Raw genomic sequence first — 72,089 nt, 5'->3', positions numbered from 1 at the left:
ATCAAATTAATTTATAAAATATGAAGTTTCAAATTATGAGTATTAATACACTTGCTACTGTCTAATTTCTGGTCTATAAATTAGCACAGCTACCTAATTGAGGAGTGTCTTTTCAAAAGGACTTATTTCTATAAGTCAACAGGGGTTATTTTTATCGATGTCTTCCTAGAGAAATAACCTTTGTTGACTTATAGAAATAAGTCCTTTTGAAAAGACACTCCTCAATTATCTTGGTCTAACGGTTCACAATATACTTAATTTGATTATTTTTACTGTTACCAACTTCAACTATTGATTTTACGTTAAGATTATATCCTATGGTTACGAAAAGGCCATGTCTGGTCGCAGTAGACCGTTCCTTATTCTAAAAAAATGCAACTGGTCAACTCAACAACAAGTCGATGTCAAAAACTCCGTCAATAAAAATGGATTTAAAACTATCTAAAGTGAAGTTATACATTAGTGAAAGTGCATATTAAGACAATATATCATAAATATCTGTAGTGTGTAAAAAATCAAGTCATTTATTGCTAAATTACAGAACAATCTTAGTGAATATATGCATTCCATTGAACTCAAGTTGTACATGTTACCCGACATATCAAAATTTATCGTTCTCGGCTTAAACGCGTAAGTACGCGCTATATACGGCGGTTAAGCTTTTTTGTCCGCGAAGCTGATCGAAGCCGGCGCAGCGTTGGGAGCATTTAGTACCGGATAATTATTAACTTATTTCCGCGCTCTTTAGTAGGTGAGCATTTATTACAGTGAACGTAAATTGAATTAAGAAAATAATACTTTTGTAATTCCTTGCTGAATTGCCAACTTTGATATATTATGGCGGACCAAATTGTAGAATGGGCCTGTTGTCCATCGAATGACACAAAGGAAAAGTTCGTACAATGTTGTCAGTGTAATAAAGGCTTTCACTATGTATGCCTAGGTGTTGATTTGTCTGTGGAACTGATTGACTGGACATGCCAGTTATGCGCCTCGATGAAAGCGAAACCAAAGAATGACGATCTGACTCCAGTAAGATTCAACGCTAGCGCTAATACACGAGCCGGCAAGAGGCCCGCACTGCAGTCCCCTCCAGATGCGTCAGCGGAGCCGATTACCGAAAACCGCATACGGACTATTGTAGAAGAGGTAATGGAAAACCAATTAGAGATATTAATGGCAAGACTCACGGTGAGCATGAGGACGATGTTAAATACAGAATTAAAATCAATGCGAGATGAGATAAAGGAAATGAATGACTCTATGACGTTTATGAACCTTAAATACGAGGACATGAAAAAGGAAAGCAAGGAAGATAAACAAAAAATTAAGGACCTGCAAGATCAGAATAATAAGATGGCAATTGCAATACAGGATGTGACTGGTCGTCTCAATTATTTGGAACAACAAAATCGGGCCAGCAATGTGGAGATACAATGTGTACCCCAAAAAAGCAATGAAAGTTTAGTTAAAATTGTAACGGATTTAGGGAAAGTTATTAAACACGAAGTAAAAGATGTGGACGTCTCTTATTGCACGCGCGTCATGAAGTCAAATAGCAGCAACAACCGACCTAAATCCATTGTTGTCCAATTTAATTCACCCAGACTTCGAGACTCTTTTTTAGCTGCAGCAGTAAATTTCAATAAATCTAAACCAGTTCCCGAAAAATTGAACTCTTCACACTTAGGATTTGTTGGAGAGAAATTCCCCATATACATTATGGAACACTTGAGCCCCGCAAATAAAGCACTACACGCGGCAACACGCATAAAAGCAAAAGAGAAGGGGTACAAGTATGTTTGGGTGAGAGGAGGTCGTGTCTTTGCTAGAAAATCTGATGTTTCCGAATATATACTTATTAGAGATATGGACTCTTTAGATAAGATAGTTTAAGATACCTACTTGCATGCACTTTTGACTTAACCGTTCTAAAATTCTCAGATATTAATATATATTATCAAAATATAGGTGGTCTTAGAACCAAAACACATAGTGTTTATACCAATGTTTGTTGCTCTAATTATGATGTCATAGTGTGGACTGAAACTTGGCTTAACAAAAGTGTGTCGTCACAGGAGCTTTTTGATGACAGGTATATTGTATTCAGGAGAGATCGAGAGTCAACCGGCTTTGATACATATAAAGAGGGGGGTGGTGTTCTCATAGCAGTCTTGAAAAAGTTCGCACCAGTTAGAATGTTCAGTTGGGAAACAAAATGTGAAGACCTATGGATAACTCTCGATCTCCCTATGCATAACTCATGTATTAGGACTAAAATTGCTCTATGTGCCGTTTATTTGCCTCCTCCTGTTGTAAAAACTACTTTAGACTATTTTCTCTCGAATTGTAATGAGGTTATGGAGTCATTTGATAGCTCGACTATTCTCATAGGAGATTTTAATTTGGGACGCATAAACTGGGCACAACTCAATAATCAGCAATCATTTAACGTTACATGGTCGCTAACAGAAGAGATGCTAATAGATTTCGCAAATTTGAATAACCTTCGTCAACAAAATGGCATTCTAAATAGTTTCGGCAGAACACTCGACCTGGTATTTACAGATATATTATCGACATCTGTTTCTAGTGCATGCGATATTCTTTCTAATGCAGGTTCACATCATCCGCCCATAGTTATCACTGTCCCCTTAATCGAAACTAATAATTTAAAGAGTAACAACCATGTCTTGATCCCAAACTTTCGTAAAGCTGATTATGACCGTATAAATAAACACCTAGCTCGTCAAAACTGGGATGAATTATTTGGCCCATGCGAACATGTAAATGAAATGGTTTTAACGTTCTATGAAGTACTTAATGATGCTATTATGTTACTAGTACCTCTTTCTAAAAAAGGAAATTCCAATAAATATCCAATCTGGTTCAATCGAACTCTTATAAGGTTATTAAAAGAAAAAAATAATGCAAGGAAACGTTACAAGAAATTTAAAAATCCGCGAGACTTAATTGAATTAAAATTACTTAGAAAAAGATGTGACACATACGCAACTTCTTGTTATAATTCCTATATTACTCACATTGAAAATAATATACAACATAATCCTAAGTCTTTTTGGTCCTTCATAAAGGCAAAACAAGGAGGAGCGAGTGGCTTTCCTGCTACGATGACAGATGGGGTTACTGTGAGCTCGGACGGTTCAGAGATTTGTAACTTATTCGCTGTGTATTTTTCATCGGTTTACAGAAAAGACAACAACGATAGTTTCAATGTGGCTAGTGTCGTAAGATCATCAGAATGTCTTAATAATATATCCTTGAACATCGACACGATTAATAAAAAACTGAAATATCTTGATACAGCCAAAGGAGCAGGTCCAGACGGTATCCCCCCATTCTTCATATCTAATTGTGCACAAACATTATCCTATCCGCTATACATAATCTTTCGTGCATCGCTTCTTGCTGGCATTTTTCCTGATATATGGAAAAGGGCTAAAGTGATCCCAATATATAAGGCTGATAATGTTAGCGTAGTAAACAATTATAGACCGATATCCATACTTAGCACTTTTGCCAAAATTTTCGAATCCCTTATCTGTCCTTTTCTACAATGTCACTTTAAACAATATTTAACCCAACATCAACATGGTTTCGTCCCAGCACGGTCAACTACCACCAATCTGGCATCATTTACCGAGTTCATCACTAAAACTGTTGATATTAACAAGCAGATCGATGTTATTTACACCGACTTTAGTAAAGCTTTTGACCGAGTTTCTCATTCAGTCTTGATTAAAAAGCTTTCTTCTTACGGTATCGCCGATCCCCTCCTAAAATGGATTGACTCATATCTCGACAATCGTTCATTTTACGTAGTTATTAATGGTTTTTCCTCTCAGATTTATAATATCCCCTCAGGTGTCCCACAGGGCTCCCACCTTGGTCCAATATTGTTTAATATATTTATAAATGACTTGCCCGATCATCTTCATCACTCCACTCCTTTTATGTATGCAGACGACCTCAAATTCGCCAGAGTTGTTACGTGTCCCTCAGATGTAGCTCTTCTCCAGGACGACATTGACCGTCTAAATAAATGGTGCTCAGATAATGATATGTCTCTTAACGCCAAAAAGTGCTCTTCTATTAGTTTTACTCGTAAGATCAATACCGTTTCCTCATCTTACCAGATTGCTGGCGAATTTCTTCCCAAAGTGCACACCATGCGTGATCTTGGAATCGTTTTTGACACAAAATTGACATTTGTTCCTCACATTGATGCAATGATAAAAAAGCCTCAGGTATGTTAGGATTTATTATAAGAAACGGCAAGGTATTTCGAAGGACACAAACCAAAAAGCTACTATATTATAGTCTCGTACGCAGTCACATTGAGTATGGCAGTGTCATCTGGCGACCACATTATGCAACGCATTGTCTTCGGATTGAAAGATTGCAAAAAAGATTCATGTGGCACTTGGCTAAATCAATAGATCGGGCGAAAAGATCTTTCTCCTATAAGGATAGGTTAAAACATTTTAAAATGTTATCTCTTGAAAACCGCAGAGATTTTCTGGATTTGAAGTTTCTTTCTAAGCTAATAAAAAATAGTATTGACTGTCCACAACTCTTGAGCAGTTTCCGATTCTCAGTGCCTAGAAGAATCCCGCGTTTTGCTATTAAACCGATGTCTCGCCCCCAGCGTCGTACTGTCTTAGGTTCAAATTCTCCAGTATCCCGTTTGAGTAATTTACTAAATAAATACAGTAACATGTTTGATATTCACTTTGATTCCCCGACCAAAATTCGAAATTTGTTCAAAAAGTATGTGCCTACAAAACGCTCACAAATGTTTATTTATAGACTCTCTCAAGTTTGAAGAGTTTATATTTATTAACAACTAACTATCTTGTTCACAATATTAAATACAATCAAGTTCTCCCAAAACATATCACATCACTAATCTAACAGTTGAGTAATTCTAGGAATGTCATATATAAGTCGCAACTGGAGTGACGACATAATAAGTTAAGTTGTTACGGGACGTGTGTAAATTTACCTTAACGCGGATCCGCCGCCCCGCATCATTCTTAGCTAACGCTGCAATTTATATTATCGTGTAGTACATGCGAAATTTCACAATGCTTCTTGGTGTCATGGAAATTGATATATTGTGTCATTCTTATTAACCTTTTTTCTACTCGTCGTCTGTAATCTGTCAATTAGGACACCACAGACTAAACTATAAGTGCTAACTTTTCAGTGTTGGATACTCTATGGCAGTTCCGACTCAACTATAATATCTCATTATAGTTGACTTTAGTTAACTGTAATAATTTCAAAAATAGAACTTCATACAATGTCTACAGTAATTTGCGATACCTGGCCAATTTTTCTGCATCTGAAACACATTTTTTTTTATCTGTCGATTTATCGGCCAATCAGAGACGACTATTACAAACAATTGATTGCTAGGTAATTCGATGTTGATACAACGGTGAACGACGCTATTAACATTAATTTTAACTTGAATGATGATATTTCCGTCCATTGATGATGAAGATGATGACTCGTAGAAAAAGTATTGTATACAATAGTGATATAATTAAGATTTTCACTCTCGTACCGTACTATTATGCCACTCAGCAAGCTTCGTGGCCTAAACATGGTACTCGACTGAAAAGCTGTGTATTATATCACGATTGTATAAAATACTATTTCGCCGCCACATCAATGAGTTAAAAGTGTTATATGTAAATGCTATGTCATAAATAGCACGTCGACATACGAGTATGACATATCAAGCCGTAGCGTTGGGCTAGAGATGTACATTTTCAGTACATAATATGGTGCTTTTTCCCGCACTAGTTCGCAATGTAGCTCGCTTTGGTTGTGTTTTAAAGTATCGGCACTCGTATCGAACTTCGTCTTTTCCAAAATTGTATCGTATACAGTACACAAAGTGCTTTTTTCCACACTAGTTCGCAAAGTAGCACATTACTTGTCATGTCGAAACTTCAAACGGCCATATGTACTGTAAAACGTAGTAAGATACACGTGTGATTCGTGTTGATTTAAAACACTCCTTTCGGTCTTGTATTAATTTATCGCCACTTGTGTCGACGGAAAAAATATTATTATGATACCATAAATTAAATATAACAAGATCATACCATCCCATACATTAAAATGCGACCGCCTACGAACGCGCTTACACTCCACCACACATAGATGGCGCCACAAAAAAATGCCTTGTTGCCACCGATTATTTGTAGATTGGCATTAAGTGTCAATTCCGAGCCGTAAATCTATGTCAAAAGTGACACTTAACGCCATCTAAAAGTATAATCGAAAGCTACAAGACATTTTTTTGTGGCGCCATCTATGTGTGGTGGAGTGTAAGCGCGTTCGTAGGCGGTCACATTTTAATGTATGGGATGGTATGATCTTGTTATATTTAATTTATGATGATACAATTTCATTTAGCGATTCTTCGTTGGCTTCACCTTAACTTGCGTAAACAAATACTGTGAGCAAACAAGAACAAATGAATAGAGTTTAGGGAGTAACCGACGAGATACGGCGAGCAATTTGTGATCACTGACACGGGTTATGTTAACACCTGGTTGAATTGAACGGTTCCAGAATCGAGCTTTTACCCTACTAAATGGTATAATGGGTGTTTCCTGTCACTTGAAAAAATTATTAAAACATTGGAATATTGTACTTTAATTATACTTTTCAAACTAACTTAAAACGATATTACTTAATCTTGACTGACAACTTTAGGTAGGTACTTATGAAATTCTTAAGATTTTCTATTTTTACAAGCTATTCATTAACTTGTCGTGTAAGTATAGAAGTATAAATGTATAGTAAACGGCCATAAAGAATACACATCGGTCTTTGGAAAGAGACAATTAACGTCACATAAGCAAGAAAGAGACAACGCTCTACGAACACGAAAAACCTATGTGCATTTTTTTTAACCCCGACGCAAAAACGACGGGGTGTTATAATTTTGACGTGTCTGTCTGTGTGTGTGTCTGTGTGTCTGTCTGTCTGTCTGTTTGTCTGTCTGTCTGTCTGTGTGTGTGTCTGTATGTGGCATCGTAGCTCCCGAACGGATGAACCGATTTGGATTTCGTTTTTTTTGTCTGAAAGCTGAGTAAGTCGGGAGTGTTCTTAGCCATGTTTCATGAAAATCGGTCTACTATGTCGCGGTCGGGGGTTTTTTCAAAATTTTAAAATTTTTTTTTGTTCTTTTATCATTCATATTTGTACGGGTCAAATCTTGCAAGTAAAATTTGACTTAAGTATATACCTACTTCCCGTATTCAGATGAACTTGAAATTTTGCATACCTATGTAAATTAGATGACAATGTAATGTCTCGAAGATATGAAGCTATCTGCTGCTGCTGCGCTGAGCTGATCTAATGATGAGGACAGGAAGCCATAGGAACTCGTTGTCCATGTCGATGTAAATGTTGGTCAGTCTGAAAAAACAGCCTACAGTTTAATTTATTACCCTTATTACAGGTTATATAATACCATTCGTTTTTTGTTGTTTACCAAATTGCTTTGCTGGCTATTGACAGTCACGTAGATAATATTTATGTATATTGTTAAAATTAATTTTACACCTTTGATCTTTTAACCCACTACTGCATACGAAGCCATTTATGGCCGATATGATGTTCCTGTATGGAAGTGAGTGCTGGGCCACCAAGACGAATGATGAGAGAAGATTGCATGTGAATGAAATGAGAATGTTGCGTGTGGTGTGACAAGACTGGATAGGATTCGGAATGAGTAAGCCTGAGAGTAGCGCCAGTGACAGAGAAGGTGAGAGGAAGTAGATTAGCATGGTATGGGTATTTAATGAAAGCAATGTTATAAAAGGAGTGGTAAATATGAAGGTGAATGGATACATTGGTAGAGGAAGGCCTAAGAAAAGATGGATGGAATGTGTGAACAGTGATATGAGAGTGAAAGGTATAAGTATGGAAATGACGGCTGATAGAGAGGAATGGAGAAAGATGATCTGCTGCGCCGAACCCAAATAATGGGAAAAGGGCAAGGAACTGATGATGATGTTGAACTCTATCGAAAACAATTTAAATTAATATTTCAACAATTATTATTTTAATTCATGCGGTAAAGGGTTAAATTACGCAAGCAAAAAGCAGTCATGAAATAATTAATCATAATGAAATTTTACATTTTCTTATTTACTTACACATTTAATGTTTTATATCTTTTAAGCGTTGCAAATTGCCACACTTTTATATTAAAGGAAAAAATGCACTGTGTTTCAAGTATTGCGCCTCATGTATGACCTGGCTTTGTATAGGTAGTTATTATTTGACCGACCTTTAGCGACCACATTGCAACAAGGGTGAGCGTCACGTCACATCAGACCATAATACAATAATCGGAGCAGATTATGCAGAGCGGTAACGAAAATGTCTAAGTCGGGTTATTGCGGGAGCCTTTCATTTTATCAGGCCGATGCACGCGTACTGCGTGTCCTGTACCGGCCCGTTATAAAACCTATTCGAGTATAACTATAACTACCTAACATAACTACATGAAATGATTATTAATTATAAAGGGTAATCACCTGTTTATTTTAAATGGTAGTAACAGCTAAAAGCAAAAACATACAAATCGTGAGTTGAAAAAGAAGCTTTTTAAATCGTAATATCGAAACGCTCATCTGTAAACATCTTCAGCAAGTTGAGGTTACTAAACAGCAAACGCTGCAAAGAAATTCGCCGCTTTACCATTATCTCGTTAATCAGTTTGCTCCTGGACTCTTTTTGAGTAAAATCTTGAGAACTATGTTTCTTCACGCAAGTGCATTCCGGAACATCCTTTTCGAAATTTTTAATGAGTGGTATGTCGTCTTCACTAGAACACTGAGTTACCTCATCATGATATTTTATATCCTGATTTATGCCTTCTACGAAAGGTAGTTTCCTGTGTGCGATTTCTTTGGCACTCATTATTTTAGTTTTTTTGGCCTCTTTCAACGGAAAGGTAAACCTATTTCGAACGATTTTCCAATTTTCTTCGGTAAAATCAACAAAATCAGATATATCAAGAGTCAAGTGCTTAGACCAATCTCGGCAATGTTTAAATGGGCAATCTTGTATTCGTTTGATATCGTCTACCTGCATAAGTTCAATAGAAGATTCACTTTTAATTGATTGACTACCTTGATCTAAGTCACCAGAAACAGACGCAGGTTCGGAAATAGATATTGAAGGTGTTTCTTCTTTATTTCCATAACATGTACAGGCTTGATCTTCAAGACATTTGCATGATTCCAACAATGCTTTAACTTCATCAAATTTATTGCATTTAGCATAAACGAACTTCCTCTCTAATAAAAGTGTTATAGCGGGAAGTTCCACATGAGCAGGTAAAGTTTCGCGGCTACCGTAAGGTGTTGGGATAGAATCTGAGGTATCACCAACCACCACAAATGGCTCCTTATCACATTTAATATCAGCCTCATTAAATTGAAAAAAATTGTTCAAAGTACTTTCAGCTTCCACTAGTATCTGTGGTGCGGCTTGAGGATGTTTTTGAATTTCATTTAATTGCAAAACAAACATTTTCTCCAAGTCAAGCAAAAAAATAGATTGTTCTGGAAGCAACTTCAGACTAAAGCTTATGAACTTCAAAAATAACTGCACTATTTTTTTTATTTTTTCTTTCCAATCAAAGTTTATGTCAGCAATGAACCGTTCTCTTTGCTCATATGTGTCGATAATCTCTTGTTTTGCTTTAATTTTTTCCAGTCTTTGTTTGATTTCAGAATTTTGATAATTTTCTAGTAAAAATTGTCTTATTTTGCACTTTTTTCTTTCCATACTCATCACATACATACTGCTAGTCATAGTTTCTGCTTCGATTTGTTTGTAGAAAACATTCAACGCATCGTTTCGTTCATATAGCGCTTTTGATTTAAGCTTAGTATTTTTATTTAGTTCATAATCTGTCATCAATTTATAATATTTATTTATTTTATCTATTTCGGATTGGTATTGCTTTTCTAAAACTTTCTCGAGGGCGCACCTTTCTTCCTTCAATCTCTTATTTATTGCTATATTGAAATCACTAGTTATATTTGCATAAGCACTGGCCAGGACTTGTTGTATTTCCGAACGCAAATGTTCTTCTAGCTCGAAAAGGCATTTTTCATAAAACTTATCTATTTCTGAAGTCATTATCTTACTTTTTTCTTCAAATATTTTCATAAAGTAATTCTTCACTTTAAGTTTTACTTGCTGTTTCTCATGCATTAAAATATGATTCCATGAAGCATCATTATCCCGAAGCAATCGTCTCAGTTCAGTTTCAAATTTTTGACGTTCTTTTGCCAACATGCCATTACCAATGGATATAATGCCCTCATGGGTAATCCCTCTTGTTATCTTAGACGTGAATGGTGGTGTCAGTTCTATTATTCCAATAAGTAAATCACTTGGTGATACCCATTTTTCACGGATCTCATGACGACTGAGAATTGATTTTCTACTTTTCTTACTGTCTTCTCGTTTTTCGCTATTTTTTGATAGCTGTCTATCTTCGTTGTTTTTACATGGGAAGTGTTCATCATCAAAATAATTTTGAGCGTAGGTACTAGTCACTCGTTCGCCACTATCTAACGTGTTTATTATATCCATTGTATCTTGCAAAATATGTGATTGATTTTATTTTGTAAACAAAATTCAAAAACAATCGTTGACAAAATGTAATTGATGACAATATGTCAACGTCATGTACCTATGTTTCAAGGTTTGACACGTTTTTATGTTTTTAGAAAACCAATATTCAACCTTTATCATTAAGTTTTCGAGTGATTGGATCTGAAATTAACCTGTGACCGATAGTCTGATACAATAAAATGTTAATTTCACTAAAAATGCCGTGAAACTTATTAATGGTTGTTTATAAGTCAATGTCCGTGTCGACGGCCGTCTACCTGTGATTAGTGGAACTGATGTAGAAGGGCAGAAGCCCGCCGCTGAATTTAATTAAATACTTGCTCAGCCTTCCCACCCACTATTTCACTTCTGGTACGCGCCGCTTATCTCTCGTGAAGCCGAGGTGCATTGCTAATGTTCCCAAAGCTGGCAAATACTTAACTTAAATAGTACCTTAGGCCACTTATAAACGACGACGTGCTTCGTTATTTACTTTTCCACTACCTATACGAACTTTAACATCCATACAAACTATCTGTAAATATCGATACACTACGAATTTAGCAATCCAGCAGTCTATGAAATATCATGAATCGATACATTTACGCGGCTAAATCAATACAAAGTATACAAACACTATCAATTGGTAACACCGGTTGCGATGCAGTCGCGTTAGTATTTAATCTCAGCAAAGCGTCGCCGTGTATAAATTGGTCAGATATATCTAAACTGTGTTCGGTTTGTCATACTAATTTAATAGCAAAAAGTCGATTGCGGGACTCTCGTTGTAAGTACTGAACAGTAGTGTGTGATAATAAATTAAGGTCATATCTCGACTCCATTCTCATTACGGATGCGGCAATGTCCGGCGGAGTTTTGTCATAACTCAGTCTCGGTTGAAATTATTTCCGTTGGCTCTGATGAGAAAACTAGAGGTGGAAAACTCGAAATGTAAGTATTCGCGCAACAAACCTTGGAATAACGGCGGGACATATTTCATTCTTAACGAAGTTAAATTTCCGGGAAGGTCCTGTAAGAGCGTGCGTAACTCTGATAACGGACTAGTCCCACAAAACTGATTTCGTATTTGCGTCACTTTTCTAGTAACATGGGTGCAAATATCTTATTTTATTAAAACTAAGTTGACGTAGTAATAGGTAATTCGTTTGAAGAACTAATGTATAAGCCAAAAGCCAATCTCTATAATTTTGTGTATAACTTGTAAAGGTAATAATTGTGTACCGGAGGTGTTATTTTATGCCTTGAGTGTTGCTTGAGTGCCAATAAATTTGTTTTACTGCTGTACTAATAAATAAAACAAAAAGAGAATATACTTTTTTCTGTAAAACAGTTTTAATGATTGATTTTTAAAAGTAGTCAAAAATTTACCGAAATCCCAAAACTTGCACGTTATTTTGGGTTATGTAATATTTTACCAAAAGTAAAAAAACGATCTCGAAAAGTTTGGCATTGACGTGCCCCGATGTAACAACGGCCATAATTCAGAAAGTCGAAACAACTTGGATTGTTTTCTACACATCATATCGGCAAATAAATCTTTGGGCCGCTTATCTGGCGTCAAACTTAATTCCCATGCATAATTCATGGCGTCGATGTTCGAAGAAGAAAACTTTGCGACTGTAGTGGGGCTGAAGACTTATGTCAACCGCTTAGCGAGTGAGCTGGACAACCAACTAAGGGCCCGCACCATGTAGGAGTAGTTGTAATGGATTGTGAGATCATGTTAGGATGGTTAGCCCAAACACTGCGCTTACCTGCGCTCGCATGACAGAAACCGACCCGACAAACGTCCATTACCGACGTATTTAGAGAATGAAGCAGGTAAATCTGCTTAAAACAAAGTTTAATAATATTCTATGACAACAGTTTGCATCTAGTGATCATCATCATTCTCTTGCCCTTATCCCAGTCACTTGGGGTCGGCGCAGCATGTCTTTCTCTTCCATACATCTCATACAGTTTGCATCTAGTGATATGTGACAGTAATAGAAATGCTAAATAAAACAAATCTTTTTTATTTTTAAATATATTTGACGACTCTATAGCGGAGGGTACAAAGGGTTTTAAGATGCAGAATATCACAGTGGAGAGCTGTGAACTACTTCACCTAATATTTTATTGTTTCGAGGAGAACTAGATTTCATCTTAATCTTTGACTATAAAGTACAAGCTTTCAAGCCAGGGAAAGTTGAAAAAAATCACGTCATAATATTACATTTCGTTATAAGTGTGACGAACGACGTTTTTTAATACAGTTGCGAAAAAACACTACTACAACGAAATAAAACGATAAACAATCCAAACTCCCAATTTTCGCATTGACATTGACGTACCTATCTTTGAAGCTTTTAAACTTGCGTTCATATTTTCGATCCAACACAATTTATTTATTTCATTGTGTGCCATAAAAACATAAACATTTACGATTTGGGACGATTGCTTAATATATACTTACATTTTAATTCAATCGACCATTTATGCCTCGAAGTATTGCAAATAACATAAAATAATGATGACAAATCGCGTAACATATTAAGGTTTTTGAACGTGTTTGCGTTAAGTTGGTAACATTGGTAAGACGCCACTACTTTAAATGACAGACGACGCGTTTCGTTCCATTTCACGTTCTGTTTACACGACTCATTATGAGCCACCTTTTCAAAGTATAAACCATTTTATAATTATTATTATTTTTTTTATACTACGTCGGTGGCAAACAAGCATACGGCCCGCCTGATGTAAAACGGTTACCGTAACCTATGGACGCCTGCAACGCAAACAGTGTCACATGCGCGTTGCCACCCCATTAGAAACTTGTACATTCCCTTTTGCTGTGTTAAGTACACAGCAAAAAGGAGTGTACAAGTTCTAAGGAGGGTTCGGGTTGCCGACGACTCAAAGGACAATAGACGGAACAAGTTAGTTCCGTTAGTCCTCCCGTCATCAGCACACCGCACCCTCGTTGAGCTCTGGCAGCCTTACTCACCGGCAGGAACACAACACTATGAGTAGGGTCTAGTGCTATTTGGCTGCGGTCTTCTGTAAGGCGGAAATTATATTTAGTATGACTAAAAGTAAACAATTACATATGAAATATCAATATTTTAAACATTAATCACATAATAGTATGTTTAAAGTTTTATTCCGTCTTAGTAAAATAGACTAATATTAAAACAGCTCGGCATGTAGTCGTAAAATGGAACACATACTTTTTACGCACGAGTGCGTAAAATACAACTTCTCGCACGCTAAACAGCCAAAAAACGGGCACTTTTTTAGCAACTGTATTAAAAAATTAATAATGCCACTTTGCGGAACTACTGCTTACCAATTCAATATCACTCTAGAGTAAAATGTGATCGTATAATCAATAAGTAAGTCATCATCGTCCTCCTTGCGTTATCCCGGCATTTGCCCCGGCTCATGGGAGCCTGGGGTCCGCTTTGACAACTAATCCCAATATTTGGCGTAGGCACTAGTTTTACGAAAGCGACTGCCATCTGACCTTCCAACCCGAAGGGTAACTAGTCCTTATTGGAATTAGTCCGGTTTCCTCACGATAATCAATAAGTAAGTAAATAATGTAATTTACGTCACATTCACATACCTACCCACAGATGTCATATATACCATAGATCAAGCAAACGTATCTACTTAGCGTGTCAAATGAACTCAGTGAAATCCACTGAGTTGTCCGTCTTTACTCGCAGCTTGCAGCTTTCGGGCGTCAATTTTTGTAAGTTGAAGTCAACCAAAACATAAAAAATGCCTCGTTACGTGATATTCAATTGCAACAACACAAAAATTATGAACAATCAAGAGCCTGAGACATATTTAAAATTACAGGCAAGAACCAACTTCAGTACAAAATTTGACACGCTCGGCCCCTATACAAATATATGAATTTGTTTGTTCTATCTAAATTAAGTTCTGTGAAAATCACCTTTAGTCATAAAAAAAAGTTTCACGGATACTATTGGGGTTATAAAAATCTATCATTGTAAAGTGGCTAGGTTGACACTCGGCAGGTACTCGTAGCGTTGTCATCAATCGGAACGGGAGGCAGAGGCACGAATCAATTCCGCGTAGCACCTGCCGTCGAATTATTCTGCTGCTGCCAAAACGTAAAATTGCTATTTGTTTTATGCTTGTACCGCTATTTGCTTTCGTCGTTGTGAAATAGTTCAATATTTTTTTTTCATTTAAGGTATTTTTTTATTCGATTTCGTATAACAATTCACAATGCATTACGTGAAAGACACAAATGCATTACAACCGACTGTTTTCCCTTATCATTGAGTAGACATTTCCACAAGTACAGTCAGCAATGTCATTCGCTTAGCATGCTTGCATAAGATCTATGCTGGATGCTGATGCTGGTGGGTCACTTTTCTCTGCAGCTGACTTTACATATGGAATCATAACGAATAAGACCTCTAGTATGTGTCTGGGTTTTGATAGAGATTTTAGAAAAATAAAAAAAAACCCCGACATAGTGGTCCGATTTTCATGAAATACACACACACGCAGACAGACAGACAGACAAACAGACAGACAGACACGTCAATAATGTAACGTCACGTTATAAGTTTGACGTGTCTGTCAGTCTGTTTGTCTGTCTGTGTGTGTCTGTCTGTGGCATCGTAGCTCCCGAACGGATGAATCGATTTCGATTAACTTTTTTTTGTTTGAAAACTGAATTAGTCGGGATTGTTCTTAGCCATGTTTCATGAACATCGGTTTACTATGTCGGGGGTTTTTTAAACGTTTTATTTTCTGGTTAGGTTATTGAAATACGAGGCTACGAGCGCTAGACATAGTGAATTTAGTAATATTGACCACCCGTTTTCAAATCGATGTATCTAGTTTTGGAGATATTATGGAACAAAAAACCCAAGATCGAGCGGTCGAAGTCAAAATCACCCCCTCATCCGGATTTAGTGCAAAACTACGTCAGGCTTCAGTTTGACAGTTTATACATATCGTTGCTGTTTTTTCTGTTCGCAACATTTGAATTCAGTAAGCGAAGCTCAGGGAGGAGTTTTAGCATTTGTCCGGTAAAGCTGAACTCACATACGGAATTGTAAATTCATTCGTTGGATTCTTAACGCCGAGGTCGCCGAACGTCTCAAGTTGTTCGGGGAAATATTTTACAAGTGCACTGTTGGAAGGCAAATTTTAAATAAGAGTTTTTCTTAGTTAGGTGTAGCTGCAGTACGAGGTCACACTTATAGTTTGGTGTTAAACTTTAAGTAGGTATACTTATAACAGCAGCTTTATGAGAAAATGTTTTATAGATCATATATGTATAAATCATAAATACCTTGGTATGTAACGTACGTGTTTGTCCTGGGTTTTAAGTTCGAGGGTCGTTTTTCAGTCGGCCCAAAGTGTGTGTCTTCAACATCTAGGTAATGCTCATAATTACCTCTGGAATACTAAAGTAGACCCAAACCGAGCTGGGCGCCCTGGATCGGATCGGAAGGTCCAACACCTGCTTAATAACGATACGCTGGACTCTTATAAGATTGAAGATACGACGGAAATCTCCACTACTGTGAGGTATAATAGTTACAACCTCCGACATTGTTCGCTCAATGACGAGTGTGGGATGAATCGTGATGTGGTGGCAATAGACAGCAACCTAACGCCGGTATTTTTGTGTGTACTATGTTGTGACGATAAATTAATTCCATTTATCCTTGGCAAACGAACGACCACTGGCGTAAATCTGTATTACTAAGCACCGAAAACTACAAGGCGGTATGGACGGGTAAAGAGCTACACGGACGATTCTACGAGTATAAGGCACTTGCGAGACTCGATGTAGACTCTGCCCGTATCGTTGAACTGGCTACAATCAGTATCCATATTAAATCAACAGCCGATAAGTCTGATGGAGTGACGACGTTCTACTGTGGTAAACCAACCTGATTGTACAGAAAGGCATGTTATGGAGGTTAAATTAAACATGTAACACAAAACGCAAGCGATTAAGTTTATTATGAGCGAATGGTAAAGTCCCGCCGTCGACGTGACGGCTGCGGGCCGCAGTAACGGCCGCGCCGCACGGCAGGAGGTGTTGCTTATAATTTCGCCGAGTAAGATTGCGCTCTAATGTAGGGTAAGGGCTGCTTGAATTGCTGTATTTCCTTAATAGTCTGCATTTACCCTCGCTGACAATTTGTGACAAGAGCGTGAGCTAAATTGTCGCCAAGAGGAAATAAACTAATTTACTTAGGTATATATGTTATTCATAAAGTAAAGCGTTCGCTGAAATGCAAAGTGCCTACTGAAGACAAAGAGAATTTGCGCACAATTCTGTTCTGTTGAAATACCTTCATAATAAAGCTGCCGGGGAAAGGATTAGTTCATTTGAGACCAAGTATATGTTTGAGCGCATATTTAATTTGAAAGAAGGTTTATTACAAATATATATTTCAAAATGATGTTTATGCCGTCATTTGCATATGTATACAAAGCCTCGTATCACACTTCTATACGAACGTCTAACGTAGAACACCCATAACGTTTTATGAGCATTTCCAAAGTATAATTGCATCTTAAATTCTACTCCAGACAGTCTTAGTCTCGGAGGTATTTTAATAATGAATTCTTTTCCGCCGGCACGTAGTTAATATTGCCGTTGCCATTTTAATGAGGGGCGTTATAAACGTGTCATTGTAGCGAGAGTGCGGGGAGGAGTTTAATGCCTGGCATTAACACTATCGCCCGCGCGGGGGATTAGCGCCACACTTTGTAACTCGCACGGGCGGCGCGGCGCGGCGTGTCGCCGCAAGGATGCTGTCGACTCACCAGAGGACCTACCGCGAACCTCGATCGACATGCTGCCACTCTGTCGCACTTGTTGAATCTCACGTAAGTGTGACAGGGAGGCAACTCGTTGTACGTGGTTCGCGGTAGGTTCTGGCCGGCCGTCAACTTACGGCTGGACGCGGTAAACAGAATACACAACGCGGCGCACTTTGTGTTTGCGTGTGATTTCATGCCGAAATCTTTGCTTGGCTCATGATATCTCCATGCATAGCTGTCAACGGGTTATTTTTACCACACGTTTCTAAATTCAAGTTACTAGTTCCACAGAATGATAAAATGTTAATTTTAAATAAAGTGTTTTAAAGAAAACAAATTTCAGAACATAATTATTTTACGATTTAGCTAACATTTTCAGTACCGTAAACCGGGGTTACTTTGATTTGTGGGTCGACTTTGATAACAACTTCCTTCCAATACTAAAGTCCTCGTTTAACCGAATTGAAAAACGTCTAAGGAGTTCTTTTTTGTTTAATGTCGACTCTGATAGTTGCTCCACTACATACTGACCGGGTGCACATTTATACTTGTTATTTTAGCAAGAAAAAAAATATTTATGGTAAGTACGCTTTTCTTCTTAATTTGATTGCGTGAAAAACTTTGACTGTAATTGTATCTTTCACGGTGTCTCAGGTTAATCAGTGTTTATTTGTGAAGTTAAAAAAAAATAACCTCAGTTCAACAACCGTGCACGCTATCGGGGAATCCATGGGTTGGGGTGTCTTTGATCACTTCTACGTGGTTAGATTGATCGAATTATCAAAGGCATGGCAAACCAAAAAAAGGTTTAAGGGAGTAATAGGAGACATATCATAAATAGATGAGACTGACATAATTGCATTTTTACCACGACCAAAATCAATTAAGGCTGATGAAGATGTCGAAACCGTTGTTGAAGTTCATTTTGATGATATTTCATCGACATTTTAGAAATGTAGTTTGTTAGAGTTTATAATACCTTCCAAGGTTATGTTTTCGATTTTTAATGTTGTTCCTACCTAATTTATAGAATAAGTAGGTACCATAATTATAGGATATCACACGCAAAGAAGTTACATTGCTGTTGTTATTTGTTATTTGATTTTTAGAAAAAGCTGATTATGTTTGTGACCAAAATGTGTGTAAGCTATTGTAAAAGAAGCCTAATCTTAATCTAAGATTTAGGATATCTAAGAATCATAATTTTTTTTTAATCGGACGTATCCAGTACATACCAAAGAAGCGACAATATTTTTGGTTCAGTACCTATTTTTTCTTTCTATTTATAACATAATTGATTAATAACATGTTGATTTATAAAAAAGCCTGATTATGACATATCTGTTGTCAGATATTAGATATTAAAGATAATATATCTGTACCTATAAGTAATGTTTTTATGTTATTCCTGGCAAATAGTATAATAAATGGCTCAAAATTTATAATTTGTATCATTTGGTATGTTATCAAAGTCACCCCATACACTTAAAATATGTATAACTCAAAAAGTAGTTGACCGATTTTTATATTTTTATTTTTTATTAGCTTTTTAGCGGGTTTACTTTAGATTACCAGTAAAAAAAGTAGGGGTTTCAAAGTAACCCCATTCTCAATATAACTTTGATCGCGTTATTTTTATTTTTTTTTCGTAAAAACTGTAGGTCCTATTTTTTTTCTATTTGGCAGGCTTATAGAAAAGAAAAATCCGATTATTATATTTTAATTTCATATTTTAAGTATATTAGGGTCGTCAAAAAATAGTGTCTAAGTCTGAAATTGATCAAAGTAACCCCGGTTTACGGTAACTATAGTCTTTGTTTAAATTATAATTAATTGAAAATGATGCTCTAATCTTCCGGCACACTTATTAATAAGTTGCTTAAAACAACATTAACTTTTAGGCTTACGAAATTGTAAACAACTATATTTTTTATCAAATCGTTCATTGGTTATTTTCGAAAGGGCCGTCACAGTTCCACCGTCATTAAGTGTCAGATTAGTTAAGCAAACATTCATAATTTAATTAAAGGGAACTTTATCAGAATATTAATTTCGCGTCAATAGCATGCCATTAGACTGTAACGTTGAGATAAGCTTAGAGTACAAGCCCTAGATATAAACTGTATACCTACTTATTACCAGAGGGGTAGGACTCTCCCGTTCGGTCGATTCCGTCAACGTTCATAACATATGCTACGTAGCATAGGCACATCATGGTTGGTGCGACCTCATTCTTTTTGCGTCCGTTACGACATACCTAATATAGATTTTTTTTTGACAACAACCCTAAATAGCCGAAAGGGATAGTGTCATGCATTGAAACGGGAAAATGATTGGGGGCATGATTCGACCCTGAACTATCGTCAAACTTCGGTTTTGTATTAGGAATTGTTCTTTCTGTACTTAAGTACTGTAAGTACTATTTTTTATTCTGTAGTAAACTGTATACCTAACTGTGTATTATACAGAATTACGTGCAGGCTAAGCGTTAGACCCAGTCACTGGGGCCCAAACGCTTGGAATTCGATTCCATCCCATTGCCCGATGTTCGCAGTTGAGGAGCATTACATTAGACACTGCTTGCATTCCGGATGCCCTGGCTGCCAAGGCCCCTATAAGTATTAGGAGTAGTTGCGTAGGGTATAACATATAGCACTGGCTAACAACCGGCTTTACACTAATAACAATATATTTTAGAGAACTGTTTAAACGCGTATTTAAAGGAATTTAAGTTGTAGTTGTAGCTTTTACAGTTTCATCCTGTTTTCCTGTCGGACTTATTTCGAAGAGCGATTGACGGACACTAAACAATTCGTTATCGGGGCTAAAGAGTCATCAATTCATCATCTTGGCTAGGCCATCCACCGTTTTAAGTTAAAAAGTATTGATCAACACCTATGTATAAAGGGTTTCTAAAGAAAGTTGAAGAAACAAAAACTATTACTATTCTATTCTATTCTATTCTATTCTATTCTATTCTATACTTTGTATGATATTGATAGCGTAGCTTTATATGTAGCTATCATGCAACTAATGCATGATAGCTATAACTTAAATACTTAATTGTAATATTTGTAATTTTAAAAATATTTTGCGACCATAAATTACTTTTTATTTTTAATTTAGTTATTTTTGTTAGAATACAGGAATACTCCAATTAGCAGTCTTAACCCGACGTCTGTTTCTGTCAAAAAATTTACATAAAATAATTAACTTTGACATACATTTTTAAAGTCCAACGCCATATGTTAGAATCATTATCAAACACAGACGAAGGGTTAAAAGTTCCCCTTTTCAATTGTTGTTTAATAGACTCTGTAGAACCAAACTTCCTATACACAATGTTTTCTTAAAACCAAAACTACATAATAATGTATAATAATTATATCCTACCGAGTGCGCCATGTAATAAATAATATTTAAAATAAACAACAACCACGTCTAGTTTGGTCTAATAAAGATTTATTCAATTTTTCAATCATAGACAAGAAGGATAAGCTTGAATAAGAATTTAAGACAAATATCCTCATTATAAATAAATGAAATTCTAAGCAAGTGTAGTACGTGCAAATGTGAGTTGTATCAGTTGACGTTAACCTGTCGGCCCGCCGGGCGGGTGAATCCGGTTGAATCCGGTTGAAGACGGTCGCTCGCGGCAGACAATTGAATCATAAAGCGCCACGTGACCTGACCTTCTCGGTACTGTATTCATGCTAACAGATATTTGCTTATAAAATGAATGTGGTGAATTAAGAAGGAATTTATGCAGATCAACTATACTTTGGGTAAGAATTGGGCAAAGCTGTAGTTTAACCGCATTAATAATTAATACTCGAGAAAGCGAAAGATTCCAATATTGAACCACGTGTTGTATAGGTATTATAATAGATTTGCGTTTTGATCCGCTAGGTCATTTTTATGCTGACTATACGCTCAACCGATTTGAATCCTAAGCCACTAAAACCATGTCTTGTTGACACCGCGTTATTGTGTATTAGCCATTATGCCATTAAAATTATATCGTCGTTTACTGTGGAGAGGTTTTACAGTGGCCCTTTATTCAAATTGGTTTACTGTAGATAGCAATAGAATTTGGTACGCCACTTATCAATTACGGTCCTGTTTACATACTATATGACATACTTAAATATACCTGTTGTACTTTAATTTTCCGAAAACGAACATAAATTAGACTAAATTTTTATTTAAACATTACGTGGTACCAAAAACTCGGCAAAAATTGCTGTCCTGAACAACAAACGACAAACGGAAAACTGTTTAAATTTTAACATTTTAATCATGTGTTGGTTTAACGTAGCTTGCGTCTATCCGGTTCTGGATGGAGTAATCAAATCCTGTCGGGCAGTTTTGCCCTGTCGACCCGAAATGTCATATCTCAAGCCGTCGCCCTGAGTCAGTAAGCTGTATGTCGTTAAAAGCTTGAGGAGCGATAGGCCTTTTTGGGTGAACGCAGCGGTTGGGAAGTAAGGTCGCTTGCGCTGTTTCGTCGGGAGGCGTTGAGTAATCGGGGTGGCCCACGCTCGACCTCCGTCAAATCAGAGGAGCCCGCTGATGTCGTTCGACCTGATAACTGCAGGATGCTGTGCCTTCAACCCTCACCTCATCCTATTGGGATTAGGCACAGTTGAACGATTTGATACGAGTGCCGTCTTAACTTTAAACGCTAAAATTGTATACTAAGCCGCTAGCTTTGTAACGAACAGTGCAGATTACAATGCGTTGCTTTTCTTTGATCAATACAGTATTCAAAATACGTTAGTGTAAAAAATGAATTCACGCTACGATGTCCACACACTCATGTCACAAAGTTAACAACACCCTCAAACGTTTTCTTATTAGAACCTAAAATTTACATACGTTTTTCATAATGTTTATGCTATTGAGCAATGTGTCTATCTTAAAACTTCAAAAACTGATGATAGAAGCTTATGTATTATGTAAATAGGTACTACTTACTTAATTGCAAACTTTTCACCCATCGTGTTCCCAATTATTGTATCGGCAAATTGGCATAGTACATAATTTTATACTCACCTAATTGCTTACCTTCGATTCTCACATTAGGCTTTACATGGGTAAACTCCACAAAATAATAACTTAACCACAAAATTAAAATATTGAAAAAAAAAACCCCGACATAGTAGACCGATTTTCATGAAATATGGCTAAGAACACTCCCGACTAACATAGCTTTCAAACAAAAAAAATATCTAAATCGGTTCATCCATCCAGGAGCTACGATGCCACAGACAAACAGACAGACACGTCAAACTTATAACACCCCGTCGTTTTTGGGTCGGGGGTTAAAAAATAATAACTTTGATTTACCATCAAATAAAAAATTCAGATCTCGTCCAAAACAATTTCCAAGCTGCAAGCTTTTCATTAGCCGGAGCAATGTGGTGTAATTAAATAAAGTGATCGTTAGTATCATAAAGTTGCCGATGGAAACTTCCACAAGCCGCCACGTGAACGAACTTAACAATCCAAGCCGACTACCAACCATTATATGTACATAAGTACCTATATTGTTTACGTACTTATCAGTGGCGGCTGGTGAAAATTTCTGCTAGGCAACACTGAGCAAAAAGAAACCTACCTTAACATTAGGTATGTACTTTACTAGTAATCAATTTTAGGCAAGCCGGTGGGAATCGGCTGCTGCCGCTGCTGGTACTTATGTACAAGAAGACATTCATGTTAAATTTAGTGTGTTCTGTTTAGTATTATTCTTTTTATTGTATGTCTCGACCACAGTTTGTTGTTATTTTTTTGTAACGTTTTAACTATCGTAACTCTTTGACCTCGATCTTGTATGTGATTTGTATTTCTTCTGTCTGTTACCGCCCGTGAATCTTTCACACTTGATGGTCTCATCGGAAGATCAGCGCTGGAAGTCATCAGCAACAAGCTGAGATGAGGCCATTTCGTGGCACTTCGTTCCTTTCTGTCTTGTTGTTATTATGTATTTTGTCTTGTTTGTGTTCACGAATAAATGTTTATTCTATTCTATTCTAATGGAAACCATAGGTGATAGATTCATATTTATACATTTGTAGGACATGGTAGGACTCTCACTTTTATGCCATCTTTTAAGCGAAAAAAGTGGCTTCCATTTTTTTTTCACAAATATAATACAATTCATTAAAAGATCATGACTTAAAAAATTAAGCACATAACTTTAACAGGCGGTATCTCTAAAGAGCTATCTTTTCCAGACAACCCTTAGTAGTGGAGACAAGGCAATTAAGTAACTAATGATTAGAGTAGGTGATGCATTGAGCGATAGAAAAATATATAATAAAGAAAACATATCGTATTTATCTGTTACGTAAATAAATTGATAAAAAAATTGTAATGCCGTCTATATTCCTTAAATTTTAATTTTAGTGGCATTTATTGTAATTGTTTCTTATATTGTGTTTGTTGAAATAATCTATAATTTTGAAACGTAATAAATACAAAAGTCTTGGCAAAGAACACCTTTTTGTACCTTTTGGCGTAGAAACTCTAGGTCCAATGGGGTCCCAGCACGAACAAGTTGTTCACAAAAATCGCGAAGCGCCTGGTTGAGGTAACTGGTGACCGAAGAGCTGGCGACTTCCTCGTACAACGTATCAGCATTGCGATACAGCGAGGAAATGTCGCCAGTATCCTTGGTACAATGCCTCAAGGGCCTATTTTAGACATTAGCTAGCTTTTAAGTTTAGTCTTACTTTCTTATATAATTATGTAAATATGTTCATGTAAATAAAGATGTTTGTCTAGCCCAACTGTAAACATAACATTTCATAACCTATAATTTACTTATTATCCAAACTGGTCGAAATAAATATGATTTAATTTAATTTGTGAATAAATGAATTTATTTTAAAATAGGTGCTAATAATAATTATACCTAAGCGCTACCCGAAAACAGTATATCTTGATAGTAAAAAAAGTTAGTTTCAATCACATCAAAATTCCAATTATTGTACATGTCAAGCGAATACACGTTGTATAAGGCACTGGTCCCACCGCGAGCTAGTAAGCTATAAGCTATCGGCTATAAAAACGAACAAAAGATAATCACTCCCGTGTAAATAAAAGAGACACGGCGATGTTTATAGTTAGTCGCCCAGCGGTGAACTATCAATATCGCCGTGTCTCTTTTATTTACACGGGAGTGATTATCTTTTGTTCGTTTTTATAGCCGATAGCTCATAGCTAACTAGCTCGCGATGGGACCAGTGCCTAAAGCGAGTCGAGCGCAGCAAGCCCTAGTGTGGCCGTTCGCGAAAATATTGGAAAAGTTACGGTTTTTTTCAGTAAACATTTATTCAAATCGTTGCAGCAGGAACAAACTATTATGTCATCTGTCCATTCGCGGCTTAGCTAAATAATCGACAGATTCGTTTTGGCGTGGCTTATACAATTTTTACATCAATCACGTCAACTACTTAAATAGTAAAATAAATTCTGGAAAAAATATTCGAGGAAACTTCCCTTACTAAAAAACTAAGTCAATCTTATTTTTTTTTTAAATGTGCTGCGATGATTTGTGATGAACAGACAACTATAGAGCCCTTTACTTGCGGGCCGATACTGACGGATCGTATGCCCTAATGGGAATTACTGCAACGTCGGCAACGACATGCAGTTTCTGCAAATAGCAGTCGGGTTTCAGTCCATTTGTCTCAGCCTTAACATAGTTCTACATGTTTTCTGCGTTTTCTTTTTTATTTAGGACATACATAAATAAAATTACCAGAAGTATAGAACCCTCACTTGCCAGATTTATTTAGCGATTTACGAATTTCAATCCCCGTATTCCTGCAATATTATATTAGGTGGTCTTTACTCACATCGCCAGTCCACCGGCTCCGTAAAATCTCACTACATAAATCATAACTTTATTTCCTCTCGCTTCGGAATGCCGACTGCCGTTCTAAGAAGGTGCCTCTGAGATAGCTTGGAGTTCCAAGCGACACCAAACCGCAACGAAGGACCTGAAAATTCAATTAGGTAATCCTATTTGACTGTAATATGATTTCTTCATATATATTTAATTTAATGAGGTAATTGCTTAATAAGTTTGCCATGCGTTGTTTACTGATTAAATTTGAAGTCTTGTAAAATACCGCTATATTTAAAGTGGCAAAATGTGTTTAGCATTCGTGCCTTGAAATACTCGGCAATGCTCAAGATTTTACTTTTTGAAACACTCGCCATGCTCATAGAAATCAATATCGGAGTATTTATCACGAGCGATTAAGCAATAACTTTGCGCCCTTGGGAAACAAACAATTACTTATTTTTATTTATAAATGTAAATAAGGCAATAAAATACTATAATTTTTATTGATCTAGAAATTGAATTTGAAGAGTGGCCACGCAGGTCATCATTGGCCGTGTCAGGTAATAGTTATTTGTTATACAAGGGGGCAAAGTTGTATTTTAACGCCGAGTGTGGAATTGAAAAACGAGCAAGTGAAAGGATTCTATAGTTGAACCACGAGCGCAGCGAGTGGTTCGAGAATAGAATCCTGAACTTGCGAGTTTTTTAACACACGAGAAGTAAAATACATTTGCACCCGAGTGCAACACAAAACTTTTCCCCTCACTATAGCGAGGAAACTACAACGCAAAAAAATGCGTTTATCACTGCTTTCAGTAGTTCTACAGGTGGTAAATCATCTTAATTACTAGATTCACCTACTTTTATCAATTTTAAAGCAGTTAATTTGACTTTATTCAAGGTCAAATTACTTTACCCACTCGTGGATAAAATGCGTTTTTACCCGCTGGTATTAAAGGACAAAACACGTGTTTCCAAGCTAGTGAGGGGAAAACTATATTTCTATGACAATTATCGACGCATTAAAATCTTATTTAGCTCTCACAGGTAACACAAGGCTCATTAAATATCATTTTAGCAGCGTATCCTGCAATTAGCGTTATGAAAACAGCTCGCTAAACAAAAGGAGGGAGCCCCATGAATTTATTGTTAGGTTGGCTAAAGTTATTTAAGTGTTGGCGGAACGGGCGTTATTCACGTGCGAGACGCGGCGCAGAATGCAGCTTCCTACGACAATTTATCATGAATCTTTAATTAAACTTTAGCTGACTGCTCACGGAGACTCATTGTGTCTCACAATAACTACCGAGAATCGATTTTTGGTGTTGCTTTATTGCTGCAATTATTCTGGGTTGATGTTTGTTTGCCAAGGTTTTGTAATATGTAATCCACGGACCACTTAGTACAGATGTAGTGCGAAAAGATTTGCCTTCGTATTTTTACGGAAACGTACGAACATGTCATGCTATTTCAGTCAGTCTCAGTACAAGATGTACTGACATTGACTGAACTAGCATGACAAATACGAACGTTTCCGGAAAAATACGAAGGAAACCCTTTTCGCACTACATCTATATGTTCGTAGCATGTTTCTCAAGGGTCCGCAGTAGATTATCTTGCTGAATTTTAAGATGAAAATGGTTTGTGACTACAAAAAGTTTTAAGAAATCCTGCATTCGACATTATGCGATGGCAGGGTGCTTTAAAATATAAATATAAATATAAATAAATATTATAGGACATTCTTACACAGATTGACTGAGGCCCACGGTAAGCTCAAGAAGGCTTGTGTTGTGGGTACTCAGACAACGATATATTTAATATATAAATACTTATATACATAGAAAACATCCATGACTCAGGAACAAATATCTGCGCTCATCACACAAATAAATGCCCTTACCGGGATTCAAACCCGGGACCGCGGCGCAGCAGGCAGGGTCACTACCGATTGCGCCAGACCGGTCGGCTTTGTCTGACATCGTGGCGCTCACTTTAAAATAAGTACAGGATTTTTTTTATATAATTATAATCCTTGTTTGTCCCCCGCCCAAAATAAAGTGGCATCTATTGCAAAAGAATGAGTATGCTAGTGAATTTAGGGAGCAAGTAGTGACCAAAATGTTAGAGATGGGTGAAATGGAAGGAATGAGTGCGAATGAATGTTGGTTATTAATGGCGGGCTATATTAGAAGTGTGGCAAAGAATGTATTTGGGGAAACAAAAGGAAAGCGTATGATAGATAAAGAAGTATGGTGGTGGAATGAAAGTGTTCAAGAAGTGTTAAGAGAAAAGAAAAAGACGTTTAAAGAATGGCAGATGGTTGAAGATGAGAATGAAACATTAAAAGAAAGTAAGAAAGAGGTGTATAAAGAATGTAAGAAAAGAGCCAAGAGGACAGTTGCAATTTGTAGGGCGGAGGCGCAGGACAATCTGTACCGGTCTTTGGAAAGACCTGAAGGTCAGAAACGACTTTACCAAATTGCAAGGGCTCGAGAAAGGAATGGAAGAGATATTTCGCATGTTAAATGTATAAAAGATGATTCTGGGAAGATTCTGACTGATGATGAAAGCATAAAAGAACGATGGAAGAAATATTTTGAAAAGTTGATGAATGAAGAAAATGAATGGAATGGTGTGCTTCAAAATCCACCATTGAATCTGGGCCTTGTTAGGGAGATTAGTGTGGAAGAAGTGAAAATGGCTGTAAGAAATATGAAGAATGGAAAAGCCGTGGGCCCAGATGGAATACCAGTTGAAGTATGGAAGTTGTTGAGTGCGGATGGATGGAAATGGCTGAGTGTATTCTTCGGTAAGCTGTTGCATGAGGAACGCATACCTGACGAGTGGTGCAGTAGTACGCTGGTACCAATATTTAAAAACAAAGGAGACGTCCAGAATTGCAATAACTATCGAGGAATAAAGCTCATGTCACATACCATGAAGGTCTGGGAGAGGATAATAGAGAGAAGAATGAGAGAAGAGTGTGAAATAACGCAAAATCAATTCGGATTTATGCCCGGTCGAGGTACGACAGATGCCATTTTCGCCTTACGCCAACTGTGCGAAAAGTACAGGCGCGCGCATAAAAATCTGCACATGGTTTTTGTCGACCTGGAAAAAGCTTACGATCGGGTTCCCCGTGAGGTTTTGTGGTGGGCCTTGAAAGAGAAAGGTATGCCTGGGAAGTATGTAGAGCTAATCCGTGCTATGTACAGATCGTCTTGTACGCGTGTTCGATCCGCTGCTGGAACTACTGACAGCATCGGTGTGAATGTGGGTTTGCACCAGGGCTCAGCATTGAGCCCATACCTCTTCGTGCTTATAATGGACGCTCTGACGTCGAACATGCAGGAAGAGGCACCCTGGTGCATGCTCTTTGCCGACGACATCGTGCTTGTCGGAGAAGAGGGACTCGAGGTACAAGGCAGGTTAGCGAAGTGGCAACAGAGGCTGGAAAATGTTGGCTTGAAGATCAGTAGATCCAAAACAGAGTATCTTTACTGTGACTTCGGCGGTCTTTCCGCCCCTGTTGCCATGACACTAGATGGCGAAATATTGCCTACCTGCTCGGATTTCAAGTACCTGGGTTCCCTCATTCAGGGAGATGGCGAGATCGACAGAGCAGTTCAGCACAGGATTAACGCAGGATGGATGAAATGGCGACAGGTTACAGGCACAACCTGCGATCCCCGAATGCCTCTCAGGCTAAGGGGAAAATTTATAAAACAGTTATCCGACCTGTCGTCCTGTATGGAAGTGAGTGCTGGGCCACCAAGACGAATGATGAGAGAAGACTGCATGTGAATGAAATGAGAATGTTGCGATGGATGTGTGGTGTGACAAGACTGGATAGGATTCGGAATGAGTATATAAGAGGAAGCCTGAAAGTAGCGCCAGTGACAGAGAAATTGAGAGCAAGTAGATTAGCATGGTATGGGCATGTAATGCGGAGGGATGAAAGCAATGTTATAAAACGAGTGGTAAATATGAAAGTGGATGGATACAATGGTAGTGGAAGGCCTAAGAAAAGATGGATGGAATGTGTGAACAACGATATGAGAGTGAAAGGTATTAGTATGGAAATGACGGCTGATAGAGAGAAATGGAGGAGGATGATCTGCTGCGCCGACCCCAAATAATGGGAAAAGGGCAAGGGAATGATGATGATAATTATAATCCTTGTCTGCGTCTATAAGTGGCGCTCGTAAACGTACGACGAAGACCGAGCCCTATTTATTTTCATTTAATTTATAATATGATAAATATAAGAAACGTGACGTTGACGTGTCTGTTAACTGGGTACGTAGCCGAATGGCACCAACGCTCATGAAACGAAACGCTCGTAGATATCTATCTCTATCGCTCGTGCGTATTGGCGCGACAGAGCCAGACTACCTTTCGCGGCGTTTCGTTTTCGTTTCGCGTCGCAGTAATGCCATTCGGCTACGGGGCCTGTGGTTGACGCAACATGCTATTAAAGTATTAACTCACCGAAAAACCAACGAGTGATCGATAGGCATGTATCGCATGACTAGGTATGATAGTTATAGGTAAAGGACAAAACAATAAGGTACATGAATGCATAGTCATATATTGATAATTGTCTATAAAGTGTAGGTAGGTATTTACAACAATGTCAACAAATTGTACGATCATCAATACATTGTTTAACAGGAAAATATCTATTGATTGGGCTTTTATAATTCCCCGTTGACATCCACACTGGCGCAATTTTCGTTAAGGGGCCTACAGATTACCAGCCAATCTGCCCGAAGTGACAATCAATGACGCTGTTCAAAATGCAGTATGGCTTTGTCGCGCCACTGCAGAAGAGCGATATGGAGAACTAGCCACGATACGTTTACAAATCGTATGGATTGTGACGTTAGCTAGGTACCCTTTTCGCCGGACAATATCGGCCTGTCAGTTAGTCAGCAATGATACTTTTGCAATTACCTGACAAGCAAAAATCGTCCGGCGAACTCGTAATATGTGGACTCCTTCACGATTAAGTGTATGAGATAGGTGTCCACGGTAAACTAGAAAAGCGACCGTTTAACATAATTTACTATTAGAATCTAGGGGAGTCTATTAATAAATATTGCAGACGCACATTTTTTATTACAAACATGACAAACATCATTTCCTAACATTTACGCCCGTACATATATGTATACCATACACATACATTTACATACATTTTCAAAATTTAAAGCCACCACAAATTTAAATAAAATAGTTATCCTACTACCGTATGTACCTTTAACCTCGTAAGGCCCAATGTACATTACAATGTACATAGTATTGCAATCTAATTTGAACCTTCCATGAACTAAGTAAAGAAGATTTTCCGTTGTTACATTGATTTTTGAAACAAACGAAAATCTTACCAATTTATTTATAGCTAAGGTTCAAATTCAAAATGGGAAAACTAACTATGGTGGGCCTTACGAGGCTATATTCGTAAATTTCATTCACAAAGCCAATGCAAACGCATAATTTGTGAGACAAAGTGTCCCTCCAGTCCGATTCTCCATACAAACATAGTTTTTATTTTTCTCTCAGGATATTGATATTGAATCTATATAAAGCCTCACAGCAAACTAATTGAAAACATGTTTTTAGTATTTGTAAAGTAATACTGAATTGTATATGTATAAAATGAAAATACACGCTCAGAGAGGGAAATAAAACGATTGTATAGAGGATATTTTACTCTTTTCTTAAGTATTGCTTATGCAGAGTACAGATGTAGTACGAAAAGCTTTTCCTTCGTATTTTTCCGAAAACGGTCTTATTTGTCATGCTAGTTCAAACAGTGTCAGTACATCTTGTACTGAGACTGATTGAAATAGCATGACACGTTCGTTTCGTTCATACGTTTCCGTAAGAATAACATGGAAAATCTTTTCACATTCTATCTGTAGGATATCTTTTAATTTTTTTTTATTGGATGACAACATAAACTTAAAAAAAATCATAATTGAAAACTCAATTGCAATTTAGCATATATACCTACTAAGTGATAACAGATAAATTTTATACTTTATTTACTGAAAAAGTTTCGATTATTTCATGCCTTCAAGGATCTCATTTTAGTAATAAAACCTGTAAGTACTTTCATAATTTAAGTACAGTACCTACGTCAAAATGCGTTCAAGGCACTAATCGATATAAATATTTTAATACGTTAGTTTACGTCGTTGCAATCTTATAACAAAATAAAATCATTTACGCAGTACCTTTATATTTTTATACAATTTAGAAAATTACGTATACAATGACATTCTAGAACTACACGTATTAATTTTATTTAGCATGTATTAATTTTACATATCAAATAATTTTCAATTATTTAAAAACAGTTTTTGAATATTACCATTGCGTATCAACATAAATATAATATTTTTATAATGTTTTTTACATAAAATAAAATAATAAACAATACATTTGTTTCAACTCTCATAAAGACAGTTATTTTACTAAGCACAAAATATTCAATCGCCTTACCTAAATTGTTTACATTTTGCGATATTGGAAGCTGCCAAAGATTTCAAAAGTAAAGATAGGTTCGTTCCCGAAATTCGCAAATATTTTTTCCATGTGACGAAGAGTTCAAATCACGCGCCCCTGCGACCATTCGTATACTATTTAAATCGCTTTTGTCACTTAAACCAGATGCGTGAGAATTTGTCCATATCTTCGGGCTTAAACCTCCCTTATGAGATCTGCGGAGATATTATTTTTTCCAGTTTTCTTTAAAATGTACAGTCTCGCTCGCAAACGTTTCTACTTAATAAAAATATGTAAGATACTAATGTAACTATACCCACCCAGCAGCTTCCAAAATTGCGTGATACGTCAACATTATCATCGGCATATGAGGCTCTCTTCCCTCGCCGCGCAGGCGCCGTGCGGCGGCGCGAGGAACAGCTTGCCGTTCGCGCATGCGCACAGCTGGTAGATGTTCTGGTGGTGCGGGTCGTGCGAGTGCGCCGAGGAGGGCGGCAGCGGTAACGCTGACTTTAGCTTCGGCATGTATATACTTGGGGCGTCTAAACGGATCTGTAAGGAGATATAAGATTACAATTGCAAACTTACATACGATTAAGTTGCTGTTTACTATGAAAGATGGTGGCTTCTTCATATTTCAGAGATTATGGGCGGCTTAATGTCTATATCTTTCTTTTGATTTGTCAAAGAACTTTTGGCAAAGTGCTATTAAAGAAGTGTGTTGTAAAACTGCCTTCTAAGTATATACCGTCAAGAGGAACGTTTATGCAAGTCTGTTGAAACTCATCAATGAAAGTTATGGTTCGGAATTCTAGCATAAAACTTTTGTCTACATTGATGACATTTGAACAAAATATTTCTTTGCGAGTTCATATTCTTGAACAAGTTGGTGCTGTTCTGGTATAGACTGTCAAGAACGGGGAGATGCAATCCATTTTTTAGAACGAAAACAAGATAAAAAGGAGTGTACAGTTTCTAACGGGTCGGCAACGCGCATGTTGCAGTTGCAGGTTGCAGGCGTCCATAGGTTACGGTGACCACTTTTCATCAGGCGGACCGTATACCTGTTTGCCACCGACGTGGTATAAAAAAAATATCACTAATACAATAATATCAATAAAAAAATAATATCACGAAACTTAAGACCTTAGAACACGAAACTTCAGCGCAAGTTTAGTGGTCAAGTGGAGACTTTATAAATCGTAAGTGTAAATACATCAGATGTAAAAGATAGACACTTACAGCGCCCGCAACAGACTTGAGGTGAAATTTGGTAAGGCAGCTGGCGCTGATGTCACCAGCTCGCGACTCCAGCAGAATGCCCTGCGGTGCTTGCATTTCCAGTGACCGGGTCGGGGATTCTAACCTGTAAAAAAGGATTAATAAATTTTTTTTCAAACCACAAACACACTATGGATTTCAACATCTATAACGGTATTGATTTTTTTAATGGAAGTAGGGTCCATTAGACAAAATTTTAAATACTAAGTGTCGGGATGAAATTAAAGCATGTGGACGGAAACTAGTTCAAGTGTCTCCTACAAAAAATTTGGATTTTTTATTTAACTGCTCTCATATTCCAGAGCGATGTTATTGGTTTTTAGTTGGTTACCTTCAATCCATAGTTAAAATGTACTCACGTTAATCTCTTAGACGGTGGTGCTCGCACCAGCGGGGTCTGCGCGGAGGTGTGCAGCGTGGCGCCGGCGGGGCTGGTGATGGTGAGCGTGTCTGCGCCTACCGTCACTGCGTCCTGCCCGACGCCGAATAAAAGTGCGCCCCGGGAGTCACGCACTTCTAATCGGGGTGTGTTTACTTCTAAACGATCCGGACCTAAAATAAAATTGAACTATTTAGTGATGGTGATTTATTTTTTAGTAAGCATCAAATTCAGTGTTAGCTCTTGTGTCATCGGAATAGGAACCGCAACCCTACCAAATCAAGAACAATATCGACAACTCGGCATCCTACGTGTCTCAAAATCAGAAACATGCACTGTGCATGCACCCACACCAGTGTTTGTTTACTGCGGGTAGACAGTGGTCTGGTCAACTTTATTGGGATGACTAATAGCCTAACAGGTAAAGTAAGTAAAACACTTTATTGCACCACTAAAATAAAACAGATAAACATTTTAGATATAAAGGAAATAAGAAGAAGGAAGTATAAAGGTGAACTTATCAGTTAGTTAGTTATCCTAATAGTAAATCTAGTTGTTAATGGAAAGAAAACATGTACCAATCAGATACCTACGTACTTACTTAAAAATAATCGACTCTGCAGCATTCCCTCAGTGTCTCTCGTAGAAACAGTAAAGTTTCTAGACGATTCGATGGCAATAGGCTGCCCTCTCCTCGACTTGATGCTCGAAGCGAAAAGCGAGTCCAGCACCAGAGCTTGTCCTAATAGCTGTAGACCTCCGGGCACTATTCGCAGCTGGCCCATCCCTTCCTAAAATATAATAAACCATTACATCATCGGTTATAAATCTACTCTATTTCAACGTTTATAACTAAACAATATTTAAGTGTTCACTATCTCTATTATTAAATTAAGAATTTAGTTCATGTTCGATCATTGCAGTCATTTTTTCAATTACTTTATCAAATATCATATAAGGTCTAAGGGATAAATGCGTATTTTGAAAATATCTTCTAAACGGAACATTTTAGAACTATTGTAACCCTCTACGTCCGAAGTTTTGTCATCAAACTTTAAATTTATACGTCTATAGTGTTTAGTTGGATTATAAATGAATAGCTCACCGAATTAAAATCCAGAACTTTTAAAACCCAAAGCGTCAACGCGAGGTTAATAATCATCATAAGCATGAGCGCCATGACGAGAATATAAAGGCATTTCTTCCTCCAGCCGTAGATGCCAACTTTGAACTGGCTGTTGTAGCTGTTCCTGATCGAGTCCACCTTTGTGTCCCGCCCATTGTTGTTCAGGATTGGCTCCGGCGTGGTCTTGTCGGCATACGGAATTCTGGAAGGAAATTATTTTTTAAAACAAAGAAGTTAAAACGAAGCTCCGAATGATTTAGATAGGTTGCGATCTTTAGATTCATTGAACTCGAATGGAAAATGAGCTTTTGCATGTACAGTCAACATCGATATTATACTTTTGAAGCATACTGTAATAGATTATATTGACATGAGTATCAAATACATATCAGTTATTAAACAATATATTGCTGTAATATATGTGTAGCAGTGTTCTATTATACAAAACAAAAGTACATTGGAATGCGCGCCGTTATTCTTTCTCCATATTTATTTTCTTAAAGTTTCACTTGCCTTCTCACATTTTGTTATAAATAGTTAATTATTTACTACCAAATATTTTCAGGTAGAAAACCGCAGATTGTATACATAATGATTATAGCATTTCGGGCTCATCGAATAACCTTTGACATAGTTAAAACGAGAGCTTATACAGACCGGGCTATTTTGAACTCCATCATTTTACTATAAAAAAAACACGATATTATTTCATCCCAACACCAGCTTATGCGATTTAAGATGATTGAAGCTACTTTTAATGGCCCAAATCTGTTTGTAGGCTTTCAGTCTGTAGGACCTGAATGAATCACATTTTTGATGACGATTTTGTATCATCCGTAATTATCGGTATAAGTCCTACAATATTTCACTCGTGAATCAAGTAACTTGAACTCTTTTTCAATAAATATTCCACATTCAAAAAACTTGTCTCTTGGACGGACATCATTGATTTATATGAAACAAATATGGAATAAGCTTTAATTTGATATTGTAGGTAGTATACGATTAAGTAAATAACTTTTTTTAATCGTAGAGGGTGCAGGCCGAGGTTTAAGCAGACCGAAAAGGAAATGGCGGGATGACTTGGACGCATTCTATCCACGCTGGTAGGATTACGCACGTGATAGCGTTGAGCGGAAGAAGCATTTATTTCCTACCAATCGATTTAGAAATTTTCAATATTTCAATGCTATCAGACGTTTAGTCCAGTATAAAATGAGGTAGAAGTGGATCAACAATTAAAGTCCGTGACTGTACCTATTTTTTTCTTCATTGTAATGTTTGTGTGTTGCATCTATGTTGCCTTAAATAAAGTGATTTATTATTTTCTACTAGATTAGACGCGTGAGGTACGTAAAATATACGTTAGTAAAACATCCCATTACGTAAACCGTACGCCTAGAACACTATTATTACGCTACTAACCATTTAGTATGCATTTACAAAATAAAACCCGTTGATAATTACATCTGTTTTACATTTGCAATTGATTGGACAAACTAGCGACGCGCTCGTTGTGACCCGCCCGTATTTTCGACATTAAACCAGCCTGTTTTTACTCCTCTACAAATAAAATGGCATTTTATATTCATGAATTTTATACTACCTTTTCGATAAAACTCAGTTTATAGCCTTTAACGGTATTGTTAAGCTCTCATATTACTATGCTTGAGGTACGTATTGAATTTTGTGGGATTATAAGGGCATTAGACTCTGTGAATAATAAGTTTTAGGTACAGGGGATCGATTTTTGAATTTCGAGCGCTCAAATTCGCCGTTCGAAAGTCTGTGGAAAACGACGTAATGCTATTTTTGAAAAAGGACGGCTTGTAATTTTGAAACTAGTGGTAATGACCACTCGTTTTCGATTCTGTTAGTAGAATTTAAATCGCTAGTAGGGGAGATATTATTGAACGAATTTCACGAAACCGAATGGCCGAGAGTCAAAAATCGGCCCCCTGCTTATTGATGTTATTCGTGACATGATATTTCTTCAAACTTGCCGATGTCCAATTCGTAAAACAAAATGTTTGTTATGTTGAGCTTGTGATAGCAATGAAGAGGCTGTTACATCTATACTATCTTTCCCTTCCTTAGATTTGATGAATGACACTGTTGTTTGTTTCTTTATGAATATAAACCTTTTGTATGTATGTGTGTATGTTTATGTATGTTTATGGTTATACTTATTTATGTATGTCTATTTGAATGAGTGTTTTGTGTTGTTTGGTTGTATTTAAATTCTACTTCTCATATTTCTTAGAGCCACCTACCATATATTCTGATTATATTAACTCCAGTACCCAAAGGTTGTCTGGAAGAGATCGCTCTTAAGCGATAAGACCGCCTGTTGTTACCTCTGTTTAATTTGTTTTGTTTCTTGTGTATTACTTGTAAACTATGTGAGGTGTGCAATAAAGAGTATTGTATTGTATTGTATTGTATCTATACATATTTACTAGTTTTTTCCGGCGACTTCGCTCGTGTTACAAAGAGACAAAAAGGAGCCTAAGTCAGACTCCATCCCTTCAACTATCTCCACTTAAAAAATCACGTCAATTTGTCGCTCCGTTTTGGTGTGAAAGACGGACAAACAAACAGCCTGCCACACACACTTTCCTATTTATAATATTAGTATGGATATACAGCTAGTATTAAATACTAAGCATCTTTGTCATTGTCAGGCGTTACAGCGAAAACTCCATTGTAGCGAACTTGCATGGACGTCTCAATATTCTCGCCAGAATACATGTTTCAACGAGACGTGTACAAAAGCGTCCTATCTAGTATTCGTGAAACTGGCCAGCATCAACGACGGACGAGGGTCATAAATTTACAAGGATTCTGTACGACACGAGCATTGCTCTATGAAAAATACTAGGTTGCATTTAGACCGCGGAGTGTAAGCAGTATTCGTGCATTTTATGCGGCTCGCGGCAGACTGACCCGCCGGTGTAAATCCACCATTCGTTCGGCGGGTACATCAATTTGGAGTACGCTACCTGTGTCGTCTACGGACCGGATCGGAGTTTATAGGTGACATTTCACCACATCAGCTCGCGAAGCATCTCTTCTCTACATATATGTTTATTTATGTGTATATTTATTTCAAAAACAGATAAGAACGTTAAATATTATGGCTAAAGAATTTGCTACACCTATGGCAAAAAGAGCGGCCCGGCCTGATGACATGCAGACACTATTGTCATTTGGTGCTCATCAGGTTGAATACTATTAACATTAAAAATACTTTTCCCCTCACTAGCTCGGAAACACGTGTTTTGTTCTTTAATACCAGCGGGTAAAAACGCATTTTATCCACTAGTTGGTAAAGTAATTTGACCTTGAATAAAGTCAAATTAACTGCTTTAAAATTGATAAAAGTAGGTAAATCTAGTAATAAAGATGATTTACCACCTGTGGAACTACTGGAAGCAGTGATAAACGCATTTTTTGCATTATAGTTTCCTCGCTGTAGTGAGGGGAAAAGTTTTGTGTTACACTCGGGTGCAAGTGTATTTTACTTCTCGTGTGTTAAAAAACTCGCAAGTTCAGGATTCTATTCTCGAACCTTTCGCTTCGCTCGTGGTTCAACTATAGAATCCTTTCACTTGCTCGTTTTTCAATTCCACACTCGGCGTTAAAATACAACTTTGCCCCCTTGTATAACAAATAACTATTTCACTTACAGCATTATTTTCCGGATAAGAAAACATTTATCTTTATAAAACTTCTAAAAATCTCTTATTTATGTAGGTAAAAGACTGTTCCAAGTGTTTAAGTTACCTAAATACCGACCTAATCCTCATCTTGAGAAAAGTCTTACCTATTACCCACTTCTTTGGCTGTTTAATAGACTTTGTTCGGTGTTATTCCAGCTCAGCTGCTTGTTCAAATACAAACATTACAAGAGTCGTGGCGTGGATCGCGGAGGATTTGGCTAATGCTGATACAATAAGGGCCCCTATCCGATTCAGTGTACATAATAATAAATAAATAAGCCCTAACCACCGGCAGCTTGGGCCCTGCCCCACTGCTGGCGGCACCCTAGGTTAGGTTTTTTATAATGTGTTTATATATTTTGTATTGTTTTGTATGTGGTTTTGTATTTTACTTTTATAATCATACATACATACAACATACATACAATCACGCCTGTATCCCATAAAGGGGTAGGCAGAGCACATGAAACTACTAAAGCTTCAGTGCCAAAAAGGGGTTAAAAAAATGAAACTGTGACATTGAGTGACAGGTTGCCAGCCTCTCGCCTACGCCACAATTTAACCCATAACAGTCGCCTTCTACGACACCCACGGGAAGAAAGGGGTGGTGAAATTCGTAACCCGTCACCAGATAATCATATTATAAAAAAACCTAGTAAGGTGAAGAGAATAATAAATAAAAAAAGATTTAGTCTAGATACAAGTAGGTAAATTATTCTAGTTTCTGTGAAGATTTTGAGTATATAAAATAGTCTCTCATTTCATTTCTAAAAAAATTTTGTCATTTAAAAAACTCATTAAAAATAGTCTTTCTGTATCTCTAAAGGAAATTAATAGTTATTTGTTTTACAAGGGGGCAAAGCTGATGTTTAATCGCACGTGCCAATATTGAAGCCCTAGCAAGCGAAAGATTCCAATATTGAACCGCGAGCGTAGCGAGTGGTTCGAAAAGTGGAATCTTGAGCGTTGCGAGGGTTTCGAGGCACGAAGACTAAACAAACTTTGCCGCCGAGTGAAGCACACAATTTTTCACCACACCAACACAAACAAAATACTGACTATAAAACATCAAACTAAATCAAATCTATCAATTTGTTCAATATTTATAATTCAAATTTCTACCAGCCAGCTCATCAAGATATCAAGTTAAAATTTGTATGAAATTACTTTGCACTCTTGTGGATAAAATGCAATTTTGCTATATGTTTTCAAATAGCAAAGTAAGCCTTATCAGTTGGTGTGGTGGAAATATTTTTACTCATAAGATAAAAATACAAGACTCCAAATTACTGCCGAGATGCAGGTGAAAAATAAAGTATTAGAACATTAAATTGAAATAAAATCTGTGGGAGAGCGTTCAGTGCCTTTATCTCTCGGTCCAGGCTCTCGACACGTTTAGGGGGTTTATGTGGCATTACAAACCAATTACATCAATAATACTAGGTTCTTCCTCCTCGGGGGCGCTTCAGACAGGTTGCGACGAACGTAGCGCTATTTATTGTTTAAAATATATGTAAGTAGTAAGTAGACGACTGTGTGGTGACCAAAGACATATGTAACTCTGTATAGACGGATAAAGTCTAAAAAAAACGTACCTCAAAGCCATAGAGAAAAAGGTACGGTGGCCTAGATGGCGTTACACCTTTGGGGAACGCTCAGCTAGATGGCGCTAATATTAATATTTAACAATACATATCTAGCTAAGAATATGGGTCAAATTATCAAAACTGAGGTTCAAAAGTTCTAAGCTTGTGTCGAGTGATGGCAGTCTAATGCACTATGATTACACATTTTACTTTGACAGTAACTCTCTATAATACTCGATCCTCTTGGGTGGTGACGGACTAAAAATTTCACCACCCCATTTTCTTGTGGGTATCATAAAATAGAAGCCAAATCGGGGGTAGGGGTCAATTTCGGTGTAGGACATGGACTGGCAAATCTCAATGCTATATCACAATTTCGTTTTCTTGAGCTGAGAGTAGCACTAAAACTTGAGCAGTCTCATGTCTTCAGACTACCTTCCTTGTTCTTCTGAGAATACAGTCGTGAGTTTATGACTGTGTAAGAAAACGTTACGTATTAGGAATGCGAGACCATAACATTAAATACATAATAGAGATAAAAGGTAGAAATGGGGTGGAATCTAATAAATTGTCGGTGCGGAAGCGCAAACGATGTACGTGTAGACAGGCACGTACCCGCGGCGGCGGAGGAGCGGCCCGCGCGCTGCCAGCGCCGCAAATGAGCCTTATTAATCATCCTCATCACCGTGCCCTGACTTCTGAGCTTCCTCTGTGCCCAGATTCTCATTAATAAGGCTGTCTTTTCCTGTTTGATGTGGTGTTTTGAAATCAAGTCTTAGGTCTAATCTTGATCAACTGTTCAACCGTAATCATGGTGACAAAAACGCATTTTGATTCAGTTGAGTATAATGTAGTATATACCCGGGTATAATCATTACTTGCTAAAAATACGTAGAAACTATTTTTTTTTTTGCTTGTTAGGTATTTTATCTAATTGCAATAGGATACCTTTCACCCCGAATAGACTAAGAAAATGGTTATACAGATCTAGCCTAAGAAAATGATTATTCAGATCTAGACTTATATTGACCGGGATATAGACCGTGATTACCTTGAAGGAGGGTAGATCGCGCGCTGTCTATGCAACTTTAACATCCACCCGCCTTCGTCAGTTTTCCGTGATCACGATGCATGCAACTGCGTCGAAATATCGGGAGCTCGACAAAAATCAGAAAGGTAATCACGGTCTATATCCCGGTCAATATAAGTCTAATGAAAATAACCGTGAATCATTCAAAACTCTTATTCAGATCTAGCCGCTTTTTGCGAATTCTCCTTTTAAAAGTAGGAATGCCTAGTCAAAATAGTTTAACTGTGTATGTGCTAATTGAGCGTTTCACCACGCGCCGGCTGCCGGAATGCGCTCGCCGCACATTCGTTAGCAATATTCCGCTAACGAACCAAATTAATGGCTATTAAGTTGAATAACGTAGCACTTTGCGTTTCGAATACCATACGCACTCGCACCATACGTAATTCTGCTCAGCTTCTACACTACCAATACTGCACTGAGGCCACTAAGCTGCGGTCATAGCCCGTATCGCTACGCCGTAGAATATAAGATAGGTTTCTCAGTCTGTAGCGAAAGTTACAGCAAAAAGGCTTCATAGAGGCAAAACGAGAATGTGTTGTGATTAGCGCTGAACAACGGTGTCCTGCCGTTTCGCCAAAAAACGTTTCGTCAAATTTCATTTCCCAATAATCATATCGCAATAGTTTCATTTCCCAAAGTATTGTTTGGCAAAGGTATGTTTCGCAATGAATTTGTTTGGTCAAATTATCATTTGGCACAATTTTACTTAGTCAAATTTTATTTAGACAAAACTTTATTTCGCAAACGTTTTTAATGGCAAAACTTATATCCCAAAAACATGTTTGGTCAAAATTTCACATCGCAAATTTCGAAAATATTTAGGCATTTGCATTTTCATTTCTACGGGATTAATTTAATTTACCGAAGACTTTTTTGCCAAATTTAACTAAAAATTGTCAAATGATAATTTCAGTTTTATTCAGTTGGACAAGAAAAGTTTGCTCAACTTTATTTTTGTCAAATTAATTACTGGACAAAATTATTTTGTCAACTATTTTTTGTCAAAAAATGTTTCTACAAATTACACCATGCAAAACCACGTTTGACAATAAATATTACAAGGCATAAATGTAATGTAATAATTTTATTAGTATTGTAACAGAAAACTCGTGTGCGACAGGGTCAGTTTAGGTGCGACGACGAGCGAAGCGAGGAGGAGCGTGTTAGGTTGACAGTGAGCAAACCGGAAATGGCTTTTTAAAGTAATTAAAAATTAATAGAACATAATGGTTTTGAAAACATAAGGTTTCTTTTTAATAAAATGTATCTGGACATGTAAATGAAAATGTCATCCTTGACATTTGCAGCAGGAGGAAAAAAAGTACGACATACACATTATTTCACACAAATCTTGGACACAAAATGTAAAATCAACAAACTAATTTCTAGTGCGCCATTTAATTACAATATATTGGGAAATGGAAATTTTGCCTAACAATACATTTGACTAAATAATATTTGGTAAAATGAAATTTGACCAAGTAAATATTTTGGGAAACAAATATTTGCCAAAAAAAGTTTTGCTAAATGTCAATTTGCGATAAGTTGTTTTGCCAAACGTTTATTTGGGAAATGATAATTTGGGAATAATAGTTAGGAATGTGAAACTTTGGGAAACGTTTTTTGGCGAATCGTCAGTAAACCCTGAACAACTTATACTTACTTATCTCACTAAATTTAAATCGGTGACGTCATGACTCATTGAGATTTTTAAAATATAACCGAGTTTTAATGAATGTCATTTTGCAGGCGGTAAGTAATATACTCATACTCGTACATATTATATTGAATGCCACACATTTATTTCCTCTGTCACATAAGCTGTAAAGTGCACAGATAATTACCTACTGCGAAATTAGAACTACGCAACAAATACAAAGGAAACAAACTATTAAGATTTTCAAGCATGACTTCAAGTCTGAACATTTGAACATCCTAAGAACAAATTAAATTATTTTCTTAGTAAATATTTTAATTTTTCTGAACATTTTGTCCGATATTTACAGAGGCATTAGTGGGCCAGAGTTTCCGATCACTGCATAGATAACAACCCTCTTGACAACAACGAGATATTAATTGTTCGAAATCAACTGATAATGGATTGATATTAACGTTATTTAACTAAACAAAGGTTGTCACGGTATTCCCAATTTATCGGTGGAAAAGTGAAACGAACGCAGACGGCGGAAACAAGAAAATCCAGAGTATTCCAAGTGTCAACCTGAAATAAGCTGCATAAGCTCATGCGATGGGAGAGCCATAAATTAAGTTTTCAATTTGCCAATGACGTATGGCAAAGATGGTGGGGGAAAGAGGGCCGTGTAAATTCGCATCTATTTTGTAGCGGGTCGGTATAATATTTGGTTAGTGAGTGTTTGGGTCCCAAGTCGGGGCGGGTTGCATGTAGTAAATGCAACGCAGCGCTCCATTATGTGGCCCATAAATCAAGTGCATTGAAATCGCCTTCCTCCTTCGTGTCGGTGAGCCATCGCCGAGCGGCGGATATTTGAGCCAATGCACTGCCGAACTGACTACAGTTCCCGACTGCCTACACGGACGCTGCTCGTGTATTTGCTACGGGCCCATTTGGTACTGCAGCGTTATTTTGGGTAATTGTCCTTTTGAATGACGTTATGATGACGACACTTATACATTTCTCATACATGTATTTTCTCGCTATTGTCTTGATACGCGTATAAAGTGTCAAAATAAATAGGTAAATAAAAAAAGCAATATGCAATAATAACATCCAATAACCTAACCACAAAATTAAAATTTTGAAAAACACCCCGACTGCGACATAGTAGACCGATTTTCATGAAACATGGCTAAGAACACTCCCGACCAACTCGGCTTTCAGACAAAAAAACTAAATCTAAATCGGTTCCGTTCAGGAGCTACGATGCCACAGACAGACATACACACAGATAGACAGACAAACAGACAGACAGACAGACACGTCAAACTTATAACACCCCGTCGTTTTTGCGTCGGGGGTTAATAACATAAAACAAGGATTGACACGAACGAATCACGTCGTCAAAGTTTTTTATACTGGTAATAACTCATCATTTGTTTTGTCTCCACTGTATTTTTTGATGAGGTATGCAAATAAAGAGTATTATTTCTATCTATAACTGTGTTATTGTTTGCTTCGCTTATCTATCGCATTAGCCTAACCTGTAAAGATAGATTTAAGTTGGTTTACCAATAAAATAAAATATTTCGGTACAATTGTTTATTGCTTAAAGTAGCAAAAACCTAACCCTTATGTTTTGGTCCGTCCGTCCATCTGTCTATTTTTGTCTAGAAAATTATATTTGACGACCGGTCTAACGTAGTCAGTAGGTATAGGGACCCTGTTTGCTAAATCGATGGTCCTGGGTTCGAATCCCGGTAAGGGCATTTATTTGTGTGATGAACAGTATGAACACCGATGTTCCTGAATCATGGATGTTATCCATGTATAATACACAAATAACCTTAACGAATCGAGTAAAACTATGAGACATCAGTTTACATGAATAGAGCACTAGGTGAGACCCTGTGGTGTGAGTGTGTGGCGCAGTAGGCTCGCGGTGTCATGTTCGGATTAATACCTCGCCTGGGAGACATGATCGCCCAGCTCAGCGAAACGTCAAAGGGAAATTGAAAATTAATTTATGCTTCCAAAATTTCATGTAAAGCCACTAGAGATAGAGATTATATTATAAAACTCTCTCGTACATTGAGAGTACGCCTTCTTGAACAACAAAGGGAATAATAAACTTGCAATAAGTTTATTTAACGTAACAGTTGGCCAGTAAGTATTTAGTATAAGCAGCGATCGGTCTCTTCTTTGCCTTAATAATTTGTGTGATTTGCACATTTGTTACAAGCCGTGAGTATTTTTGTTATATTATATTTTAGAGGAAGGTATCATATTAATATCGTTGTTTGAGCGCTCAAATCACAAACCGAACTTGAACTTCAAACTAAGAAATAAATCGAATTAGTTTGTGACACTTCTGGAGCTTACTAAAGACCTCACACGACTGGAAAGTTTAACAGTTGAAACTCGCAAGAACATGTGTAAATGTATCAGAAGTGTGGCTGTAACGCACTCGCGGGAGAAAGAGTCGTAAATAGTCTCGACGCTCACTTATAAATTAGGATCATAAAGCAGTTGCCGAACTTTGTTGGCGGCACGACGGCCATAAAACAACGCTTACGTCTCCGAGGGGACCCGCGGCGCTGTCTCGCTGCGATCTTTCAATTACGAAAAATCCGACTGAATGCATATAGCGCGCAATTAATCTGTGGGAAACGAGAAAGCAAATGAGCCGACTTGAGTGATTTGGAACTCGATATGAATAGTCTAGGTAAGTATTACCATGAGTTTTGAAAACGTAGATACGTATTATTTTTGGTGCTGAAAAATGGCTTTTCCGTGATCATGATACATGCAACTGCGTAGAAATATCGAGAGCTCGACAAAATTAAAAAGTTAATCACGGTCACTAACTGAAAAAAGCCGTTAGAGAGCCTAGCCAACATCAGAATCCCTTACGCTCCGTAGCGTATCATAGTTTGTATTGGCGTGAGCATTTCGATCGTCACATAATAGCGTCATTTCTCATTTTGGCGAGGCCGGCTGGGTATCTCAGGCTAAACGAGCAATTTTTGATGCTCCTCCAGTACAGACGATACGCAATTAGTTCTGACGTTCCAATACAGAAAACCGATAGAGAGAGAGAGAAAAGTACTATATGGAGCGTGTACGATTGCACGTTTGGATACTTTGGATAGAAGGCCTCTTCAATTTCTTCATACAATGAATGGCACTTTTGGGACATTCTTGCTATCGTTAATAAAAACTCGCAACAAGTACTGTTCACATCGAGTTCCAAGTTGTTCAAGTCGGCTCATTTGCCTGCTCGTTTCGAGCCGGCTCCAGCTGTTTGGACAGATAACAGTCGTAGTGCTTTTGCGTGTTTAGACAAAAACCTACGCTCTATTTTACACCACACGACACTTGTGATACCTATCACTGAATTAACCTATTTATAGGCTTACCCACATAATCGTGTTTCTAATTCTAGACGTAACGACTGCGATAGCTTGTAAATCCTTTTACATAAAACAATTGAGTATTGTACGGAATTCTCGGTGCTCGAGTAAACGAACTCCTCATATCTCTTGCACCCTACTGCATTACTATGCTATGAATCATGAATGGTACTACTTGTAATGACAGCATTTTTAAATTACCGAATTACACATTTATATGTAATGCAGATTTCCGGATGCGCGGCACGCGTGAAGGCAGGAGTGTGAATATGAATCAAAATTTCAACAATCCCTGTCAATGTCCGTTTTAATTGCGTTTTATTTCGTCCGTTGCAGTTCATTACATTAGTAGAACCTGAATGATGTAAACATAATTAAACAGATATAAGCTCATGGCGTTTTCCCAGTTCTTTGTTACGAGTCTTTGGATTATGGGGGTTTCCTGGCAACTAGTGCCAAAAATTGGTATAAGTTCAAGATTTTAACACATTCACTACCTGATCTAACACGGATTTACCTGTACCTATGTAGCGAAAATGTGTCGTAGAGGCACTAGAGGCAGAACGACAACGTGTCGTGGATGAAGCTAGGAACACACTACGCGGACGTCCGTCGTAAATCGACCGTGGACGGGAATCTGGACAATGGAAATACACATAACCGTGCAAACTATCGGTCGACGGACGCGGACGTGGCCTTGAGCGCACGGACGTCCGATCGAAATCTGGCTCTCTGGATGTTTTGTTCCGTGCACACTGATAGGTCGCGGTCGCGGTCGTTTTACGACGGACGTCCGCGTAGTATGTTCCTAGCTTGAGGATTCGCGAGCCTCAGACACCCATATCTATAGTTAGAATAGGTACGCCTTTAATTGTTACAATAGTATTACTGGCAATGTAACCCATTTCTCACAAACCATAAAGATTATGATTATGATTATTTATTAACTCTAAACTTAAGTATGTCTGTATACTCGTATACTCGTAGAACGTAATCACACCTCGGACACTGGCGATCAAATATATGAAAGAGGCGCGTTCCTAGCACACACTCGAAGCTCGTGTAGGTAAACGCGTATCATTCTTGTATGAGTGGGATATGACAGGTCAACTGTTCGCGTTTTTGACAGGCGGTAACTGTGAGGTAACCGAGAGGGGGTGAGAGGCACTTTCAGCGGGGAGCGGGAGTGGCCATCGAAACTCGAATAACACTTTTTTCACACACGCATTGAAACATACAATTTCCAGATTCCGTAAGATTTAACTCGCACAGATTCTTTGATAACTGCCATAGTTTTTATGGCAGATGTGCCGAGTTAGCTTGTCATTCAGAGATCGCGAAATGGCTTGGAAGTAACGCGCAAAGGCGAGTCCCCGCAAACACTTTGCTCGCAGCAGTTGGAGTTCAGAACTTGTCCCGCTTGGCCCACTCATAAACTCTACAACGACAACTTACTCACTTTACTTCGCCTCAAATTTAGAGGACAGTATTTGTTTTGAAGGGTACGTATTTGAACCAAGTGTAATTTTTGTTGGATAGTCTTTTGTACATTATCGCGTTGTTTTTTACGTTACTAATAAATAGTCAATTTTGCTCAATAACATGTACTATCAGCTGCAAAAGTGCATAGCAAATTATCAATGAATTCATTCATAACTTCTCCATGCACTTTTGCTGCTGATAGTACAATTAGCGGATTTTATCCTTACGATTTTGGCATTGAATTGATCATCATCTAATAGTAAGCAGTATAAACTTACACAATAATTTCTTGCTAGTGGTTTTATAAGATGTCGCGATTGAGATACGCGGACTTTAAATAAAAATAAATAAAATGCTTTGTTATTTCGACATCTCCGTTCTGCATCGGAGCTAAACTGTCGAAATAGTCATTTTTCTACAAAGTGCCCATGAGGAAAGGGAATAATTTGAATTGCGTATTCCGATCCCATTTTAAGACTTAAATGCGATATACAACTTTTCTGGATTTCGCCTAGTTTCAGAGTTATTACCAAATGTTTTTTTTTCTTGTTGTTACTCAGTACCTCTACAATAGGCTTTTTTAACGGCGTTCATGTCATTATGGAGAATAGTGTCACTATCCTCATTGATAGATATCAATAATTTTTCAGAAAAAAAAACCGTCGCCTTTCGGGTTCTGGTGAAAGCTACTTGCGAATGTTGGATTATGTAGAAATGTGTAAGTATTTTTTAAAACTGCTTTTAATGCTTTAATTATTAGATGGCAACACAAATGAATATACGTATAACGTTAAGGTTTGAGGAGTTTCCTCAATTCCTCATGAATCCGATTATATTATAAGAAATCGAAGCTTGACAAACTTTGACTTGAAAACTCAATATGCTTAACAAACATAACTAAATAAATATCACTGTTCTGAACTTAAATGCATGCTTTTCTTACAAAAATACCAAAGTCACTATGAGTGTGCCGTTCAGATTTGAGGAGTTCGGTTCTGACTATCATCAGCAGTTCCACTGCACCAAATGTCACTGTTCTGGACGTAAGTGCATGCTGTTCTTATAAAAATACCAAAGTCACTATAAGCGTGCCGTTCAGATTTGAGGAGTTCGGTTCTGACCATCATCAGCAGTTCCACTGTACCAAATGTCACTGTTCTAGACGTAAGCGCATGCTGTTCTTATAAAAATGGCAAAGTCACTATAAGCGTGCCGTTCAGATTTGAGGAGTTTGGTTCTGGCCATCATCAGCAGTTCCACTGCTCCAAATGTCACTGTTCTGGACGAAAGTGCATGCTGTTCTTATAAAAATACCAAAGTCACTATAAGCGGGCCGTTCAGATTTGAGAAATTCGGTTCTGACCATCATCAGCAATTCCACTGCACCAAATGTCACTGTTCTGGACGAAAGTGCATGCTGTTCTTATAAAAATACCAAAGTCAGTATAAGCGTGCCGTTCAGATTTGAAGAGTTCCGTTCTGGCCATCATCAGCAGTTCCATTGCACCAAATGTCACTGTTCCGTACCTAAATGCATGCTGTTCCTTTAAAAACACAAAAATCACCATATGTATGCCTTTCAGATTCGAGGAGTTCCCTCGATTTCTCCAGGATACCATCATCAGAACTGGGTTCTGAGAAAAATGGGACCAATCTGTATGCATATACATTCAATCAAAAAAAAAATTTTTCAAAATCGGTCCAGTAACGACGGAGATATCGAGGAACAAAAAATAAAAAAAAATAAAAATAAAAAAAAACATACAGACGACTTGATAACCGTCCTTCTTGAGAGATATGAGACGACGGTTAAAAAGTGAGAAGTGAAAACCTTTAAAACTGAAGTTTTCAGAAAAAAACGTTAAAACTTATTGTACAAGTGCCAGTTTCTGAATAACATTTACTTTTTATTTAAAAATACATTAAAATAGTTTTAAAAAATGCAAAAAAAATATGTATTTTGGCAAAATTTCCTCAGCTGTACCTATGTAACTTTTTTCTTTATTTTGGCCCCAGGAATGCGTGGTTTAATTATTTCCCTTTCCTCGTGGGCACCTTGTATAGTAATATCGAATTTGTGACGTAAGAATATTAAAATCAAAATAAAGCCGATTGTTACAATACAAAATCATGCCTTTCGCCTCTTTCAGTTCTATTTGCAATCTTTTCAAGCACAATAACACAGTCAACAGACATCAGTCACATAAAGAGCAAACACATTCCAATTGTATAATATTGACCCTCTAAAGAGTGGTGTTAAAGGGAATAGAAATTATATTTCCTCGCACGCATTCTCGTCGCCTGAGCCGCGCGCCGCCGCCGCCGCCGCGCCGGGACGCGTGTAAATAATTCAGGCGAGCTGCTTCGTCGGAATAACAACTTCTGATCTGTGATTGCTTACGATCGACCTGTGGCCCGTTTCTCGAAAGGTACAAGCCTTGTATTACAAGTGCGCGAACTGTCAAATCGTATGAGTTGTCATGGAAACACACTTGTAATACAAGGCTTGTACCTTTCGAGAAACGGGGCCCTGCTCTTTTCAATTTTATGCGTCTTTTTATACGCTTTTATTTAGTACAAACATGAGTAACGCAATCAAAGTGGTGCATATTTATGTTTAAAGGGGTGTTAAAGAAAGCGGGAATATAATTATTGTAAGTAGGTACTAGTTACGTCGGTATACTCTACGAACCGAATAGCTTATACATTTTTTTTTTTATTTTACAAATTACTGTTTAAATCGTTAATTGAACTGATTACAAAATTCAACATTTTTTTAATGAGATAAATGTTTTTATTTTCTAGTAAAAGTCCAATAATTTTATATACCTACACTAACAGCATTGCCAAATTATTGAACACTGTTAAATTGGCAATAGCTATATTTTTTCTAACATATTGGAATACAAAATCGTAAAATGATAACATGAATTCACTATCACATCACATTTAATCGTAAAATGATAACACTCAATGCATTCCAAAAAATCTTTAAATCCTGTATTGTAGATATGTCCGCGTACGCTATCAGCCTAATTTAAATAAAATGACGTAACAAAAGTTTTTTGAGGTGAAAATTGTAACAATAACAATGTTCACTTCATTAAAGAAGCAGGTTGCAAAAGCACATCTTCGACGTCGACTGTGCACGTCGTCTTTTTATACCGGCAGTTTTCACCTACCTCTGGTTTTTGTTAATGCAAGCGTGTACAAAAGAAAAAGCACAATAGTCGGCGCGCCTGGTATGCGGTCCACAAACAAGGCAAAGCCGGCAATACGTGACGAGCAATGCGATGGGACGCAAATCAAAAGTGAAAATGTTTTACGCAGACTAACTGATTAATTATTTATTATTTTTATACAGTGATTTGTTTATTGTAAATCTTAACTGGTACTTACTTATTTTTATTTGTAGGGTTTCATCGTTGGTTGTACATGTACATCCGTTTGTTCGTCTATCAAAACTATTTATTTTAATAGAAACGCGTGGAGGTGTCGAGTAAATCGAGAAAACTACTGTTGAAGATAAATAAAACGTAGGTGAAGATAATTGATACTTTCAAGGGCATACTATAGGATAGGGTTATTTCTCTTCACATGTCATACACTAAAGAAAAAGCGATCTAAGTTCACCCATGGCCAAGCCAAGAATCGATCCAGGGTCTGCAGCTTACGCGAATAACTTCCGTACCACTATTTAAACTACCCGGCCGCATCGGTACCAGTCAATAATTTCCAGCTCCTCTAGCACAATTTGCCTTGTCGCGCGCGAGTCCATACTTGAAATCGCGCTTGATGTATGTACTCGCGCGCGACAAGGCAAGTTGTGCTAAAGCGTCAGGTGTATTTATAATATAATCTCTGAAATGCCAGGAGCCTTTTTGTCCAACTCAAAGGACGAGGAATGTGTGCAGAACCTCTACGAATTATCTTCTGGAATGCAGTATATCGGGAGCGATGGTGCTGTTAAAATTTGTACGAAACCCTTGGAAAGCGAGCTTAACCAGCACTTGTCCAGTTTTTTCTGACTGTAGAGTCAATTGACTCCCCTCTCTGCAAAAAATGTATACATAAATATACAAAAATACTGTAGTTACCTCTGCAGCTGTGCGTAATAATAAATATACCCAGTTATTTTATTCCCAAGTTCAAACCTTGTAAAGAAATGACTTGGACACTAGGAATTAATACCAATATCAAATACTATTACAGTCTTTAACTATACCTATAACTCGAAGGTATGAGCAAATAGATAAGTAAAATAGTTATAAAAGGCACAAGGTGGAATAATGACGAAAAGTGTTTTATATTCTTCTTCAGTTCCCCGAGTAATCAAATTAACTGCCACTGAAATTATTTCACTGATTCCAAATATTTTAATTGACAAACAGAAATTGTGCTCCGAAAATAGCGATTAAATCGTGCTTGCATTTGCGGGATGTTAATTCAATGAGCAAACATCAAGTCAAAACAGCAACGAAATCCATAATAATTTTACTCTTTACAAAAGTTCGCATTCAAATAGGCACTCAGTGATGTGTTAAATTAAATAACGATACAGTTAAAAATATTATTTTAGGAATACTAAATTTGGTTTTTATGATTTATAACTAAAATTTTATTGAAGAAAAAAAACCTATTGATGTCTTTATGTTTGTTTTTGATGCTACAATAAATTGTTTATTTACTATATGATCGTAAATAACTTTTTCAAATTTTTATTATAAAAATTACACAGGCTACTAACAATAAATAATTACTAAATACATAATGTCCTACCGAGAACAAATTGGCTCGAACGCATAAGATGGAGACAAATAAGTATATACCTCGCTAAAAAAGACAATAGTTAAGCTTAAACTAATAACTGTAACATTGTTTTTATTTAACGCTTTCCAGCTGTCAGACGGTAAGTTGTCACTGTAGCATATGGACGCCTGCAATTCCAGAGGTAATTACATGTGCCATGACAACTCTTTATAAAACGTGTCCACTCCTTTTTTATGATCCCTATTGAAGTATTCACGAAATAATTGCACGGCTTGTCCGTTTTAAGCTCAAATGGAGTGTAAAGATGCAGTTTTGTAGATCACCGCACGTTCATTACCGTTAATTGCCCGCTTGGAATATGCCTACAGTACATACAATCAAATTGTTATAAATCGCAGAAATTAATGAAACGAATGTTTATTTAGACTTTTTATTTAAAATTGTTGTAACAGTGAGAATGATTTCACAACATTTTAATAAATACCTAGAGTGTACAGCTTATGTGAAACATTATAGTAAATTTCAAAGAAAAAATAATCAATGAATTGTGGCAGTGACTACTACCCCACTTTAAAACAATTTAGTAAAACGTACCGTAAAATTATGCGAACACACAGGTTCCGCCTCTGCAAGGGAACACAAAAATGTGTCACGTGAAGCTTAATGTGCAAGCTAATTCACACAATTTAGTCGAAGGTTAATCTTACAAAAAGTTGGCGGTTCATTATGAGATCCACATGCCTAAAATGCCGTTCGCGTGACTCCGTATAATTATCACGGGAAAGCTCACGTTTACTCGGATGTTATTCATTTAAATTTCATAAAGGAAAATTATTAGTTTTAGGAAAACTTTAATCCAATCGTATTCGTAGGAAATCGATCGCTAATGTAGTTCTAACTTTATGTATCATCAGACCGTATTGTTTGTTTGTCGCCTAATGCACAAATTGCTGATGATAATGGATTCAGTAAAATTTTATTTACTGCAATTACTTTGGGGCTCCACACTTACGGGTTACCTGTAAGTTTATAAATTTAAGCAACAGAACATAAAATTTACATATAACTTATTTGCGCCGGAGGTGCGTCGGCTCGTAAATCTCACGACAAGGGGATTTTTGTTTGTGAAGTTCTTTTTATTCCACTTTATCTATGTAAGGCAAAGGACTGAATACTCCGGCGCAACGCGGGAACCCGCTCAACTTCAATAAATCAATTTGTACACTTACTCGTACTTATATGTTTTCGTCGAAACGAGTTCGCAAAGTGACGGGACCAACTCTGGCTCTGAATGTTAAATTTTCTACTTTGTTACTGTATAATCTAATCAAGTCTGGCCCAAAGGAAATCTCTTACGTGATTTTCATAATCATTTTACATTTAGGTAACGAGTGCAATATTGCCCAAAATTTTAATTAGACATTCAGAAACAATTAAATATTTAAAAAAAATATGTTGATTGAATTAACCAAAGATGTTCATAATATTATTTACTGCAACTTCTTAGAACAACAACGACTTACTTTCAGATTAAACAATAATAGATAACGAAGTTGAAAAACAAATACTTACATTTCAATTTAGAGTCAGTTTTTGAGAAATCTGATTAGCGTCGCACCTCGCAAAATAAAAAGATAGTAGGTATTTAACAGAATAAAGACGTAACTTCGGGGAACAAAGTAATAACCTTAATTCTAACGTCAACGCAAAATTATTGTATCTCGCCGCGAATGTAAACGTCCAACAACAAAAACAATGTCAACCCTTTGAGAATCACTTAAACGAGTTAGCCATTTTCGTGAGTACCGAAATAAAAGACGCGTCCATAACGTTTTGTCCGGGCTGAGCCATGTCCATTTTACATCACAAAGTTAGATGTGTTTGTCGTTCTATTTTAAACGCGATAACGCCAACTTTCCAGTCCTCGAAATGTGAATACCGTGTTGCGAAAATGTGACTACCGGAAAGTGTACAAGTAACTCGGCTGTCCTTCCGCGGTACACATTGTCGGCCGGCTGAGGCGGAGGAGGCAGCGGCGGACCAGCATACGAAACATTTTCCCAAGGCCATTTCAAATTTTTTATCTAAGTAGTTTTGTCTTATATCTTAGAAAATTTTCTTTTTTGTACGATGCGAATAGAATATTCCAGTGTCGGCAAAAATGACGTTTTACAAACACATTTTTATGTATCGTATACATATAGAGGGATTTTTGTTAAATGTTAAAATTCGAATCGGTCAGATCTCTTTCTTCTAATAATGATGTGTGTAGCCAATAGAATTCGATAAATATTCATATATCATGATAAACTCACTTAAAATTTTAAAATGGCTAAGAGTGGTCATGGAGGCTTTTTTATTCTTCCAAAACCGACGAGAAAAATATATTTTATCCTTAGGGGTGGCAAAGTATATATTTTCCCGCTGGCGCCTTTAATAAAGACATCAGACCCATAGAACAACCAACCCTCGAGCCATTTCTATTCAAATTTCTTTATTGTAGAGAACTACTCTCGTCGCAAATAATATTAAGATAGTATTTAAATATATAAACAAAGACCCATCAAGTTTACAATACATGAAAACAAAACAACAACTTGTCCAATTTGTGAAAAACTTTACATGAAATTCGTAACTTTATAGCTACTTCGAATTAATTTAATAAGTGACAGATTGTTGAACACGGGCTATGATTTTTATTTCTTTCAAATGATTGCAATGACAAAAAAATACAAACTGTAGCAGCATTTTCAAAAGACACCAACAGCGTTATGGCGTGGCAGGATCGGTGACTAATAAAATAAAACATTGTAACCGTTGTTGGGACCATTCAAACTTTGGATAGTGACTTTTGTGTTCATAATGACAAACTTTTATTATGGGACTATTGCTGAAATCACGAAAAAACCATATTTCTTTTCTCGAAAATCTCATAAATTCGAACTGTCAGCAAGAATGTCGCCAAGGTTGTGTTACAATTACTGAAAGTATGTCATAATTTGTTTTATTAAATTTTATAAATAAATATAGTAATTTTAAAACTGTATAATAATATTAAAATTTCAGTCTGAGACGAGAAGTAGTATTGTGTAAATCATTTGAATAAACGATACTCGGTAAAATGAATATGATCAAGTAACTATTTGTATTTAAAACAATAACGAGCCAAAGAAATAAGTAAATAATTACATTTTAATTTTAATTTGAGTCAATTGTTCACATTGTGACACTTCAGGAAACTACCTATAGTCTTTAGTCCATACAATACTTCTACGTATATTCAACTTGGTTTAAAAATCAGGTATTTAATGTTACCGTCTCCGCTCGGTTCGCGTTTCTTTCAGTCAGCGCAAGTTTTCACGTTTAATTTATATGAAAATTACTTTCGGAAAACTTGGTTACATTGTTCGTTTTCAAGCATGCAAAAGATCATACTAGTCGTACGTCAGTTCAAATACATGTATGTAAAGTTGGATTGTGAAATTTCGGAAAGTAAATAGTTTAAAGTTTTTTATATACTGTGGTATTGTGGTATAGTCAAATAAATGAATATTTGTTGGACATTCTTCGTCTTCACCACTTGGATTGCGAGAACTAATCCAGCGATATACTATATTATAAATAATGTATTCATAATTGTGAAACATAAACATTGAGAAAAAATATCAACTTTCGTACAGCAGCCGTAATATTTATGTGCATGTTACAGTTTACCCTTGAATCGCCGACAGACCCGAATTGTTCGAATATTATTTCAAAGACAATGTTTCAAATAATTTCATTTCATCGACAGTTCATATCGTAGAACAATCGATACAAGTAAAATCAAACCGTAGACTTTTATTTCGTAGATAAGATATTCCGAGTATATTTTATAACATGGTATTTCGTTTCGTGTTTTTTCATTTCATTTTGTTTGCCATTAAATACAATTCATTACGCATAATATTATTTCAATTATATTTTTTTCTAAAATTTTTCAATTTGTAAACTGTTTGTTTGGTCACAGTTCTAACCTAACCTAAACCTACTTTTAAAAAGGTTCATTGTTGTGTAGGGTCGCAGATCTAACCTAACCTAAACCTACTCTGTAAGCCGTTTGTTTCTGTATGATCACAGTTGTAACGTAGCCTAATACTACATTGTTTGTTTTTGTGTGTGGTCACAATTCTAACCTAACCTAAACCTAATTTAAAAGCCATTCGTTGTTGTGTAGGTCGCAGTTCTAACCTAACCTAAACCTACTCTGCAATACGTTTGCTTCTGTGTAAATCACAGGTCGAACCTAACCAAAACCTACTTTAAAAGCCGTTCATCGTTTTGTAGCATCGCAGTTCTAACCTAACCTAAACCTACTCTAATATAGAATTTAAGTCAATGATCATAGTTTAATTATGGGCATATGTGATGTGCCACGATAACATCGACAATTTGAAGTATCCTAGAATAAAAACATCTATAAATGTGTAGTGCTCGTACGACAAATGAGAAAGTTTTGTAATAATACGTCGAATAAATGAATTGCTGTTTTGTAGTTCTGCTATTTGAAGTACTTTGAAACGAATCGGCGATGAAGAAATATTAGTTGAATAGTATTTATAATAACAAAGAAAATTTCAAATAAATAGTAGTTGAAACATAATTACTTACTCGAAATAATTTTACTCGAACTAAACTTTCGATGATTTGTTGCCGATAAAATGATATTCGATGAAAAATTTGTCGGCGAATCAAGAGTACACCCTGCGAAACATGTTATGCGAAGTGTGTCTCGAAATAAAATTATTCTGCCAGATGAGGGTAACCCGACGACGTTTAAACATAGAGCTAATTTTAAAAATCAGTTTCAATACATGTATAACTTATAAACTTAAAACTGTGTGACGTTTAAAGTTATGAGACAAGTTACAAAAGTGAAATAGGAAGAACGACAGTTAAGTTCCAGTTGAAATTAATGAAGATTACAAAATTCACGGCCATTGAGTTCCGCGCTTCGGGGAACCTTTGACTCTAAGTCGCTTGTTAAACTAAATTGAGAGAAATAATAGGACTCATTTGTTTGGTTTAAAGGTTTAAAATTTACCCTTTGGATATATTTCTGAATAATCAACCGTTTAGTCATTTAATTAACTGAATCTTGGTTGTGATAAAAAATAATCATTTCACGTGTGATAAAACGAGTAATTGATAAAACTGAAAAGTAGCTAAATATCTAAGCCATAATTAGTTTCAATTTCAGCCTAATCACAATAGCCGAATTACGTAATGAAGTCTTTTAATGCTCCAATTCGGTCGGCGGTTTCAAATATTATTAATAATGATATTCGGACTGACTTGTTATTCGGTCAGTATGCGCGATGCACACGAAAAGTCCAGCACGTGCCGTCATGCGCGCAACTGCCCCCCGTGACCTCGAAACCACGTCAGCGTGATTATGCTGGCGTCGCAGCCGGTCAGCTTGTCGCAGCCAGCCGGGTCAATGCACCTAATAAGGGGTGTGAAGAACCAGTGGAAGAGCAAAGTCGATAGGGAGGGATTCACACTGGTGGAACGGAAGAAGAAGGCGCGCAGGGCACCTTAAGACTCTGTGTACCGCAGAGCCGGTTAATTCTGGTCTACGGGTTGCAACACCGAGTAAGGCGCTCTACGTGTCCCGTCTTCATTACTCCGCCGTGGCTGACGATGTGGTGGAGTACGTTCGCCGGAAGACTGGCTACACGCTGAGGGTACACCAGCTACAGTCGCGTCATTACGTGCACTTCAGTTCGTTCGTGGTGCGCGTGCCGCGGCCGCTGCAGGACACCATCGCGAGCGCAGACTTCTGGCCGAAAGGTGTGCTTTTTCGGCGGTTCCGGGGCAACTTGCCGAATCCTACACCGGGGCAAACGACGCAACGGAGCCACGCTGTTTCGTCATCGCCCAAATCAATTGTTTAGTTATAATACTTTTATTCTTTGTAATGTTTTTTTATTATTTAATTTCATGACGCATTGGATTTATCTGTAATGTCATTGAAATATGTTTTCAAATAAATAAATAAATAAATAAATAATCTTAATTCATTTCAATTCCAGTTTGTAGATTGTTAGTAATTGTGAACATTTTTTGCTTCAAAAGTTTATTTTTACTCATCAAACTTTATTTATAGCGCCAAGAACCAGTGTGGTCATGCCCAACAAGGTCCTACATTCTGTATCATATTTTACGTGTATTTTGTACATCGGAAAATCCTTAGCTTTTTCTGAACTTATCATAAAATGTATAATCTAAAATATGCAAAGAAAAACTTACTTTCTCCCTTTTTGGTCAGTGTAGACGATATGGTTCCTCACAGTAGGGGTATGTCGAGTGCGGCCGAGCGAATGCGTCTCCATGGCGAGGCTGTCAGCGATAGATCTGGACTCCCGCGCCGGGCCGGGCCGCACTTCCAAACTGTCCGCAAGAGCTCCCCAGTTACTGACCGCCGCCTAGAATTATTCGCCCGCCTGCCTGTTCTGTTCCTGCCCGTTTAACAACTTCAGATGGCCGGCTTGTTAGAGCGCACTGTTGCCAGACATTGTATACACAGTTCCAACTTCTTAGCTGCGAAAGTTTTACCCGCTTTGTTGAATATGTTTGTTAATGCTGTCCTGTTAGTTAACTCGACTTCGGAACTTCAAAGTACATTTTGAGAGGTCTTTGCTATATTTGCTAGACTTAACAATTATAGATATTTGACATAAATTTAAGAATTGATGATAGATTGTTATTACGAAGTTTAAAATTGGTATAATGCAACAATAAAGTGCTTATTACGATTGTTTTTATTTTTATCTTTGCGCTATCTACTGCCGACCGGTATCTATTCAGCTCGGAAAATCCGTTTAAAATAGCGTACTTATTCCGCTTCATGGCGGCGAAGCATGCAGCAGGATAATTTATGCTGTTATCTTTCGTACATGAATAGTGCTTTGCTAAGTCTAGGATATCACAAATTCCTGAAATAACTTGTAAGGATAATGTGCAATCCTATTTATTATAGCTGCAATTTCGAATCCCGTTTATTTATTTAAATTATAATTGTTTTACTTTTTTTACTCGATTTTTTTTTATAAAATCAATCAAATAGCTTTATCCTTCTTGATGACTACTTTTCTTATGTTCTTTTCGTTGCTGCCAGTAGGTAATCGAAAACCCATACATATAATTCAACGAAAGAACTAATTTAAATTAAAAAAAAATTAAGTCACTGAGATTTCTTGTACGGTTGCACGGACATGTTTTAAATAAGCTTATTTTTTTATTTATTTTTACGTATTAAATTAGGATTTTCATTTCACTATTTGAATCGTTTTTATTTTTTAATATTATTGTGAAATACATTAATAATAATGTTCGAACCTCACCTACTACTAAGGCAGCGTTGTTTAGTTTACTGCAGAATCCAAGTTCCGTTATACTTTTTAACTTTTACGAAAATGCTTATTATAATTTATGACACAATTATATAAAATTTTAAAGCAATGCACTGATACATCTACCTCAGAGTATGCCTAGTAGAGAAAAACATTTATTAACATAGTAAAAAGGTGTAGCGTATAAAGTTGGCAACATATAACTATGTACATCAAATAGCCGCCTATTTAAGGAAGAAATGGCGAAGTAGGGACAAGAAAAGGACCCGTGTTCGCGAAGTATATAAGACTGTTTACATAAGAACATATTTACCTTCAGCGGGTAGGCGGAGCTTGGATTGAGGCGGGCTTATTTGCCATCGACAAGGAGGTGGAGTGAAAGTCGTTGTTTATCGATACCACAATTTATATGAAATACTGTGCTAGTGGTTTAATCACTTCTTCAATCATTTACGTACACATATAATCAAATATCACAAATATTGTAAGATATTTTTTAGTTTATCATGATATTATTTACGAGTATGTTTGGAAGCTGATTTAAAAGTAATTAATATTAAAAATTTTAATAGTAACTGTAAGGCATCATTATGCATTCGCAAATACTAGACTATTTAGGTACTGGTGTAATTGGCGAGAAGGTTGGAATGTGAGGAAGCGGCGGAATGCCGCCGGCGCTGACTCCGCTAAGCGATCAACTACTCACCATTTTCTATTCACTAACGACTTTAATCTATTTTTCTTTACTTTAAATTAGTAATTTATTTAAGAAAGGTTTTAAAAATATTTACAAAGAAGTGAAACTAAACAAGTTTAAACAGAACATGGTTAAATAGTTACCGTGTATTTTAATCAAAAATCTTTTATTTTTAGTACCTTATGTATATTATTTTTGATATATTAAATGATTGATGCCTATGCGCCATAATCCGGTAACAATTACAACTTATAATGATAAAGAAAATGTGATTGCCTAGTGATTAATCTCACGTAATTTTATCATTTAGTAAAATATTTATACTTTAAAAACTGTAGGTTCTTAGACGGCAGCAATATTAGGAAAACTAATTTTAATTAAAACTGAATAATAATTATTTGAAAATTTAAAACTAAATTATGAATTAAATACTTTATGTAATAATCAATCAATCATCAATTCTCGGTACCGTCTACACAAGAGAGCCCACGTAACGTAATAAGTTACGCGCAGGAGCCACGCGCGCGACAGGAGTCATGCGGCCGCCCGCCAGGCTCGCGGCCAACTGAACTGCGAACCCTTCGCGCCATCCGATCCTGCACCTCCCATCCAACTAACGAATAACAACCTTAACCCTTCAATAACAAAGCTATATTTTCCAACGCATTACCACCATAAAAGTCTTCACCGACAATCAAGCAATAAATTGAAAGATGTGCCAAGAAAATCTAATTCTTTCTCCGAGAACTTAATGATGTCTTTAGTACTGACGATGACACGGAGCTCGCGATATTCATCTAGGAGCTGGAGGCTGAGAGCTCTATGTGTAGGAGCAAAGAACTCATTTTGGGAGATGTTGAGCGAGAGGCGGTCGTAAGGCTCGAGGGGTGGCGCGTGGACACGCGCATGCGTCTATCTTTTTAACATTTTGGAAACTCTGAAGTTGTACGGGACACCACAATTTTAGCGCCATCAAGCACAAAACTTCAACGCTTCAGGAACATGCATTCCAAAACTGATAGCTCATAAAACATTGCTAGTTGGTTCTTCAATATACAAGACCCAAGTTATCCAAGTCCACGACAATAAACTTTTGGCAACTTTTATTGCTTTATTAGACTCGGTTTTACGACTTCTTAAAAGATAAAAGTTTTTAATACGTAATTCAAATTTTAAAACAACCTTACACTAAAACTTTCTACACAATATTGTACCTGTATCTGTTTATCTACATCATTAAACTATTTAACAAAGCTTATCCAACTGCAGCTAATTAGGTTTAGAAAACGGGAACATCTACTTCCATTTGCTATTTATTTTCCTTTTATTTTCACAGTTCCGACTCTAAGAAGCTTTTACTTTTCTCGGCGTCGACGGTTAATATTGTTATTAGTAATAGGATGCACGCGTGGAAGCGGCGAGCGCGCGGCCACGCGGCGGGGCGGGCGCGGGCGACGCTCTAACTCTCAATATGAGCTTTGTTACCGCTGTGCCGCCATTTCTTGTGTCACTGCATTGAATATATCGGGCGCCTTCCTTTGTGCACGGAATATTGCTCGTCTTTTGTCGGTATGAACGTTACCTCCCCGCGAGTTGTTTCAACGAAGAATTTCGCGATTGCAAAGTAATATTTCCCCTTAAGAATTTCGATGTGTTTCTTTCATGTCTGAGATGACTTTACTTTGGATTATATTGTATCGGGGAAATATTATTCGGAGTTCGGTTTCTATATCGATGATTCCTTTGTAGTCTTTTGGATGACAAATCTTTGCTATTGTGAGGTGGCTTTCATAAAACTCATTCGTTCTTTTAAAAGTTTTGTATTATCTTGAAATGGCTGAATTACAAAACAAACGAAACAAATTACATAATGTGTGGGAAATCCTTTTTGCGCGTAATTGCATTGGCTTTGCCGCTTCAAGTCCAATAGTCTTCTGACCACCAATTAGGGTTGGATTAGCAGCGGCGAGAATCACCTTGTACAATATACTCGTGGGATTGCTTGTTAACATTTCATATTAAGTCTCGTAGGGAAGAATACAGATTATTTAGAAGTTTTAAAAATTTGTGTAACATAATTTAAAAAAAACTACTTGCAGCACACCTAGAGTCATGTCAACAGCGTTGTTATTAGCATAATAATTATGCAAATTATGAAACATATTTTTTGAGTGATACGTGAATATTAATTAGGTAGGGAAATAATTAATTCAAACAGAATCTCGTTTCCAAATGCATGTAAGTAGGTATTTTCTTTCCTACCAACCTTCACATGCAAGGAACTCTCTTTACAACATAGGTATCAAACAAAGACCAAAGAAAATCCCTGCATAACGCAGCGTAATGGAATAGAATATAGCCTTAATTATAATAACATAACCGTCGAGAGTGAACTGTTAGCATAAAACGTGTCCCACTGCGTAAATATTAATCGCACTACACGTAACAACGTGATAAAAGCGCGCTGTATGCGCCGCGCGTCCCGTGGCGTTTCAGCGACGAGCGTGACACAGCGCCAACGGTTTCGTGCAACTTGCTGGTTTACTATACAAATAGAGAGTTAAAAGCGCGATGTATGCGCCGCGCGCCCCGTGGCGTTTCAGCAACGAGATCTGACACACTGGTGACAAGTTCGAGCAACTTGTCAGCTTCCTCTGTACAACGTGATAAAAGCGCGTTGTATGGCGCCGCGCGTCCCGTGGCGTTTCAGTGACGAGCAGTGACACACCGCCAACGACTTCGTGCAACTTGTCGGCTTACATTACACAACATGATAAAAGCGCGTTATTTAGGGTTTATTGCGCGTTTTTCTTTTTTTTGCACTTTCAGATATTTTCAAGCTCGACCACTTCAATATATCTGTCGGCCTGTTAGAATGAGTTGCCTTCTCGCGCGCGATTTTATACATTCTTCGTGACTTGAACGCACTCGCAACTCATGCTATATTTTCTTCTAAACCCTCTAGGAATTAAGAGGTCGCTTCAGCGTTCCTGCTGCGACGACTGCATGTGGTCGCGCCCCAGCGCATAGATGCGGTCGTTCATTGCGAAAGGTTGGTTCAGACGGTTTTCTGGAATGAATAGTGTGTATCATCGTATTGTTAGTGTGTCTCTCGCGCCGTATGTCCCGCGCGGGCTCCGACTGCTAATTAACGCTGGATTACCGCGGCCCGATGCCGCGCGCCGCCCCTGCGAACCGAACACTAAGCCGATAATGCCAACTATACTTTTCATTTGTCTTCCAATTGGACTTACTGATGACTGTTGCTCTTCAGTTCATTAAAGTTGGAAGTCCGAAGTATCGATAATGGATTGGTCATATAGATGGATATATAGACGTACGGCAAGGTAGTTCCAACCTAATTATCAGCAACATTTGTATTATAACATTTTTTATTTTATTTTATAATTCCTACACAATTGTTTAATACTAGTTGATAAATAAAAGACGGCGTGTGGTGAGTAGTACGTATATTCACAGACTGGCGAGCCTAAGCTTAAAACCACCCTCCAGTACATTTATATTATCTCGCAACTACCCCATGTTCAATACCTAACACCTCCACCCTTATTTTCTTGTTGATAGTTGTAAGGTAGGCACAAGGGAAATCTTTACATAACTTTTAAGTCTGTTTATCGTATATATTATATAGATTATTACAAACATTCAGATACAAATACTAGAGGCAATTGTAACTTGTTTTAACCCCCACGTATTTATAACTATACAAAGTTAAACCAGGTATACAGATGTTAGACACCTATTTATTTATTGAACTGTTTAATACTAATTACGGACTAGACTTACATACCTATCATAATAAAGAAACACTACAATCTGTAATAGATGCAACTTGAGAAATACTTATAACTAAAAGATGTCCTCAAAACCAAAACGTCTAGGGGGATTCACAATGGGCCTCAAACGATCGGGCCGCATGCGCTCACCGGCGGTGTCTGGGTCGGGCGCTGGCGCCGGTTCCGGGTTTGATTCCGGCTCTGCCCGCGCGTCCCCTGGCGGATTGTTTACTCTGTTTTTGGCACTCTCCGCCGACCCCGAACTCGACGCCTCCTCGCTTGGGACGAACAAAGGTGCCTGAACCGGTGGATAACCTGCCCTCTTACTCAATGTAGGTATCTCAGTTTCCCCATGTGAATCGCGTTTTCTTAGCTGATTTATATGTCGATGTATTTTTTCACCCCATGAACCTACTATTGTATAATCGGTTTCTCCTAACCGTTCCAAAACCTGTCCAGCTTCCCACGTCCCCTGTGAATTCCCTGCATTGTACCGTCTATACCATACTAAATCGCCTACGTCGAAGGCTCGATGTGTTCCTCCTGCAGCCTCTCGCTGGCGGCGTTGAAGGTCGATTACCCTCTGTTCGCGATCAGGTTTGAGACAGTCTAAACGCGTACGCACTGCTCGACCTAAAAGAACCTTAGCGGGACTCTCGCCTGTAGTATTATGAGGGGTATTACGATACATTAATAGAAACCTACTCAACGCAGTATCTATATTCATATTCTGAATCATCGCTTTTTTTATTACACGTTTGATCAATTTCACCCCGTTTTCAGCGGCCCCGTTAGAGGCTGGATGATAAGGTGCTGAAAACAACTGTTCGATTTTATTATTTGAACAAAAAACTTTAAATTCATCACTAGAAAATGGCGGTCCATTATCACTCACTATCTGTTTCGGCAAACCAAACCTAGCAAAATATTCTCTCAGTTTTCTTATTAGTATTTTAGCTGTAGTACTTGACATTTCTGCTATTTCTATCCATTTAGAATACGCATCTATGAGTACCAGATACTTGACTCCAGCTACCGGTCCTAAGAAATCTAAATGAATCCTAGCCCAAGGACGGCTTGGGTAAGGCCAGGGGCAGGGTTCGTGGCGCGGGGGCGCCGCTGCCACCGCGGCGCACACAGCACAAGCGCGGCACATGCCTTCCACGGCCTCGTCCAGGCCGGGCCACCACACATAGCTACGCGCCAGCGCTTTGGTCTTTACGATCCCCATATGCGAATCATGCAACTCCCTCATAACTCGCTCGCGACATGCCGTCGGCACCACCACCCTATGACCCCACATGATGCAATCAAGTTCGGTATATAGCTCTGATTTACGATTAAAAAAAGGTTTAAGTTCTCGTATGTCTATCTCTTGGGGCCAACCGTCTCGGATGTAGCTAACTACTCGACTTAATAATGCATCGTTGCGAGTCTCTTTACTTATCGTCTTATAATCCAAAAGCATCGCCTCGGTAGCAAAATGTAAATATGTTTGTTCGGGACCGTCCTCATCTACAGGACCCGACAACTTGTGCGCCGCGATTAATCGCGAAAGAGCGTCCGCCGTGTTATCGTCCGATTTTACGTATTCTATATCAAAGTCGTATGCTGATAATATCAAGGCCCAACGCTGCAAACGGCTCGCAGTCATACTAGGTATAGTAGGTATACCATGACCCGGGCCAAAGATGCTCACGAGAGGTTTGTGGTCGGTTTTTAACGTGAACCGCCTACCGTATAAGAATTGGTGAAATTTCTTTACTGAAAATATAATAGCAAGTGCCTCTTTGTGTATTTGACTGTAATTACGCTCGGCCGGCGTGAGCGCTCGCGACGCATAGGCGATGACGGTGTCGGGCCGGCCGCGCATGGCCAGCACGGCCCCCACCCCGTGCGGTCCCGCGTCACAGGTGACCACCAACTCTCGGTTCGCGTCGTAATGTCCTAAAACCGGCGCCTCACTCAATACTTTTTTTATCATGCTAAAGGCCCTATCCTGTTCGACCGACCACGCCCATTTTCTATTTTTCTTTAATAATTCATATAAAGGTGATAAAATTTGGCTCAAGTTTTGTATGAATTTGCCATAAAAAATTACCATACCAATAAACGACTTGAGTTCTGAAACATTCCTGGGTCGCGTCATTTTCAAAATCGGCCTAATTTTGTCTTCGTCTACCTTAACCCCGTTTTTATCAATCACAAACCCCAAATATTTAACCTCTTGTACTAGAAACGAACACTTTTGTTTTTTTATCTTCAAACCGTTGCTACTCAATCTCTGTAGTACCTGCTGGAGGCTACCTAAATGTGAGTTTAAAGTATCCCCGGTTATCAAAATATCATCTAAAAAGAAAGTCACGTTGGGAATATCATTCAAAAGGTTACTCATAATTCTTTGGAATATTCCCGGGCTAGACGAAAGACCATATACTAAGCGTTTATACCTAAACAATCCCCGGTGCGTGTTTATTACCGTTAAATCTCTAGAACCGTCATCTTCTAATATAATTTGATTGTAGGCCTGTGATAAGTCTAGTTTTGTAAAATACCTACTACCGCTAAGCTGCGCAAATAAATCTTCAATTTTAGGAATCGGAAATTTATCAACTAACAAAACGCGATTCAATGTGGATTTGTAATCCGCACATAATCGTAATGGCCCGTCCGGCTTATTTACGATTACCAATGGCGTGGCCCAGTCTGAGTGATCCACCGGCTCGATGACGTCGGCGCGCAGCATGGCGTCGAGCTCGGCGTCGACGCGGTCCCTCAGCGCGTACGGTAGGGGGCGCGCGCGGTAGAACACGGGGGCTGCGTCCGGTCGCACGCGCAGCCGAGCCCGCCCGCCGGTGAACGCACCCAAGCTCCCATCGAATATTTCCTTATGCCTGGAAATTACATCAGAAATGTTATCTTCACAGCTTACATTATTCGTCGTGACAACATTTTCACCTGACAATAGTTTAGGTATTGTAATGTCTAATTCAGCCAACCATTCACGACCCAACAAACTGGTCGTGCCTCTTTGGTGGACATATAAATTCAATTTCTTATTGATATTTTTATACTGTACATTACCTACAATATAACCTGATAACGGTTTCGTTACGGTACCATCATAAAATTTTAGGGACATGTTACATGGCTCTAGAGGTACGTCCTTAAACAAAGTGTCATATGTTTGTTTACTTATACATGTAATAGCCGTACCCGTATCAATTTCAAAGGTCATTAACTTATTATTAACAATTATTTGTATCCTTACCGGCTTATATTTGTCAAGGCTCATCTGGTAAACGGGTTCCTCGCTTCCTTCATCTACCTCAAACGGTATCTCCTCCGGGTTCAGCTGGCCATCTTCCACCACCACAGTTCGGATATAAATGTGATAATCTATAGTATTGACTATTTCTTTGTTGAAAAATCATGCTCACAGCCTTATTTTAAGGGGTAGAATCAAGCGACACGTTAAAATTTGTATGGCCCTGTGTACTAAGTCGTTACGTAAAAACGAATTGAACGCCAAATTTACTTTTACAAATTATAATAAGCGTATATTCTAAATCGCAAAATCGAGTTAAACGCCATAAAAATGTTATTAATTCGTTTTGGTTTAAAGTTTTGATGATTTATAAACGCAATATCGATTTAACCGCCCTAATAGTGTCGTCTAATTCGTTGTTACATATTTGAAATTGCAGGATATTTCGCTTAATGAGAACTAAGTAACAAGAGGTTTTGTTATATCATAATATCTTATATGTGTAATCCTGGCTAGTACTAATGAATTATTATTAGTTACAATGCCAATTTTGCCATATATGCTGATTTTTTTGACATTTATTAAAAAAAGTTGATTGGAGAACAAAACTAAATTGTTAGACGGATTAGTCCTAATCATTGTGGAGGAAAACATTGTTTGTTGATTTATTTACAATAGCACTATTTACTCAAATATATGGAATTTTATTTTATTCCAGTATTCACTTTACCTCTAACAATTTGCATTAAAGAATCAAGCGACAAAATATGTCTCATAGTACGCTACGGCGAAATAAATTAACCTCATCCCAGTATTAGTTCAATAAAGAATCAAGCGGAAAAACGTTAATAACTTCGAAACTTGAATAGGTATGGTGTTATTTTTTTATCTATTTAAATTATGAACACTTTTATAGGTTCAATGTCAAAATTAACTTTTTTACTTTATAAATGAACTTACAACAATTGATTCAAATTTCAAATCTTTCTAGCTCATTTTCTCGATTTCAACTAACTGTCGCTTGATCGCTTATTCCATAACACTGTCCAATTACACCTACTACAAATATAAGTGTTAAATTTGCAGTGAGCCTGATCATGACGGAAATCTCCGCACCCCATCCTCGTCGCCACTGATAAATAAAAGACGGCGTGTGGTGAGTAGTACGTATATTCACAGACTGGCGAGCCTAAGCTTAAAACCACCCTCCAGTACATTTATATTATCTCGCAACTACCCCATGTTCAATACCTAACACTAGTGAAACTTGATTAGGTACTTCAATCACTACGACACTTTGGCAAATTCTATCACTTATACATATAATTTGAATAACAACATACTTCATTTCCATTAAGTATCCATTTTCTGATTTTAAGTTTGGTGCTTTTTAACAACTAAACCTATATTGTCATAATAAACTAGCATAGGAGCACCTAAGAGTACTCATACATAATCTTTAGAAGTATATAAGTACAAACATTCCTTAAACGAACAGAATTGACTACTTTGTAAATAGTATTGGTAGTTTAAGCAGAAACATGTAAAAGTAGGTTCAGTTAATTCAGTGGACACAATGTAGCTAGTTCTGTATTCTCCGGGCGCTCCGGCCGCAGCAGCTAGCCGCAAATAACAGAAAGAGCAAGTCCTCGGGGCATCGCTTTAGCTTTTCAATTTCCCTTTCGGAATTATTCGTGATAATCGAATGCCCCGGCCGGGCTCTCGGGGCACAATCGCGATGATTCATTCATGAGACTAATGTTGTAATCCCGATGAGAAACTAAGTGTCAACCCACTATTATAGTTCGGACGGTCAATATTGGAGCGAGTTTCCCTTACAAATCTAGTAGGGATTGTATTTTATTCAACGAAATAACATCAGTTCATCCTGCTACGAACAAATGAAGTAACTATATTGCAAGCGCTATATATGACAATATTGAACGAACTTGTTTTATAGTGAATGACGTCTCGAAGGTAAGGGGAGCGCTGCGCGGGTGCAACGGCGTGCAAATGAGGAGGCGCGAGGTATTGTCGCTCCATTAATGAGCGGGTCGGCGGGACAGCGCGGAAGAGGAAAATTAAACTCCTGGGCCCCGGGCTTGTGTTCATTACGCCACGCTACCCCACTGCAATGTTTGCAAATGCAGCGTTAAAATATCACTGCTGAAAACATTGCTCACTTGCGCCCAAACATTGGAAATTAGAAGCCCGAACACAATAGCGAGGAATCCGGTTCCATCTCTAATTTTTCTTTCCCAGCGGAAGGTACGCAGCCGAGTTGTAAGTTGTCCGAGCTTGTTTTCCATTTATTCCTCATTCAGAATGCTGCTACAAATATATTAAAGCTGGAGTCCGTGGGGCATTGCTTTAAGATTTCAATTTCCTTTCCGGAATTACTTGTTCTCTAATCGAACATGCGTCGGGGGACGGGGACGGGAAGCGTCACAACCGCAAATTACTCCGCCACGCCGCGCACCGTGTTTAAAATGTATTATTGAGATACGTTCTTATTGTGCACAGAGTAAAATAATGTGTAATGGATTTTAATTATTCATTTACACTTGCTCCGCACAAACGGTGAACAAAATCCTTTGATATATGTATTCCTTTAACAACTACGAGTACCCATAAATTTACTATAACCGTAATAATATTTCAGTTCCAACATTCATTTTAGATATCCCAATATTTTTTGTATTTGTTTGTTTTTTACAACTTCAAGCAATCTCGATACAAAAAAAATTGTACAACCGACACTGTAGCGTAAAACTAAAATAATCGGTAAGTTGTCCGTCATATCCATTCTCCTATTACTACAGAATGTCCTCACTTTTGGAAGATCGTATCTCACCCAAGTTTGACAAACTTAACTTAAATATCTATAAATAAATAAATATTATAGGACATTCTTACGCAGATTGACTGACATTAACCTTTGTGTGTGTTAATTAGGCGTTCTAGGGTGACCATGACTGTAGATGATTAAATTAATCTTCGCCATCTAAAATTTAATGAAGAAAAATATGTGCTTTTAAAGAAGAGAAATTTTAAAGAAGGAACAGAAGGAAAAGGTTCACTTAAGTGAATACCATGGTGAACGATCAATTAACATTAAATTTGCCGAGTATTTAATGTAATATCTTGCTTAGGTCTCATGCATCAGCCTGTATTATAAATTCGAATCTTTATATCTTCCTCTGTCTACCTTCTTGCTTAAACCGCTGAACTAGCTAAGATGAAATTTGGTATGGAGATAGTTTAGCCCGGAAGTGATATAGTATAATCCCGGAAATCACACCTTAAAGGGGTGAGGGGTTGACTGTTTATAACTATTATAGGAACGAATACTTTATTAAGTGATGTCTTTAAAATCATATTAGGTATTACAATAGTTTCTAAATGTAGTGCGAAAAGGGTTTCCTTCAGAAACGTTCGTATTTGTCATGCTAGAAATAGCATGACACGTTCGTACGTTTCCGTAACAATACGAAGGCAAATCTTTTCGCACTACAAATGAATTAAAATCCATAGATTGTCAAGGTTTCAAAACCAAATTATTTAAGTGGTGTTTACAAAAAATGTTCTATTTAGTTGGTGAACACTTTGTATCCACTAATATGTGTTTTTTTTTATTGTATTCTATTATAATTACTTCTTTTGGCATTATGAAAATTTTACATGAGCCACTTTTCTGTATGCATGACATTTACCTATCATTATTATGTTCTTTACAATTTTTATTTTCTTATTATGTATTTCAAATCTGATATTGCGATATCTACTTTTATTTTTAATTGGTTTAATGACATGCATATTGAGAGTCAAGAGTATTGTACGCCAAATTCTGGCAGATTGTGATGTTACAAAATACTAACCCTATCATCGGTAACATATCGATGTTTCGAAAATCCTTTGTACGATTATCACTTGTCCGAAAACAGTTGACAGAATTTTTATAATCCAAATACATTGTTTACCATATTTTTAAAATGTCGCTAGTTTGCTATGCCACATTATCGTTTTCCCGAAACTCTATAACCAGAAGAACGGTTGCCAACTTTATCATTTGACAACCGTTTCGTTAACCACCTTTTCATAATATAAATCCGATGCTACGCGACATCGAAATGTCATTTTCCCTAATAAAATTTTATAGAAACATTACAAAAAAAATAGGTTAGTTTAGAAATCCGACTCCCACGGAAACAAACTTGCTAAGAAAAGTGGGTTAGGTTAGAACTGCACCATACAGAAACAAACCCTTACCAAAAGAGTGGGTTAGGTTAGGTTAGAACTGCGACCATACAGAAACAAACTTGTGCCAGAGAAGTGGTTAGGTTAGGTTTGAACTGCGACCCTCACAAAAACAAACATTAGCAAGAAAAGTGGGTTAGGTTAGGTCATAACTGCGACCATTCAGACACAAACTTGTGCTAGAAAAGTGGGTTAGGTTAGGTTAGAACTGCGACCCTCACATAAACAAACATTTGTAAAAAAGTGGGTTAGGTTAGGTTAGAACTGCGACCCTACAGAAACAAACCTTTGCCA

At 37.4% G+C, this 72,089-nt stretch overlaps 2 protein-coding genes across 4 annotated transcripts; one reads left to right on the top strand and one right to left on the bottom strand.

Moving 5' to 3' along the window:
- The first annotated feature begins 27,553 nt into the window (after nt 1-27,553).
- On the top strand, nt 27,554-30,231 carry LOC125228685. The gene is made up of 3 exons (XM_048133341.1): nt 27,554-28,243; nt 28,670-29,047; nt 30,187-30,231. Exons 1-3 carry the CDS (start codon nt 27,554-27,556, stop codon nt 30,229-30,231), a joined length of 1,113 nt encoding a protein of 370 aa, XP_047989298.1.
- Nucleotides 29,953-61,024, bottom strand: LOC125228900 (zeta-sarcoglycan-like). 3 transcript variants are annotated; one of them, XM_048133606.1, is made up of 8 exons: nt 60,906-61,024; nt 58,674-59,077; nt 34,660-34,882; nt 34,156-34,345; nt 33,535-33,727; nt 33,137-33,260; nt 32,215-32,446; nt 29,953-32,109 (listed from the first exon to the last, which is right to left on the bottom strand). In XM_048133606.1, the coding sequence occupies exons 2-7, from the start codon at nt 58,754-58,756 to the stop codon at nt 32,252-32,254; spliced, it is 1,008 nt and encodes a 335-aa protein (XP_047989563.1). In that variant the 5' UTR covers nt 58,757-59,077; nt 60,906-61,024; the 3' UTR covers nt 29,953-32,109; nt 32,215-32,251. The 3 variants fall into 3 exon arrangements, with proteins under 3 accessions (XP_047989563.1, XP_047989561.1, XP_047989562.1); XM_048133604.1 differs by having other exon boundaries at nt 29,953-32,446; XM_048133605.1 differs by having other exon boundaries at nt 29,953-32,446; nt 60,943-60,996.
- Between the last annotated feature and the right edge of the window lie 11,065 nt (nt 61,025-72,089).

The sequence above is a fragment of the Leguminivora glycinivorella genome, chromosome 8 (assembly GCF_023078275.1).
Source record: "Leguminivora glycinivorella isolate SPB_JAAS2020 chromosome 8, LegGlyc_1.1, whole genome shotgun sequence".
NCBI classification, from domain to species: domain Eukaryota; kingdom Metazoa; phylum Arthropoda; class Insecta; order Lepidoptera; family Tortricidae; genus Leguminivora; species Leguminivora glycinivorella.
This window is presented reverse-complemented; position numbering and strand designations above follow the sequence as displayed.

Coding starts and splice junctions, on each gene's coding strand:
- LOC125228685 (XM_048133341.1), top strand. CDS start 27,554: ATGGCGGGCTATATTAGAAGTGTGGCAAAGAATGTATTTGGGGAAACA. Junction 28,244..28,669: donor AGTGGTGCAGTAGTACGCTG/GTACCAATATTT, acceptor GGTTTGCACCAG/GGCTCAGCATTGAGCCCATA. Junction 29,048..30,186: donor GATGGATGAAATGGCGACAG/GTTACAGGCACA, acceptor TTCAAAATGCAG/TATGGCTTTGTCGCGCCACT.
- LOC125228900 (XM_048133604.1), bottom strand. CDS start 58,756: ATGGAGACGCATTCGCTCGGCCGCACTCGACATACCCCTACTGTGAGG. Junction 34,883..58,673: donor ACTGACCAAAAAGGGAGAAA/GTAAGTTTTTCT, acceptor ATTTCCTTCCAG/AATTCCGTATGCCGACAAGA. Junction 34,346..34,659: donor AAGTTCTGGATTTTAATTCG/GTGAGCTATTCA, acceptor ATTATATTTTAG/GAAGGGATGGGCCAGCTGCG.